The sequence below is a fragment of the Xyrauchen texanus genome, chromosome 2, assembly GCF_025860055.1.
Source record: "Xyrauchen texanus isolate HMW12.3.18 chromosome 2, RBS_HiC_50CHRs, whole genome shotgun sequence".
Taxonomy (NCBI): domain Eukaryota; kingdom Metazoa; phylum Chordata; class Actinopteri; order Cypriniformes; family Catostomidae; genus Xyrauchen; species Xyrauchen texanus.
In genome coordinates this window covers 24,988,681-25,049,628 of record NC_068277.1, presented here as the reverse complement: position 1 = coordinate 25,049,628, position 60,948 = coordinate 24,988,681, and the positions used below count along the sequence as shown (strand labels likewise).

The following is a 60,948-nucleotide window of genomic DNA, read 5'->3' as shown; positions in this document are numbered from 1 at the left end:
TACAAAATCAGTTTTTGCATTTGAAAGGGCTAAAATATTCAGCGTCATTCATCCTTACAATATTCTTTCAATTTAAACTACTCTCCTTGACTTTTATCATGCAACCTCCAGTTGCACCTATAAAACATATGGATCCAGTGCTTAAATTATAACTACTTAAATTAAATTATAACTACTTAAATTATAATTTAGTAGTGCCGTCTCTACATGATAAGCTGCATATGGCCTCATGACCACTAGGGGGGCCCCTTCCACTGGTTCGGACAAATAATAGTGTAAATAACACTGGCCACACAGCCCGGCCATATGCAATAGTTTATTCGCTAATAGTCCGATAGAACCACAAATTACGAAAAAATATAAAAGAACCATTGAAGAAAAAGCATGTTGACTTAAGTTTATTATTTTTACATTTGCATATCTGAGAACTAGTGTGGCAACATTCAGTGTGGGCAACCTGAGTTCGAGCCTTTTGCCAATTTCCCTTCTCCAAAGATCTATCATATGTAAGCAAAGATAGACAATGGCTGTATGCCACTAGTCGTCAGAGAGTCGTTTATTTGTAATAAAACTGAACACAAAAGGTGTAAATAAAGTGTCAAATGGGAGTGTGGTATAACTGAAAGTAAACGGTGTCTTCGCTATAGGTTCAGGGGGCTTACTGGGAAATGCAGAAAAGGGATTGGTTCAGATAGGAAGGGGGCGGTCTTGGAATAAACTACAGTTGATAGTTTTGTATTTATAAGATTTATACTTTTGAATAAATTTACTTGATTATTTGCACAATTTTACACTTATATACCTAGTTATTGATGCTAAGTGTGTTTGGTTAGGTACCTGAAGGAGGGCCCCGTTTGAAAATCTGATTAAGGCCCTCAAAATACTACAAATATGTTCTAAACTGGATTGTGCTCTCTGGAAAAAGATGAAGTACACAAGGAAGTACTCAGTTTTCACAAAGAACCATATTGAATTGGGTCCATATGACTTGGTTATAACTCACTAATAAAAATGTACAACACAGCATGTACTAGACCAATATAAATATACACACAATCTTCAGTCCACATCTATTTGAAATTCTTAATTGAGAAGTGCATTAGTTTTTCATTTACATACATTAAAAACAATACAATTTAGACTAAAAACAACCTAGATATTAAAGTTAAAAAGGTCAGAAAATGAATTAAAATAGATTAGCTTTTTTGGCTTAAAAATCATAAAGCTTTACTTTTCCAAACTTAATTTGATAGTAATCTGCTTTTGTCACAAACTGAAAGCAGAAAAACAGACATTTGTGAAAGGACTTTAATAATCAGCAAAACATGCAGGAACCACATGGTTTCACACGATTCTCATTACGATCAATAAATACCAAAAATATTTGTATTATCTTGGTCTTATGTCCATTAAGACAGTTGTTAACAATATGTAATACAGTCTGTACACAAAGACCAGCACCATTTTTACTTAAAGGATTAGTTCACACAAATATAAAAGGATTCTGTCAGTATTTACTCCCTAGAACAAAAATTATAATTTTTTAAGAATCTTCATGGAGCTAATTTCCAAACAACTGTTGCTAGGTCAGTCTGGATCCAAATACAAAATGAAAATGGACAAAATAAATGAATAAATTCCAATTTCAGAGATTCGGCAGGGGGGAAAATTTCCTGCAAGTAACTTAAATTGTGAATGAGACGCAGTGTAAAGCGCTTTACCGTTAAGGCTTAAAAAGGCGCTATATAAGTGCAAACTATTTACCATTTAAATTTCGGCCTGTTCCTTAGACAAATTTATCATATGGTAGACTTGGAATATAGGGAATGAGTTGTATAGAGAACATTTACAGTATGATACTTTTATTGTGTATTTTCTTCTTTTGGGGATTGACAGACATGGCCTCCATAAATCCTCCAATAAATTGTATGGAAAAGAGCTACGTGAAGATTCTCCTCGCTGTATTCCACAGAAAAATTAACAGCATACAGATTTGGAATGACGTGTGCAAGTAAATATTTACATTTTTTTTTTTTCATTTTGAGAGAAATTCCTCTAATTAAATATAAAATTATATAATCACGTTTCAATTAAAAATGTTGTCACTGCAGTTTAAGGTCCTCAGTGTGTTCCTTGGCAGTCTGAAAGAGAAACATACAGTAGTAAATATTAAACAAGTCAGTAAGATACCATAAAACATTAGAATATGTGGTTTTACTCCATTTAACTATGCATATATCCACTATATGGGTGGATATTTGGGCATTCCTTTTTTACCTTAAAACACCTTAAAATACCTTAATTAAAACACAAAATGAAACTTAAATGTGTTCCTTTAGTTCAAGATTAACTACTTTCAGGTTAACTTACAGGCTTTGCATTACAAGGTGGTATTCAAGTTTTAACGATAGTCAAATGTGGGTTTCATGTTTTGCAATGTAGTAGCAATACTCTTCCCTAGGACATGTTAAAACTACTATACTAAAGACAAAATAATACAAACAAAGACAAAGTGCTATAACATACGCTTAAAGATCCCATGAAATCGAAATTGGGAGTTTCGTGGCTTTTACTTAATGTCTGTTGCCTTTTAGGCCATCAATAAGCTACATCAGCTTACTCATAAACGTTGACAAAATTCACTTTTAGCAGATACTTAGGAAAAATTGCCATGGTCAGTCAATCCAATATTATTTAAATAAATGCCTTAGTTAAAAAGGTACCAATGAATGTGTTTCCATAAGTACTGTGCCACAATGAATTTATGTGCAGGCAGATGCATCCAAATGTAATTTAAAATGCATATACTATCAAATCAGATGCCTGTCTTCCAGTTCTTTGAATTGAATCTGGAAGACAGGCATATTCAAAGTAGAAATAACTCCACATACACTTACTAAGATGGTGTTGGCCATTGACTTCAAGCTGTTCCAGAGGTCTCAGTGACTTTGATCTCCTCCTCAATCTCCTCCACACCTGCCTGATTCATGAGGTCAGATATGTTATTTTCCAGGTCATCGATTCGCGTGCTCATCTCATCAAGTATTTGGATTAAGGAGAATTTTAAATGAAATTGTCCGTTTAGAATAAACCAGCTCCTTATTCCTATGCCCCGTGATGCTTTGTGCAAAATGTGGGAGGTACTACTGCTAAGAAGTAAACACAGTTGTAGTTGCATCATATGTTTATTATAATTTTTTCATTGCAGTGTTGATCATTCATTCACACTCCTAGATGTGTGAGCACAGCCTGACAGAGCTTACAAAGGACAATATATGGATAGCTGTTCCAACTTTAATAGATGTTTGGGAGGACGATTTAAAGAAGTGTGTATGTAGATCCACAAACTGCACATTAACTCTGAGCTCTGTAAGGACATTGTAACATATTCTAGCCGAAACGACTTGAGCAAAACATAATACAATACTCACTAAGACCTTGTTTATAGATGGTATTTGTTTTGTTAAATGATTCTAAATGACTCACTTTTTGACTCACATCTCAACATGTCTCTGTTTATTGAATGATCGCACATTACATGTTGGTCTTGTACAGTACGTCTGTTTCTCAAATCAATGTTACTTTTGCTCTAACACAGTGCCATCTACTGGATTCTTGAAGAACAACATATATTGTAATTAATGCACATCGTCAAGGTATTAAGATATATCTCGTGTGATCCGATCACATGTGGTCAGATGAGACACATCGTTGCTGGTCACACAAATGCATCTCCTGTGAGCACTTGTGACATAGCATCACTACATCATAAATTAATAAACCGGAAAAATGTTACAAAAGGTACCAAAATTGGCACAGCTAGGTACAGCTCTAATTTCGTCTACTGTAAGTGCACACAAAGACAGTGAAAATCCATTAAGAATTCGTAAATGTACATTTTTCAACTCTATCATTTTTTTCAGAACGGACAGTTATTTCCTTTTAAAGCCATGTGTCACCAGAATCATGAACAGTTTAAACACTTGATTTAGCGCAGCGGTTGATTGACAGATAAGGAGTGGCACTTCATGGAACAAACAGTGTTTACCACGTTTCAAATTCGTTTTTGATTAACTCCGAATGATTTTTTTGTGATCACAAAACGTTTTGCACCCCATTTACACCAGTATATAGTACTGATCACCAGAGCCGTAGCTTTTAGGGTGAAAGGTGGTAACGATTATAAGGGCCCAAAGGTCCATTCAAATACCAGCTGAAAATGGGGTCTAAATGACTGCTGCCTACATTAGCGAATGCGACAGAACGACTTCTGGTGGAAGTTCATCCAACATCCATTTCTCCAGTAAATCCCCCAGAAATAAGGTGGATAATCAATCTGTTAAATATTAACTGTGAGTTTGAACAGTATACATTCTACCAACAAACAGCTTGTGGATTTCAATCAATTGTAATGGTTAAAAAATTTGGTAATTGATATAAACAGATTCTGATCAAAATAAACATAAACATGCATAAGGATATTTCTCCCAATAATCTGGTCTGACATGGTCTGGAACTTGTCCTGCATATGCTGCAGTAAGGCATGTACCTGAATTGAACAGAAAATACACTTTTTAGAGTTAAACAAGGCATCTGATTGAAATGTCACAAATGTATAATATATACATTTATATGTATTATATATACATATATAAAGTTCATTCATATATATATATATATATGCATAAGCGCCATATAATATATCTATTATAAAATAAATATTTCTAGAAACACGAGGGCTTTGTGTGAGCTGCCCACACATGAGTAAAACAGCAGTTTAAGGGTATGATCTCCGCCCACGCGCGGAACTGAAACCATAGTAACAAGGGAACCTCTCAACATCGTGAAGTCACGCCAGTTACATAGTACTGCAGCTAACACTGAAATGCAGAAACCACAAGAAATTCCATCTGTATTGTAATCTAACCTGTCATTTAATATTAGAATTACATTCTGTATTCTAAATAAATCAGAAATAAAGTTTTTGGGAATTGTTAAAGAGTTCAAGAGAACGCTTGCTGAATGTTGCCCGATAAAAGGCATATCAGACACTAAACAAACACACACAAATACAGGTGAAACTCGAAAAATTAGAATATCGTGCAAAAGTTCATTAATTTCAGTAATTCAACTTAAAAGGTGAAACTAATATATTATATAGACTCATTACAAGCAAAGTAAGATATTTCAAGCCTTTATTTGATATAATTTTGATGATTATGGCTTACAGCTTATGAAAACCCCAAATTCAGAATCTCAGAAAATTAGAATATTGTGAAAAGGTTCAGTATTGTAGGCTCAAAGTGTCACACTCTAATCAGCTAAACACCTGCAAAGGGTTCCTGAGCCTTTAAATGGTCTCTCAGTCTGGTTCAGTTGAATTCACAATCATGGGGAAGACTGCTGACCTGACAGTTGTGCAGAAAACCATCATTGACACCCTCCACAAGGAGGGAAAGCCTCAAAAGGTAATTGCAAAAGAAGTCGGATGTTCTCAAAGTGCTGTATCAAAGCACATTAATAGAAGGTTAAGTGGAAGGGAAAGTGTGGAAGAAAAAGGTGCACAAGCAGCAGGGATGACCGTAGCCTGGAGAGGATTGTCAGGAAAAGGCCATTCAAATGTGTGGGGGAGCTTCACAAGGAGTGGACTGAGGCTGGAGTTACTGCATCAAGAGCCACCACACACAGACGGGTCCTGGACATGGGCTTCAAATGTCAAACGTCTTACCTGGGCTAAAGAAAAAAAAAACTGGTCTGTTGCTCAGTGGTCCAAAATCCTCTTTTCTGATTAGAGCAAATTTTGCATCTCATTTGGAAACCAAGGTCCCAGAGTCTGGAGGAAGAATGGAGAGGCACACAAGCCAAGATGCTTGAAGTCCAGTGTGAAGTTTCCACAGTCTGTGTTGGTTTGGGGAGCCATGTCATCGGCTGGTGTTGGTCCACTGTGCTTTATTAAGTCCAGAGTCAACGCAGCCGTCTACCGGGACATTTTAGAGCACTTCATGCTTCCTTCAGCAGACAAGCTTTATGGAGATGCTGACTTAATTATCCAGCAGGACTTGGCACCTGCCCACACTGCCAAAAGTACCAAAACCTGGTTCAATGACCATGGTATTACTGTGCTTGATTGGCCAGCAAACTCGCCTGACCTGAACCCAATAGAGAATCTATGGGGCATTGCCAAGAGAAAGATGAGAGACATGAGACCAAACAATGCAGAAGAGCTGAAGGCCGCTATTGAAGCATCTTGGTCTTCCATAACACCTCAGCAGTGCCACAGGCTGATAGCATCCATGCCACGCGCATTGAGGCAGTAATTAATGCAAAAGGGGCCCAAACCAAGTACTGAGTACATACGCATGATTATACTTTTCAGAGGGCCGACATTTCTGTATTTAAAATCCTTTTTTTATTGATTTCATGTAATATTCTAATTTTCTGAGATTCTGAATTTGGGGTTTTCATAAGCTGTAAGCCATAATCATCAAAATTATATGAAATAAAGGCTTGAAATATCTTACTTTGCTTGTAATGAGTCTATATAATATATTAGTTTCACCTTTTAAGTTGAATTACTGAAATGAATGAACTTTTGCACGATATTCTAATTTTTCGAGTTTCACCTGTATAAATATAATTCACTTTGATTAGTGAAGTGAGCGAGATTGAATAGCATACAACAGCGAGATCTAGCTAGCATTATACCTGGGTGGAAATCAATTACTCACCACAACAGTTAGGTCCTGGGATGATTTAGGGCCCTTGTCAGACATATCTTCTTCAAGACCTCTTACTCTTGTGAGCCTTGTGCTTGTTGGTTAAACCAGTGCAGTGCCTTGTCAAGGCAGTACAGTATACACACTGTCATGCATTCAAGGTGGAAACTGCCGTGGAGATATCGTTGTTCAGGGTTTGGTCAAATAACTTAAATCAATAGAGTGGCCTTTAAGTCTTCATGATATGATGATAAAAAATTATCTCCTAAGGGGGCGCTTGTTGGCTCAGAATGTTGAATCTAACATTGAGCATCATCTCCAAATTATATTTGGACACTACCTAACATTTAAAAGTGTATTCGTTCTGTATTCAAAAATCAAAACATATCAATTGTATGAGCAAATGCCATGTCTACACAGCCGTCTTCTTTTGTTAACTCTACTACTCTGGTTTTCAACAGCGCTTATGAATGCTAGGTATGAACGCAACGGCGCTATCATACGGTACCTGTTTCTTTTGTCATCGCAGATGAGAATGAACCAATCACACGCGTTTTTGGTTGGAGGAAAAAGCGCGGGCTTTTACACTGCCCTTTAACGACACACGGTGTTAGCGGATTGGATGCAGCATCATTTTAAAATCAATAGTTTTCAGTTTCAGATGCCATTGTAGAAATTTAGTATTCACAGTTAGCCATGATTACTTTAATCAGTGAGTGAGTGAGTGTTAAATAACAGGACGGTTACTGAGATTAAGCGAGTAGTATTAGGCTGGTCATGTGATTCTAACATGGCATCCCCCATGTGCGTACCCTCTCCACGTAGAATAAAACAGCTTTTATAAGGTTACTGATATGACTGGAGTTTTTATTTTAATTTGAGTGGTCAGGATTTCCTACATATATTGCAATATTGCAATTCATGTTTTTAGGAGTTTAAAGAATTAGGAGGAAAAAATTACTGAGTGCACCTTACAACATTTCTGGGTTCAATTTGAGTTACACTCACAACAGCATTTGTGAGAAACCCATTCACTTACATTGTAAGTGCCTCACTCCAACACCGATTTATTTTTTTAAACAAGTCAGAGTTTTGCAGACAAGTTTTAATTTAATTGGCCAGTTTCTCCAGTGAGTCAAACTATTCTGGGATTTAATAGAGCAACCATTTTTGAGCCACCGGGCGCCTCCCGTAGGACGCACATTTTTCTCTAGTTTCAAAAGCTGTTTTGGCATTCCACAGGTTTTGGTTAAACGGTAAATCGTCATTGGCAACCGAAATGAATACGAAAACCAACCTAATAACTGCTCTTATGGATTAATTTTAGATTATTGAGTTGTTATTAAAAATGCACAAGAATCTTTATCGAAAGATTACAGTTAAAAAATTTTCGTTTCGTAAATGCACAAGAATTATGAGATGAAACTGATAGACTCAATTTCCCATGAACACAGCCAACCACCGATCAGCGCAATGACTCATGGGATTTGTTGTTTATTTGTGACTTCTTGTCAATGCCGACCTGTCCGCAGATCTCACAAGTTAAACTACATGTACCATGAACCCTTAATAAACAACTTGTTCATCATAGCGGCATTTTGACCACAAGGGGGTTCTTGAGTCAGTTTGACATCGACGATTTTACAGAGCCGACACGCAGGCGTCTTTTTTTTTTTTTTTTTTAGAACTTTGGCCGTTTTTTTATTAGTATAATAGAGCAACCGTAAAGTTTATGCTACTATTATTCTTTTTAAACAAAAAAAATGCTGGATCCGGGGTTTTATCGTTGGCTGTCTTTTACTTGGTGGTTCGTTAGGTAATTGAACTGCCAGCTGGATTGTTTTCGTAACGCTATTTACTGACCAAATTTAAGTTCAGTAATCCTTCCAGAGACTTCGAACCCAGCGTAATTTTCTTGTACCAGTTAGTAAATAATATAAACGTAAGAAAACGAAGTTCAATCGTCGTTTATATCTTTCTGATGCCCAGCTAACTAGACTACAACTAGTCAGCCGGGGCTTGCTGCGCCCTAGCCGGGCGAACATTGACGCTGCTCAGTGTCATCCCAAGTGAAGAGAACCGAGTTTATTAGGCGACAATGCTTGAAATAATGTCCGAGCACCAAGGTAAGGAACCACATAAGGCCAATAAATTAAAATATTCCAACTTTAAGCCTGTTGTGATAGGCAACACCCATCATCGTTACGATTTAGCAGAGTCAGCTAGCCTGCTAAGAGATTTATTTCTGCAGCAACTCGAGATACTTTGTGGTTCAACAGTCTTATTTCTTTGGTAACCTTGATTTATTGCCAGTCACTTTGATTTTGTTTGTGGCGATGCAGTACTCGTGATTTTAGAAGACCGCGTTGATTATGCTAGCTTCTCTGCACTAGACCATGTACTACGGATTGGCCGAGAAGCTTTCTTGTGCAGTTAAGTGAAATTGTTCCAGTTGATGCCGGCCGGTCCGGCCAAAATATGTTCCATTGTGATCATTCCAATTTCAGCAACTCGTTAAAATTATTAAAACGTGGTTCGACCACCGTCATTAGTTCAAACGATTTAATACCAATGTTGACGAAACCGCTGTTACGCAGCGTTGCACATTGTGACTTCGTCGAAGTTCACCAGTGATCATTTTAACCAGTTGCCAGCGGAAAGTGTTTTATATTAATATACATTTCAGCTGCTCTCTGGTAGTTTTAATGCCCTGCTTTAGATCAAATATGCTGCTGTTTTAAAGCAGGTTGCTGCTTAGCGTGGTAGCATGACTGCAAGTCTTTGTTATACGCTTGTTATGCCCAAGTAGATTGCCAAAATGTTGAGTGTCCATTCCTCCACCACTCATTCGCCCGTTTAGTCGTCAATTTTTAAAATGTAATGAACCAGAAATTATTTGGACGAGATTTCAAGCCACTGAAGTTAACCAGATCAGTGTCGACGTCGAAAATAATCCATGTGCCACATGCGGCGGTGCCTTCTCACATTTATCACTACTTCAACTGTGGAGAAAGCTAAACTAATTACATAACAAGAGCGGGATGTTAAAGTCGGTCGATGTGTGTGTGTTTGAATGTAAAACGGTGCCCCTGCGCAATTGAATTGTGTGCTTCAAACAGCAGGGTGTCGGGAGAGATGGCATAGTTAGCGCGTCAGCATACTGTCGAAAACGACCTTTCGGTATGGTTTGTACGACATAAAACAAGGAAAATACTCGAAGTTCGGCGTTTTATCTGACCAGAGCAATTGAATCAGTTGTAAATCCTCACATAAATGTAATTCTGCCCCCTTTTCTCCTACAGATTCAATACTGAAGTGCAAAGCAGAGGCTCTGGTAAGTCAAACAAGGAAATACGACCTTTACCCTACAGGTGGCAGTGTTTGTCATAATGCCTGCTAATTCGTTATGTTCATGTTTAGCCATCAGAGAGAAGAAAGAGGACAGTAGAGGACTTCAACAAGTTTTGCAGTTTTGTTCTTGCATATGCTGGTTACATTCCTTCTCCGAAGGAGGTAAGAACGGTGTCTCGTTTTTACATTCAGGTGTGGTTTTATATTTAAACAAACAGTTTTCTAAGTTTTCACTGTGATGATTTATATATTTTCCCTGATGGATTAGTGCTGATGTTCATTTACCACTGAATATCCTCCTCAGCCCTGGGCAAGTCTTAAATGGTTAGTTCACCCAAAAATGAAAATTATCCCATAATGTTCTCACCCTCAAGCCATCTTAGGTGTGTATGACTTTCTTCTTTCAGCCAAACACAGAGTTATATAAAAAAAATATCCTGGTTCTTCCAAGCTTCCAAGCTCATCCATCCATATAAAAGTAACCCATACGGCTCCATGGGGTTATAAAGGCCTTCATAAGCGAAGCAATACGTTTTTGTAAGAAAAATATCCATATTTATAACTTGATATACTATAATCACTAGCTTGCGGTAACGGCCGTCCGGGCGTTCACGAGAGAGTTGAGTTCCGGCATATGATGTAAGCTCCGGTGAGAAGTGATGAACGCAGAAGTGCACGTTGTTTACAGCAAAGGAAAACGGTGAAAAGAAGTGAGTGGTTTTAGCTAAACTGTAGATTTGTATTAGTCTTAAAATGGTGCGTTCATGCGTCTATTCAGTCATTCCAATCGTCCATTCATGGCAGCAAACCCACTCGGCCTCTGTTGGCATTACCTCACATTTCCTGCATGAGCACCTCCATGTCTACTGTACTCTCCGTCTACAAGATTCTTTTGTTTGTGCCTCTGCTGCTGCCTCCTCCGTTTACCAAAGTTCCTGGTTTGTGTACTTCGGTTCAAACAAATAGGGCTGGGCAAAAAAATGTATCTCCTTATATTGAAATCCTCAGACATTTTTCTTTAAAAATCCTTGTTGATGTCTTCTAATTTGTGATCCAGAGATCATTTTGTTTTGCTCTATCTTCTGCGCTTTCACGTTTGTCACTTCTCACCGGAGCTTATGCTACGCCTACGTCATATGCCGGAACTCGACTCTCTTGTGAACACGCGGACGGCCGTTACTGGAAGCCAGTGATTATAGTTGATCAAGTTATACATATGGATTTTTTTCTTACATAAACGATTTGCTTCAGAAGGCCTTTATTAACCCCCTGGAGCCATATGGATTACTTTTATGATGGATGGATGTGCTTTTGTGGTTTTCAAAATTTAAGATAACATTCACTCCCTTTATAAAGCTTGGAAGAGCCAGGATATTTTTTTATATAACTCTGATTGTGTTTGGTTGAAAGAAGAAAGTCATATACACCTAGGTTGGCTTAAGGGCGAGTAAATTATGGGATCATTTTCATTTTTGGGTGAACTAACCCTTTAAGCCCAAAGTATACTTCGGTCAGACCGGACACGTGATGCAAATCTAGTCATCAGCAGAGTGCACAAGCACTCTTTGAAAAGGCAGAATGCACATGCGCCTGGAGTTATTTGCACTAATTAGTTGGTCCACAAGGTCGCAACGTTCACATTGAGTCGTTGCTGTCACGAAGAAGTGCTAGATGTTGTAATCTCCGTTAAACATCGGTGGCCTATGTCACAAAGCAAGATTAAGCAGCTAGCTAGATAAGTTTAAATATAGTTTAAGCGAACTCTGAATTTGCGGTACCAGTAAAGTGGATAGGCTGTCATCTGGGTTCCTCGCCATAGTAACATGCGCTAATCGGATAATCTGCTCTGGGGCAGGTTTTGCTCTCATCCAGAGATCTCATCCAGATACTGGACCAATCAGCTGACAGTCTAGACAATTCACTTCTAGCCTCTAGTTCAATACTAGCAAACAAAATATGTCTGTGTCTTATGCTGCTAGAAAGAAAGAACAAAGAACATACATCACTCATTTTCCAATTGCAAACATTTTTATTATTCGATAGTGTATTAATGTCTAATAGTATTCAATTATATTAGGTTAGTAATTTAAAGGAATACTAAAGCTTTTAATTAAAATTTTTTAATTTTCAAATCAAGGTATAAAACTTCTAAAATTACAAGCCTTAATGTTCTTGTTGTGGATCTATATAAAGTTACTTTCACATCAGTATATAATCTATTTTAATATTTTCATCACATTCAGATTTGTTTTGTGATATAGCAGCAGCAGCCATGTTTCTTCTTACAGTGTAAATGCCTTAATACTTTATCATTTACTAGTGATCCTCTTTGCTGTGTGAATGTATTATAGTTATTCATGATATTATAGTCATCATTCAAGTTGTGTAAATGTGATTTTGATTGATCATATTTTTTTGTCATCTTGTGCTGTTATAACTGTTTAAATTTGTATAATTTATCATATTCATAAACGTCTTCAGTGGAGAAGTAAATCTTGCTGACATTCTCGCGAGATGTGACTCGCGCTTTCTCGCAAGTGATTGGCTGTTTGCTGTTTTTGTGATGCATGGCTCAGCAGACGAAGGTAAAAAAAAAAAACAACAGTTGATGTGCAAGTCAAGACCGCATATCTGAGGTCTGGAGATACCTGCGTTTGTATATCAAGTCTGAATGAATATAAAGACATCTTTATGGGTCTAAACTCCTGAAGAGAAAGTCTAGTGGCTCATAACAGTCATAGCGTGCATGCGGCAACCGCCTGTGTATGCACACATAGTTATATGGTGTATACTTTGACAGGCTTACGTTCGACTGTACACAGATGCTGAGAATTTGATGAAAGTATACCTAGGGCTTTCAACCAAATATATACATTGGTTTTGATGCGAACCCTTAACTTATGTATACAGGCTACCGCTCAGACTTTCAAAGTATACTCCATTTGACTGTGGACGCATACACGGCGGTTGGCGCATGTGCATTATGACTGCTATTAGATACTGGAATATTTCTCTTCAGGAGTTTAGATCCATAAAGATGTCTTTATATTCATTCAGACTTGAGGTATTCAAATGCAGGTATCTCCAGACCTCCTCACATACGTGCATTTGACGTTCACATCCACTGTAATTACCTCATCATCTTTCACTTCTTGGTGAAAGCAATGGCTCAATTGTGAGTTTTGCCACCCTGTGGACCCACTAATTAATGCAAATATTTAAAAACGCAGAGTTTCAGAGTACGCGCCTTTATACAAATGTGGCCGTACATGTTAAGTGCCACTCTGCTGATGACAAAATTAGCGTTTGCGTCTAACCGAAGTATACGTTGGGCTTTAATCTTGTATTCCTAAATGACAGTAATAGCTTTGTTGTTGGCCAAATATTGTCAGATCTGTCTAGATTGAGATTTTGTGCCTGCTTCTCTCTATAGGAAAGACCATGGTCGCCAGCATCGTCCAGTTCTCCAAACAGCTCTGGTGCTTCAGGTGAAGGAAGCGTTTTAGGTGGAGCAAGTTCTAACATGACTGCCACCTGGAGTCACGGCACATCGAACTTGCATACTATCCACACATTTGTTCACAAGGCTCGTGCCAATAAGAGTAACAAGAGCATTCACCGATTACCTTCTGACAGCACCATGGTTGAAAAAATGTGTTTAAAAGACTCTATCTATGAGAGCCAGGTATCCAACAAAGCTGAGCGCAAAAAGGACAAGAAGCTGAAGCGCCTTTCTCTAGGTTTGGGTGTTGGTGACCACAGTAGCGGTGGTGGTGAGAAACGTGCAAGGATCAAGCGCAGTAAAAACCCCAAACAGCTCAAAGAACTTAAGAAGCTTAAGAGCTCTGCCCACAGCGAGTCAGACTCTGAGACTGGTCTCGGCCATGGTGAAGAGCACTCGAGCCAGGGAGCAGGGGCTGAGCACAGGCTACAAGCCCAGGGTACTGCACTGTTGAAAGAAGAGATGGAGGAGGCCACCAGAGAAGCAGAAATGAGCTCCAGTGAAGGAGAGACTTGGATTGCAGATGAAGATATAATGGTGGAGTCAGGTGAGTGGCTTTACTTGGATTGTGTTCTGATGAAGATGTGAACAGGTGTGCTTAAAGGAATAATTTATGAAAAAATTAACATACTGTCATTATTTACTCAACCTAATGTCGCTCCAAACATGTTTGACTTTCAAATGTGGAACACACAAGGAAACATAAAAAAAAAATACAAACGGCTTGTTTTCATATAATTAAAATATAGACTGCAGTAAACTACAGTAAAGGGAATCAGAACAGACCAACATTTTATTTGCTATTCTCTCTTTGCTAATGTCATATCATTGATGAGCAGAGTATGTGGCACCCAAATAAAATTTAGAGACTGTGGCACTGGTTTGATATCATGATACAAGCAGGAACCAATGAGGTTTAAAGTTATTGATGTTCTTGCTTGTCTCTTGACCAAACTTCATGATGTCAAACCTGAGCTGTAGTCACCATATTTGGTATGGTTGTGGCTTGGGCTGGGCAAAAAATAATATTGCTGTCATGTAAACAGGTAATGAGGCCAGATGACGCTCTGTAGCAGTTAGCTATCCGGTTGGTATGTTTTCATTGTGTATCAAACAAGACCGCAATAACAAGGCAAAACAGCGATCAATTTAACACAACTACATTTCCGATATAAACACCATTGATGTTTATTTATGATCCATAGCTCTGTCACAGGCAAGAAAGTATGTGATCTTGTTCTTGTGACCATTATTTCAGTTGGCAATCCAGCTTATGGTGCATTACTGCCCCTTGCAGTAATGCACCATAAACACTGCAGTTTATTGTTTGTTTTGTTTACAGTTTTTTGTCTTGGATGTTGTCTGCCTTATTGTATACGACAGACAAATGCTTTTGGACATTGGTTCTGCAATTACACACCGAAAACCGGACTTCAAATTCCTCAATGCTGACCCGCTGTTTACAAACACGCCAGCAGAGCCCTTTGTCTGGGATGCCCGGCCGCGGAAACGCAGAAGGAAAAGGGGAAAAAACTCAGAGTAAGACGTTGCGCAAATCGACCCCCGCTACTCTGCATATTACTGGCAAATGTTCAGTCTCTGGACAACAAGCTCTGAGAGCGCAGACCTTTTTCCAACGAGAGACGAGGGATTGCTGCGTTATCTGCCTTACAGAAACCTGGTTGCCTGCGGAGATTCCAGACTCGGCCATCGAACCCGCAGAATACCTATCAGGTAAAAGCAGAGGTGTATGTTTTATGATCAACAAATCATGGTGTGATCAGAAGAACATGCATTTTATCAAGTCTTTCTGCTCTCCTTATCTGGAATATCTCATGATTCTGTGTCGACCATTCTGGCTACCGAGGGGATTCACAGCAGTCATTATCACAGCTGTGTACATTCCCCCCACAAGCAGACACAGACCAGGAACTCAAGGAACTGTATGGGAGCATAAATGAGCAGGAAACCGCTCACCCTGAGGCCACGTTCATTGTTACCAGGGATTTTAACAAAGCCAATTTTAAAACAATCGCACAAATACCACCAACACATCAGCTTTAACACTCGAGGGGACCGGGTTTTGGACCATTGCGATTCTCCTTTCCAGGATGGCTACAAATCCCTCCCCCGCCCACCATTTGGCAAATCAGACCACTCTTCCATTCTGCTTCTTAGAAGCAGTAATTGAAACGGGAAGCACCCACCCTCAGAACGATCCAGTGCTGGTCGGACCAATCAGACTCTGCGCTACAAGACTGTTTTGATCAGACGGACTGGGAGATGTTCCGGTCCGCCTCTGATGACGACATCGAGATTTACGCTGATAGCGTAAAACGTTTCATCAGGAAGTGCGTAGAGGACGTTGTGCCAACCAAAACAATACCGATCTACCCCAACCAGAAACCATGGGTTAACGGCAATGTTCACACAATGTGCGGACCTCTGCTTTTAATTCCGGGAATGCGGAGGAGCATAAACAAGCTAGTTATGCCCTCTGTAACTCTATCAGAGCAGCCAAACCCCAGTACAGGCACAAAATTTAATGACAGTTCAACTCCACTGACTCTAGAAGTATGTGGCAGGGAATTAACATCATCATGGACTACAAAGGGAATAAAAACTCCGCTGTGAACACCGCTGCCTCTCTCCCGGGTGAGCTTAATACATTTTATGCTCGTTTCGAGGACCATAACACTGCCCTCGTGGAGAGCGCACTCGCGGCCGACGCTACAGAGGTTGGTTCACTCTCTGTCTCTTTTGCGGATGTAACCCGTTCCTTCCGACGGGTGAACATCCGTAAAGCCTTGTGTCCAGACGGCATTCCGGGTTGCGTCATCAGACCACGCGCGAACCAACTGGCTTGTGTTTTTATGGACATTTTCAACCTGTCCCTCTCCCTGTCTGTAGTTCCCACATGCTTCAAAACGTCAACCATTGTGCCTGTACCGAAGCAAGCCATAATCACTTGCCTAAATGACTGGCGTCCTGTTGCTCTGACCCCCATCATCAGCAAATGCTTTGAGATGTTAATCAGAGATCACATCTGCTCTGTGCTGCCCACATCTCTGGATCCATTGCAGTTTGCCTACCGCAACAACCGCTCTACTGATAATGCCATTGCATCTACAATACACACGGCTCTCTCTCCCACCTGGAAAAAAGGAACACGTATGTGAGAATGCTGTTTGTAGACTACAGCTCAGCATTCAACATCATAGTGCCCTCCACGCTTGATGAGAAACTCTGGGCTTAAACAGCTCGCTGGGCAGCAACCTCTCCTCATCACTGACCCTCAACACTGGAGCCCTGCACAGCTGTGTTCTCAGCCCACTCCTGTATTCGCTGTACACACATGACTGTGTGGCAACACATAGCTCCAATACCATCATTAAGTTTGCTGACGATACGACGGTTGTAGGTCTGATCACTGATAATGATGAAACAGCCTACAGAGAGGAGGTGCACACTCTGACACGCTGGTGTCAGGAGCAAAACATCTCCCTCAACGTTAGTAAAACCAAGGAGCTTGTAGTGGACTTCAGGAAGACAGACAGAGAGCACAGCCCCATCACCATTAATGGAGCACCGGTGGAGAGAGTCAGCAGCATCAAGTTCCTCGGTGTCCACATTACTGAGGAACTCACATGGTCTGTCCACACTGAGGCCGTTGTGAAGAAGGCTCACCAGCACCTCTTCTTCCTGAGACGGCTTAGGAAGTTTGGAATGAACCACCACATCTTCACACTGTTCTACATCAGTACTGTAGAGAGCATCCTGGTACGGCAATAGCACCGCCCACAACCGCAAATCCCTGCAAAGGGTGGGGCGAACTGCCAGAAACATCATCGGAGGGTTCCCTCCCTCCAGGACATATATACCAGGCGGTGTGTGAAAAAAGCTCGGAGGATCATCAGAGACTCCAGCAACCTGAGTTATGGGCTGCTCTCACTGCTACCATCAGGCAGGTGGTATTGCAGCATCAGGACCCACACCAGCCGACTACATGACAGCTTCTTCCCCCAAGCAGACTTTTGAACACTTGATCTCTCACGATCAATATATCAGCACTGCACTTTATTAATCTATTATCTCACACTGGACTGTCAACTACTGTGTGTATATATATTTTTTTATATACTCTTTATTTTTTATTGTATGTGCATTCTATATTGTGTGTATTGTTTACTGTACATTGTATATAATTATTGTGTTGTGTAAGTATGTGTACATTTGATATGTAAATTGTGTTGTGTAAATATGTTGTTTATTGTAATTGGTATATGTCTCATCACTGTCATGACTGCTATGTTGCTCGGAACTGCACACAAGACTTTCACCTACTGTTGCACTTGTGTACATGTAGTGTGACATTAAAGTGACTTGATTTTTAAATCCTAAACTGATTGTATTTTAAAATCTAGCTTACCCTCAGGTGTTTACTTGTTTCTTGAGGTCTAACAAACCAGTGGAATGCAGTTCTGCCCCAATTAATGGTATATTAATGGTGTCTCTGACCAGCGTCTCTGGCTGCTGCTTATCTCGCTCTCCCGCTGATCTGCTGATTCAGAGCTGGCCGTTCTCATCACAGCCCGGGCACACCACGCGCCTCCATAGGGGAGGCAGTTCTGTCAGCCGGTGGTCCACCTGTGAACCTGGGGGGAGAGACATGAGAGGGGCATGGAGAGAGGGAAAGTGCGAGCAGAGAGAGAGAGGAGAAGAGCTTGCTCGCTGGCTCCCGGACACGCTGTCGCCCGCTCCTCTGTCCTCTGGTGGACGCCAGCTTGCTCCTCCCCCGGTGTAAGGCAGTGAGTCCTATATCCCCTGGCGGACAGAATTGCTCCTACCCTTCTCGGCAGATGGCCGCGGTTCCTCCGGCTCTCAGTGGCCAGCAGCGCCCCCTCTGCCCCCAGGCAGATGGCCTTGATTGCTCCCCGGTGGATGGCAGCAGCAAGGACTCAGTGACAGCGCATCCCTCCTCCCTCCCAGGTTTCGGGACCACTGTAACATATAAGCTGATGGGCAAGGAGGAGGCAGGAACCGGCTGAACAGTCAACAAGGTTTAATTATATAAATGAACTTAAAACAACAGAAAACTTAAACCGACAATGTGGCAGCGTGCGTCTCTCTCTCTCGAACTGGCTTCTCTGGCTACTCCTTATCTCGCTCTCCCTCTGATTCAGCGTTGGCCGTGATCACAGCCTCTTCCTCATCACAATATGAACTGTATCATGATAAATATTGTTATAGAACGATATGAAAATGTTTTTTTTTTTTTTTTTTTTATATCCCCCAGCCCTGGATTTGTCATAATTTATAAGTGAAAAAGGACTAAAGGCCTATTCACACCAAGCCTGAATTTTCAGTGTGAATGTATGCTCTAAATAAGATTTTGAATTTGAAGAATATATTTCTATGGTGCTATAACTGGCAAACACCAGCATTGGACTTGAAGATACGCATGAGTTTTTTATAATATACCCCGTAGTTTTGTCTTGATGTATTAATGAAATTCATTTGGACTAAGCTTATCATAAAAAGGTTGCCAAACCTCACAGCTTTTTTTAATGCCAGGATCAGCTGCATGTCCAATGCCTGTATATGCCAGTTGATGAGCACCACCAACAAGCTGGATTGAGCAGCTGCATTGACTGACAAAAAGCTCTTATCTCATTGGTCAGTCAGTTTTCATTGCAGTCCGAAGAAAAAAAATAATCTGAACAATCTCCGTAAAAAACCTTTGGATTGTCGGTGGGCTATTTGTTGGACCCCATGTGAATAGCGCCATCGGAATTCATTGATCCCATTCAAAAGCTTGTTTGAAATGAACAATCGCACCGAATAAACTGGTTTGTTGTGAACAGGCCTTCAGTCTTAATTCATGTTTATTGTATGGGGAAAAAAAGAGCAGTCAACATTTTTCAGAATTTCTCAGCAGAATTTGTGTTCTACATAGGAAGTAAAGTCATATGGGTGTGGAACGTCATGGGGTTGATAACATAATTTGCATTTTTGGTGGAACTAAACCCTTAATATTTTTCAAGATTAATTTTTAGATTGTCTGATAGAATGATACTTAAATGTATGCCTAGAGGAATCGTGACCTGTCAGACTTTAACTCAATTCATGACTAAAATGTTTACAAAACAAAACTATTTTCTTACAGGGGACGATTCGTGGGACTTGATCACCTGTTACTGTGGTAAACCCTTTGCAGGACGGCCCATGATTGAATGTAGTCAGTGCAATGTGTGGGTGCACCTCTCTTGCGCCAAAATTAAGAAGTCCAATGTACCCGACATATTCAACTGCCACAAATGCAGAGACTTTCGACGGTCAAGTCACAAAAAAGACACTTGAAAGAGGGTGCTCATTTCCACAAACTCTGACTGTTTCCAGTTCTCCAGTCTTTTTTCCGATTTGACACCTGTTTGATATCCCTCCCTTGGGACTAGTTGCTCCCTACATATTTTGCAGTCAGAGCTCTCCATTAAAGGGACAGTTCACTGAGAAATAATGTTTTGAATTGGTCTCTTAGCGAGTTAGTACCCTGTTTAATCTGCTTGCTATTTGGCTGAAATGTCCTTAGTAACAACTCCAGCAGAGCAATCGGTTGTAAAATATCCTTTGTCAACTCATTTTTTGGTGTTTTAAGTGGGACATCCACCCTACAGCTTCCACAGTTGTCTACTGTGTTATTTATATTAGTTCTTGTCAGAGCACATCTTGCTGGGATTTAATAAAAAATAAAATATTGACTTTATTTTGATTAATAGAAGGAATATTTGAAAATGTGTTGTCATGATTTTGCCAAAGTGATATGATAAGAGAGGTTGTGTTGATGTCACTCAGTTGTTTGAAAAATTTAAAATACGTAATTTTTTAGTGAACTGTCCATTTTTATTTTTTTATTGACCACTTGCATTTGTCTGAAGACAGACACCCATGTAATTTACTATTCTGAACATAACCAATTGATTTAGAAGAAATTAAAGTACAGTTGACTCATGTACTTTGTCGAGGAAGCTATCAAATTTGTTTAGTCTTCAATTACTTGCTCAACATGGTGTTCTAATTTTTGTTTTCGATGTGTTAAGTTGACTTTTGTAAGATTTCTGTTTTGTTTTATGCTCAAGTGAAGGCTAGATTAAGGAGCTGTTCTTAACTGAAGCTGTTGAAGCTGTCCCCAAATTAAATGGTTGTAATTATTGCTTTCAAGAAGTGTTTGTGGGTTAGAATTGCTGAGATTTGGTGAGGAGTACTCATTTATGCTACAAGCTCTTTTGTTTGAATTAGTTTAGAGACTATTGTTTGGATATTTTATTTGTATTTTATTTGTGGTTTCTTTGTGAAGGTGGGGGCGTCGTCTTCCCCAAAAGCTAGACCACGCTTGCCTCACGTTTCATTCTGTAAATATTGCAGATTTTGAGAAGTGTACATATGTGAAAGTGAAAAGAAAAAAAAATTATATATATATTTTTTTTTTTTTTCATCTGATAGTTTTCTTTACTTAGAGAAATAAAACTTTTATTTACAGGGCTTCAAATGTCTTATTTTCATAATCTAACTCATGTTTTTGTGATTTTTAAAATTAACTGAAAAACACATTTGACCAGATACAGTACATTTTATTCTGCAGCAACATAGGTCCAGTGTCTGTCAATTTACATCCCGTTAGAAGATGCTAAGATAATTGAAAATCATAAATCCATATAAGTCACCGTAAATAGACCTGAGATGCATTAAGTTAATAGAAACAAAAGTGAAAATGGACCAAAACTATACAATGTAATATACTACTTTTTAAGGGTTTATAATATTAGTAATATTTATCACTCAATGCATCCAATTCCTTAAACTCTCTAGGTTCCTCCTGAAAAGAAAAAAGAAAAAGATCTCGAATATTGATGGGATTTATGTAGTCTGTTTGGTTCAAATACATGTTTCTCAGCCGGTTTGATTGTCAGCAGTTGAAAAGTTAATGCTCGTGCCTTTCTGCTCCTGCTAGACAAGTGCGAGCTGCCAATGGGGTCCAGAGGAGCAGTGATCCTTCGCCTATAGTGTGGTAAAGATTGTGTAAATGCATTTGATCACATTATATATTATGTTATGGAGGAATATGAGTGACATGTGAAAAGAAAATCGCTTTACACATTTACATAAAGATTTGAATAGAAGAACAGGGTGCTCTGCAAGAGGATGTCATGGCCCCCACAAAGCCCCCTACTGACCATCGAGTCAGTCTGACATTACGTAAAGAGACAGCCTACATAGATAGAACTGTGGAAAATTCTCCAAAAGCTTGGAACATCCTATCTGCCAACAACCAAAACAACTGTGTCCAGGTGTACCTAGGAGAATTGGTGCTGTTTTAAAGAATTTTAGAAGTAGGTAAATATCAATAAAATGTAAATATTTTAAATACATTTTAATGACAAGTTGAAAAATGTAGAAGTCAACAGCTCAACAACCCTACTTGGCACTTATCCTTGTTTTTGTGATGGTTGCTGGTAGGTTTGGCAGTTGCATGTTGATGTGTTCCATAGGGGGAAAAGAAAGCAAGAGACTGGGTTCCCAGTCCCGAGTAATATCCCATTAGATATATATCCTGGGAACAATTCTGCCAGATCAGAGAGCTTGTATACGTGTGGTGACATCTGATCAAACCTGTGATTGCTCTTTAAGGATTGTCTGAAATAGAATTGTCATACACAGGACTGGGTTCTTGCATTAAATAGTAACAATTCACAATATGGTTCCATTCGTTAATATTAGTTAATGCAATGGGAATCATGAACAATTATATTTCTACGGAATGTATTATTGTTTGTTAATAAAAATACAGTTATGCATTTTTTATGTTAGTTCATAGTGCATTAATGTCAACACAAACATTTTATAAATGTAGCTATTACTACTATATGCTGAAATTAAGATTAATAAATGCTCAATTAGTACATTTCATTTTAGTTCATGTTAACAAATGCAGCCTTATTGTAAAGTGTTACTGATTAAATATAGGAAGTGTCAAAAAAAAAAAAAACATTGTAGGCCTACTGTTGAGAAGACATTAAGCATATAATTATTGTGATATTTACTTTTTTATTCCTTGTCTGTCTGGTATCACGAAAGCACATAGTTTGTTCATTAAGTAGACGACCAGAATGAGCAGCAAACACCTGGAGCACATCATCTTGAGGGTACAAAAGTAGGCAACAAATACTTTGATAAACTGCTCAAAGTAAAAAAGAAATCAATAAAATTATTAAAAATATAAGTTTCTATGTTGCATAATAAGAACAAAATTCACAATTTAATGAAAGTATGTTTTGGTTCTGATATTTACCTTCTCAGTGAATTATTTTGAATTGATGTTTATTTAGGAGTTGTATGACAGTCCTTTCCTGGTTCCTCTTTGGCAAGAAGGGCATGTCGGTTTTGGGTATTTGTAGACCTGAAGCTGGGGTGGGTTTATATAGGATTGTGTGTGTGGCACCAACCATGTTGTGCTGTTGTTGAAATGTTCTAGTTCAAACTCAGTTTAACAGGTTGTCAAAAGTGTAGCTGCTTTTCAGGGCCAAATCTCCACAAAATCTAAGAATTTGAGAATAAGTCAGTCCTGCATGATGCCATTATGAAATATCCAGAACCACTTTTATATTTGGTTTATTTATCTACTATGTACTTATTACAGTGGATATAAAAAGTCCCCATATACACACCCTTGTTAAAAGGTTTTTGTGATGTAAAAGAATGAGACTAAGATAAGTCAAAATTTTTCCACTTTTAATGTGACCTATAATGTGAACAATTCAATTGAAGATCAAACTGAAATCTTTGTGGGGGGAAAATTAAAATTAAAAACCTGTTGCATAAGTGTGCACACCCTCTTATAACTGGGAATGTGGCTTTGTTCAGAATTAACCAATCACATTCAAACTCATTTTCAATAGAATTCATTACACACCTTCCATCATTTAAAGTGACTCTGATTAATCACAAATAATGTTCAGCTGTTCTAGTAGGATTTTCCTGACATTTTCTTAGTTGCATCTCAGAGCAAAAGCCATGGTCCGCAGAGAGCTTACAAAGCATCAGCGGGATCTCATTGTTGAAAGATATCAGTCAGGAGAAGGGTACAAAAGAATTTCCAAAGCATTAGATATACCATGGAACACAGTGAAGACAGTCATCATCAAGTGGAGAAAATATGGCACAACAGAGACATTACCAAGAACTGGACATCCCTTCAAAATGTATGAAAAGACGAGAAGAAAAGGAGGTTCTGGTCAGGGAGGTTTCCAAGAGGCCTACAGCAACATTAAAGGAACTGCAGGAATTTCTGGCAAGTACTGGCTGTGTGCTACATATTGTGACAACAATCTCCCGTATTCTTCATATGAATGGGCTATGGGGTAGGGTGGCAAGATGGAAGCCTTTTCTTACAAAGAAAAACATCCAAGCCCGGCTGAAATTTGCCAAAACAAACATCAAGTCTCCCAAAAGCATGTGGGAAAATGTGTTATGGTCTGATGAAACCAAGGTTGCTTTTTGGCCATAATTCCAAAAGGTATGTTTGGCGCAAGAACAACACTGCACATCACACAAAGAACACCATACCCACAGTGAAGCATGGTGGTGGCAACATTATGCTTTGGGGCTGTTTTTCTTGCCTTAGTCAGGGTGGAGGGAATTATGAACAGTTCCAAATACTGGGCAATTTTGGCACAAAACCTTCAGGCGTCCGTTAGAAAGCTGAAGAGGAAGTTCACCTTTCAGCATGACAACGACCCAAAGCACACATCCAAATCCACAAAAGCATGGCTTCACCAGAAGAAGATTAACGTTTTGGAATGGCCCAGCCAGAGCCCAGACCTGAATCCAATTGAACATCTGTGTGGTGATCTGAAGAGGGCTGTGCACAGGAGATGGCCTCGCAATCTGACAGATTTGGAGCGCTTTTGCAAAGAACAGTGGGCAAATATTGCCACGTCAAGCTGTGCCATGCTAATAGACTCCTACCCAAAAAGACTGAGTGCTGTAATAAAATCAAAAGGTGCTTCAACAAAGTATTCGTTTAAGGGTGTGCACACTTATGCAACCAGGTTATTGTGAGTTTTGTTTATTTTTCCCCCTCAAAGATTTCAGATTGTTTTTCAATTGAATTGTTAACTTTATAGGTCACATTAAATGTGGAAAGAGTTCTGACATGATTTATCTTTGTGTCATTCTTTTACATCACAAGAACCTGCTATTTTAACAGGGGTGAGTAGACTTTTTATAACCACTGTATGTACATACATGCACCGCTCATCACCTGCCAAATGCCATCCCAATGGTGAAGCATGGTGGTGGTATCATCATCGTGCTGTGGAGTGTTTTTCAGTGGCAGGGACTGGGGACACAACAAAATACAGAGAAAACCTGGTCCAGAGCGCTCAGGGCCTCTGACTGGGCTGAAGGTTCACCTTCCAACAGGACAATGACCTCAAGCACACAGCCAACTACATGCATACCCAAATGCGTTAAAAAAAAACAGGATAGGCCTCTGGATGGCCTACCAGCAATTTGACATGTTTTGTCTTTTCTCTCTCTATCCTAATTATAGCAATTTCTGGAGGCACCAGACATAGACTAGCTGTTGAAAGACAACTCAAGGTGATTATAAACTATCCTTACTAAACAAGGCCAGTGCAACCCACCCTAATTTAAAATCCTAATTTAGAACAAGTCAAAGTTCAAAGCCAGCAAATCCAAAAACTTAAAAATTAATGTATTAATACCATACTGGAAACATCACTGTTTTAAATATGTGCTGCATTTATTATTCAAAGTTGTGCATGTGAGGTTATATAATGATCTTAGTGGATAACGAAAGATTTGCCCTACAGGTCTCCATTAAATAGGCGTTGGAAGGCAAACTTCAATCTTGGCTTGACATAATTTTTTTCTTATTTATTTATTAGAGCAGATTCTTCTTCCTGGCTGACCTCCCATGTAGACAAGATATTTGCTTTCTCTTTCTAATGGTTGACTTTTGCATATTCACATTGATGGTCTGATTGATATGTGATGACATTTCATAAAATATCAAGTGTTCAATTCAACAGAATTGTGTTAGACAGATTTCAGATTTATTTGCAAGGTGCCCCATTACCACAAAAGGTTGCTATAAATATTTATTGTAACACTTCAATTGTTTGATGGTTTGTGCTATTGGATGGTTTCAATGGGTTGACGTTAGCCATTATCCTTTTTTGTAACAAAAATGTCAACTTGACAATTTAACTCCACACACTGTACTAAAACGTCACTGGATTCCAAACGTTCATTCAATGAACTTGCTTGTTTTATCTGACCAAACTCTGTCCTATAACTTACACGTCAGTTCAATGAATGCTTGTACACCGCCGACGTTTTAACGCTGTGGGTGGAATTTCTAGACGATCCCTTACGTACGAAAGGCAACGTAAACCCATAAGATTATTTTCAGGCATAATTTTCTCCAGCTACAACAAGTGTGGACTGTTTTGAGTAGGCTACAATGTGGTATGCCCATTGTGATATGTTATATACTCTTTAACTTAATTGTGCTATTGATATCTTTGTAAAATTGCCGCCTCCAGAAATGTCCAACGAAATCGAACCTATCTTTATTGCGTTCTGAAATGCAGTTTCAGCATACTTAAAGGGATGGTTCATAAAAAATAAAATTAAGAATTCATTTATTTTTTTTTAATCACCCTCCTAAAAACAATTTTGGTCTAAGTTCCTTCATTGAGCCTTAAGTCTTCTCTCTCTCTCTTAAGTCTTAAGTTTTTTTTTTTTTTTTTAATTAAAGTGAACATGATTGGTGTTGAATCCAAGCAAGGGTGTCAAGTGATTGAAATCATGTGACTTTGAGTAAATTATGTCATAAATGTGGGCGGGAAAATCGTCAAAGAGGAAGTACCCCTTGTGAATGCCACTTAAAGGTCAACGACGTATGATTTATACAAACATAATGTTAAGGATATAAATCTGTTATAAATAATACAATTTTCTGAAATGTTATCAAGTTATGTTTGTGATGTATTTGTACATGAATTGCTGCAATAACATTGTGAAAATGTGTTAAAATATTTTCTATTTGAAGCAATCTTTGTCATCCTAGAAAAGTTTTTTTCGAAAGTGGGACAGCATGTTTTGACTAATGTGGGACAATCATATTCAATTGAGGAAAAATGCATTAGGAAAGTTAAATGCCCTACATGTATTTTTGTTAAAATGTTGGTCTTATAATGCAGCAATAGTATTGTTTGAAGATTAGGAAACCTTGTCATGATCTGCCAGTTAGCTAGTTTAGGGTTTAACTAACAAGCTACAGATAGCTAAGTAAAATAAATAGTTTTTGTCACAATTACATCAATATAACATGGCACTTTTGTTTTTGTGCGCAGAACAAATTAATTATTATCCATCTTTAATTCCTAAATGCAATGTATTACAGATTACAATGCCATCCCAGATTTCAGCGCGAGCTGTCTCAGATTAGAAAATCCAAAAACACTAATAAATTATGATTGTATGTAATCCTGTTTAATACTGCCTCCTTTTGGAAGATAAATGACGTGTTCATACGTAGGCTAGGTACAAACCTTCAACCTTTTTGAGGGTTTAAAGGCATACATGTGAATATTATATTTTTAGAAAAGCACGTTGGTGTTTTTGGTGATTAACATGTTTTACGCTGTGTCAAAATGACAATTAAGTTGTAAATTGGATATACATTTACACAGAAAAGGTTAGAAAGCGATTTCATCACACTAAAAATATTAACACGCATATTGTTTACGTCTTGTGGCTAGACTGTATGTTTGAAACGGTTACAGATTGGCCCCATTCACTTTCATTGTAAGTGCCTCACTGTAACCCAGATTTTAGATAAATATATTTATTTATTTTAAAGAAATGAGGGACTAATCTAAATATTTTGTGGTAATCAACATTACATTTACTCAAAACCCCTTTTAAGACGATTAGCCTTTTAACTGCTATTTCCCAGAAATTGTGACCAGAGGAGAGTTATAAAAGGCTATTTATGGTTCTTTGTGTGTGAAATTATTTTCACGCTTATTCTGTGCGGTGTAGGCTATAGTCTATGTAATATATACCACCAACAAATGCAAACGCTTCTTCCCTTTAGTTGACGTTTATTTTACTTTGCAATAAATTGTAATATTATCCTAATTTCCTTGTAAAAGTAAAGCTTGTTGCTTAATAGGTGACTTGTGCCTTTCTCCGGGTTTCTAATCAAATTGCGTCAGAAAGGGGGAGGAGAATGATTCATGTTTGTGTGTAGTGTGAGTAACGCTTCACACATCAACTGCATTTGTGATGTGAAGTTGAAAGGGAAAGTAAAGAAAATATTTTCAAATCATATTTTCCCCCCAATATTATAACGATTACGGCAACAACTGCTCTGTGAAATTGTTGTAATGTTTGAGGAGTATCAAGCGTCACTCAATGGCTGAGATGTAAGTGTTCTTTCATAATGGATTCCCGTTTTCGAAATCTCGTCTACTGAGTTGGCTATTATTGTGCTGAAAGTCACTTTGCGGTATTTTTGTTAAATGTGTAGGCTATAGATATGTTAACAATTAAAAAAAAAAGATAGTGCCTTGAGCTCAGAATTATCCACTCATTAAGTGTGTCTGTAACAGAAAAAACATTTTATGAAGCTACGTTTCTCGTTTACTCGCCAAATATAGTGGTCAAGTTCACTTTAACTAGCGACATTTGGATAAAGCTTTTTAATTACTTTTGAGGACGCTGTTATCACCTACTTTTACACTTTCCCCCGTTTCATTATTTTGTATTATTTTGCGTCATTGGTGTTGTCATTGTGAGGAAACTTGACCCCATATGAAAAGCACAAGCGAATATACTGTTTATATCCGTCGCCACACCCACTTGTTCAACGTCATAGCGTAATTGCTTTAATGTGCTTCTCACTAACTTACTGAGCACATTATTCAAGAATGAATGTCGGCTGATTTTAAGATCCCAACTGGCTCAAAACAGTTCTCTGATTGTCTCTTTCACTTTTGCATTGTGTCTAAACCTTTAACATAAGTCTTTTCATTCGAAGTTGGACTTCAGTTCATTTTGGCCTGTTTTGCTTGTTTCCAGCTTTTTTGTTTAACAAACAGAACCTCCCTACATTTTCTTCACCCACACAGTGATCCTGTTGCTGACTGACTGATCCTCCTCTTGATTTCTGAAGAAGTCTCAGACTTGTCTTCAACATGTCAGGACCAGGTAATTATATATTTTTTGTTTGTTTGTTTTTCCCCCTAAAACAGGTAGGACATATTTGTGCGTTTTTAGAGGTGGAAATGCATCAGTTAATGTAAGTTTTGCGATACCTACATTACCTAGACAGAGACTAACCCATTCATTGTGTTATGCAGATTATGCTAAAAATCTATCTTAAAATAAATAAATGTGTGTGTGTGTGTGTGTATATATATATATATATATATATATATATATATATATATATTATAAGCCTGTTTCTACATTTCCAACTGACATGTGATTTGTGCTATTTGATGTATGTTGCAATGGCCAAGGTGTGTTTTCTGGTGAACAATTTAATTTCCCTAAAGTTCAGTGAAGGCAATGCAGGAATTAAGGTGTACAAAATGGCTGTGTTCCACATTTATGGATTTCTACTGGCTGTGCAATTTTAAGTTCTTAGTATGAGCCCTTGCGTTATGAACTGTTAAACGTCTGGTCACAAATCTGTCATCTATCTATGGCTTTAATTTCATCAGTTGTGCCTTTTCTTTTAGTACCCAATGCAATTTGGCTATACGATCATAAGAGTGAACGTACAACTGTTCTAATGTGTTCTGTCATCATTTAAGAAGTCTCTCCTCAAACTAGTCCCTGTCACTTCCACACTAAACTGCATTTTTCTGATAAACTGACCGCCAAATGACTTCCTTAACGTCATTATGGAGTAGATAAACTTATGGAGCAAAAGATCTTCTCAACTACCCACTGAATTTTTAGTCATGTTCATGTGTCTGTGATTTTTATAATCATGGCTTAGAAAATATGTCAGACATCATCACACAAAGGCTTTGTCTTGCACAATGGCAGAGATAACACTAAACTGGAATTGCAAGAAATGGAAGGGAGTATATAAATGTGGGTGTGTGTAGGAGCCACTTCTCTGCATGAAGTCTTTTCTGATGATTGAGGTGTTGACCTATGATTGTGGTTTATAAACATTTACATTTTTGTTAAGCTGTGAAATAGATCAAGTTACCACATCCACTTGTTTATTTCAAAATCCTTTGTGGAAACCAATGTATGAGAAGTCACATAATGCTATAGGCTCCAAAATTATTTTGGATGAGTCAGTACTCCAAACAGTTGCACAAAGGAGAAAATGTTTGTAAATATCTGCATGTCTGGCTAAAATGTAATCCGTTCGAGTCAGAATAAGAAATTACTCTCTACAATTAGGATATTTACAAAATACCACGAACATGCAACCACAAACAGAAAGCTAACATGATGGACGCAGCTTGCAATGCCATGTGGCAGGTCTTGAAAATCAAATTAGAAACAATCAAGGGCAGAGATGCAGTGGGTGTTTCTTTGGTTTTCCAGACAGCATTTACATTTTACATTTACTCATTTGGCAAATGCTTTTAACATAAAGGTCATTCAATGTTTACACTTAAGCAGTTTACATAGACACAGTAAGCATAAGAAAGCACACAGTCCAATCTTTTGAGAAATGCCTACCAGAATACCTTTTAAAACAACGAACAAAGGACGGAACTAGTTCAGACATGCTTGTCTCTTCTTTTTCGCAAAAAATCTGTCCTCGAAAGAATGAACAAACTGTTCATCAGTCTGGATAAGTCAACTTCACCAATAAGTAGTGAATGAATACAGCATGCCACATTATTGCACATCATGTCCATTCAATACCAGGGTTGGGGAGTAACAGAATACTTGTAACGGGAATACGCATTTAAAAAAGAACAAAATATTAGTTTACTTATAACCCTACACTTATTTCACTAGTTACAATTTAAATCGTTAGTAATCAGAATACAGTTAAATTCAAAAAGTATTTGATTTCTGAAGAGATTACTTTACATATTAAATGGAACAAATGACAATATAATGTAGTGGATTCAGTTGACCTCTCTGGGAACCAGCACCTTATCGTGGTGGAGAGGTTTGTGTGCCCTTATGATCCTGAGGGTTGTGTTGTCTGTAGCCATGTGCTCCTGGTAGGGTCTCCCAAGGCAAAGTGGTCTCAGGTGAGGGGCCAGACTAAGAATGGTTCACAATGACTCATGGATAAAACGGCAAGAGGAGGAGTTACCCTGCCCGGAGGAAGCCCGGGGCCCCCGTCTGGAGCCAGGCCCAGATGGAGGGCTCGTCGGCGAGCGCCTGGTGGCCGGGCTTGTCACGGAGCCCGGCCGGGCACAGCCCGAAGAAGCGACGTGGAACCCCCCTCTACATCCCTTGGGCCCACCACCCATTGGAGGAACTGCAGGAGTCGGGTGCGCTGCCATATGGGCGGCAGTGAAGGCCGTGGGCCTCGACGGACCAGACCGGGCAGCAAAGTCTTGCTCTGGGGACGTGGAATGTCACCTCACTGGGGGAAGGAGCCGGAACTAGTGAGGGAGGTGGAGCGTTACCAGTTGGATCTGGTGGGGCTTACATCGACGCACAGTTTTGGCTCTGGATCCGTACTCCTGGATAGGGGATGGACTCTATTCTTCTCTGGAGTTTCCCAGGGTGTGAGGCGACAGGCGGGTGTGGGGATACTCACGAGTCCCCGGCTGAGTGCCACTACGTTGGAGTTTACCCCGGTGGACGAGAGGGTCGCCTCCCTACGCCTCACGGGTTGTGGGGAAAACTCTGACTGTTGTCTGTGCATATGCACCGAACAGCAGTTCAGAGTATTCGGCCTTCTTGGAGACCCTGAATGGAGTCCTGAATAGGGCCCCAGTAGGGGACTCCATAGTGATGCTGGGTAACTTCAACGCACACGTGGGAAAACGTGATTGGGAGGAACGGCCTCCCTGATCTGAACTCAAGTGGATGTTTGTTATTAGACTTCTGTGCTAGTCATGGATTATCTATAACAAACACCATGTTCGAACATAAGGATGCTCATAAGTGTACGTGGTACCAGAGCACCCTAGGCCGAAGGTCGATGATCGATTTTGTAATCGTGTCGTCGGATCTGAGGCCATATGTTTTGGACACTCGGGTAAAGAGAGGGGCAGAGCTGTCAACCGATCACCATCTGGTGGTGAGTTGGGTCAGGGGTGGGGAAAGACTCTGGACAGACCTGGGAAGCCCAAGCGAGTAGTGCTGGGTGAACTGGGAACGTTTGGAGGAGGTCCCTGTCCATGAGATCTTCAACTCACACCTCCGGCGGAGTTTTTCAGGCATCCCTGCAGAGGTTGGGGACATTGAACCGGGTGGGCAATGTTCAAAGCTTCCATTGCCGAGCCGCGGTGGAAAGCTGCGGCCTCAAGGTTTTAGGTGCCGCAAGGGGTGGTAACCCTCGAACACCGTGGTGGACACTGGTGGTCAGGAAGCCGTCCGACTGAAGAAAGAGGCCTTCCGGGATTTGTTGTCCCGGAGGTCTCCGGAGGCAGTTGCAAGGTACCGACAGGCCCGAAGGGCTGCGGCCTCGGCCGTGAGGGAGGCAAAGCAGTGGGTGTGGGAAAAGTTCGGAGAAGCCATGGAGAAGGACTTTCGGTCCGCACCAAAGTGCTTCTGGAAAACCGTCCGCCACCTTAGGAGGGGGAAATGGGGAACCATTCAAGCTGTATACAGCAAAGATGGGACGCTGTTGACCTCAACCGAGGAGGTTATTGGGCGGTGGAAGGAACACTTTGAAGAACTCCTAAATCCCAACACGCCCTCTATGGTAGAGGCAGAGCCGGAGGATGATGGGGGATCAGATTCTATTTCCCTGGGGGAGGTCACTGATGTAGTCAAACAACTCCGCAGTGCAAAGCCCCGGGGATTGATGAGATCCGACCAGAAATGATGAAAGCTTTGGATGTGGAGGGGGTGTCATGGATGACACGCCTCTTCAACATTGCGTGGAAATCTGGGACAGTGCCTAAGGAGTGGCAGAACGGGGTGGTGGTTCCCCTCTTCAAAAAGGGGGATCAGAGAGTGTGCCAACTACAGGGGTATCACACTTCTCAGCCTCCCTGGTAAAGTTTACTCCAAGATGCTGGAGAGGAGGGTTCGGCCGATTGTCGAACCTTGGATTGAAGAGGAACAATGCGGTTTTTGTCCTGGCCGTGGAATGACGGACCAGATCTTTACTCTCGCAAGGATCCTGGAGGGGGCCTGGGAGTATGCCCATCCGGTCTACATGTGTTTTGTGGATCTGGAGAAGGCGTATGACCGGGTCCCCCGGGAGAGACTGTGGGAGGTGCTGCGGGAGTACGGGGTGGGGGGATCCCTTCTTAGGGCGATCCAATCCCTGTACGTCCAAAGCGAGAGCTGTGTCCGGGTCCTCGGCATGAAGTCGAGTTCATTCCATGTGGGGGTTGGTCTCCACCAAGGCTGCGCTTTGTCACCAATCCTGTTTGTGATATTCATGGACAGGATATCGAGCGTAGTCGAGGTGGGGAAGGTGTGCTGGTTCGGTGGGCTGGGGATCTCATCACTGCTTTTTGCAGATGATGTTGTCTTCATGTCATCATCGGTCCGTGACCTTCAGCTCTCACTGGATCAGCTTGGCAGTCGAGTGTGAAGCAGCTGGGATGAGGATTAGCACCTCTAAATCTGAGGCTATGGTTCTCAGCAGGAAACCGATGGAGTGCGTACTCCAGGTAGGGAATGAGGTTTTGCCCCAAGTGAAGGAGTTCAAGTACCTGGGGGTCTTGTTCACGAGTGAGGGGACAATGGAGCGGGAGGTTGGCCGGAGAATCGGGGCAGCGGGGCGGTATTGCACTCGCTCTATCGCACCGTTGTCACGAAAAGAGAGCTGAGCCGAAAGGCAAAGCTCTCGATCTACCGGTCAATTTTTGTTCCTACCCTCACCTATGGTCATGAAGGTTGGGTCATGACCGAAAGAACTAGGTCGCGAGTACAAGCGGCCGAAATGGGCTTCCTCAGAAGGGTGGCGGGCTTCTCCCTTAGAGATAGGGTGAGGAGCTCAGTCATCCGTGAGGAGCTCGGAGTAGAGCCGCTGCTCCTTTGCGTTGAAAGGAGTCAGTTGAGGTGGTTTGGGCATCTGGTAAGGATGCCCCCTGGCCGCCTCCCTAGGGAGGTGTTTCAGGCACGTCCAGCTGGAAGGAGGCCTCGGGGAAGACCCAGGACTAGGTGGAGAGATTATATCTCCACACTGGCCTGGGAACGCCTCGGGGTCCCCCAGTCAGAGTTGGTTAATGTGGCTCAGGATAGGGAAGTTTGGGGCCCCCTGCTGGAGCAGCTGCCCCCGCGACCCGACTTCGGATAAGCGGTTGAAGAAGATGGAGATGGAGAGAAGATGGATTCAGTTGAAAAACATTTATCCATATAAATGATGCAATCCAAAGAGCATTTGAACAGCGATGAAACACTTTCTTAAGATGTGCTACATTCATGAAACGGAAGTACATTTGGAGCAGCAAAAACAGAAATAAACCTTGTGTAAATTGTCATGTGAACATTTAGCTTTATGCTAAGCTAAAATGCTATTTCTAGCCATTTTCATGCACATGTTTCCAGGCACAATCATGTATTTTTGTTTGTCACGAAAATCCACATTAGATAATAATTTTTTATTTCTCTAATAAGACGTTTTATATTAGAGCAACAATCTTATTCTTGATGGGAATGTTTGTATTGTTTTTCTGTAAAAATATCTAATCCTTAATACAAGATCAGTTTGCTTTATCTTGTTTTAGAAGCAACATTGCATATGATATTTAGGCTTTTTCAGAGAATGTATTTTTAACATGTGTATTTTGTCTTGCTGTACTGGCAGAGTTTTTATAGTCAAAACAAGGGGAAAAATCTACCAGTGCTGAAGAAGTAATCCAAAGTATTTAGAATACGTTACTGACCTTTAGTAATCTAACAGAATATGTTACAAATAAAATTTTACAGCATGTATTGTGTAATCTTTAGTGGAATACATTTTAAAAGTAACTCCCTACCTTGTTCTGAACACTCTGGTCAACAATCACTTTATTCAATTACTTATTTGTGAATGTAGCTAGTAGTTTTTCGGTTATGCACAAGTACAGGGCGTTGATTTTTTTTGTCTTAGAATGGAATTGGAATCTCCTGCTTGTTTGGCAAGAACATTCTTTTGTTTATTTTATGTTTTTGTACATTTATGTATAATTTTGCATATAGGTTGTTTTGGTTCTTTTATTAAAATGTCTTGCTTTCAGAAATATGTCTGCGTCAAATTTATACGGTTTATATAGTCTGGATGTCCCGAACTAAGAGTATTCTTGTAAAATTGACTTTTAAAAATGTTAGGACATTCTCCTAGTAAAGATGCATGCAAAACATTCTCACTATTGTTTATGGACTTTTGGCAAAGGCTGCCAATATATGAATTATTGTATGAGATTTTCACTGCTTATTAATCTGAATAAGGTTATAGATTTGTCTGAGTGGTCAACGTTGTTGCGCTTTGCCTGGATGCAGCATGTTCTGTAAATTGTTTTGGTTGGTGTGTCCAGAAAAGTTTAAATGTACGTTGTTGTTATTATTATTTTGAGTCTGTAGAGTGGAACTTACTGATAGGATGGATGGCAATTTTATAAAACATTTAAAGTCTTGGAACCATGAATGGAATAAAGGAAATTGACTTAGCTAGGCCCTATGTCTGTTTAGAAAGAAGACTTTTATGCTGAGATATATATATATATATATATATATATATATATATATATATATATATATATATATATATATATTTATTATTTGTTTTATCTGTTTCAGCTTCTATTGAGTGGATCAAACTATTCAGCATATTTGCAGAGTATTAATTAATCTCTCAAAGTCATTGTAGTCTTACCACAAAACCTAATATTAAACCATGCTTCCCTTTTAAATGGTCTTCATCAGGTTTTATTTTTTGCATATTTTGTATGTTTTTGTATAGCATAAGATGAATACCATATGGACCTCATTTCCAATAAGGATAGTGTGTTAACTATTGTGAAGTTTTGTTGAACTGGTTATTTAGAGCTTTATTCCATTTCAAATTCACTACATATTGTTTTCAAATAGGGTGGTGAAAGATTTGAATAGAAAAACGGAGCTACTGAGTGAATAATTATTATGTATGTTGCAAGGAAGGAGAGTTGAACACATTTTAATATTTTTTTCACAAACTTTATGTAGATTTGTTGTAATTTAATGTTAAAAAATATGGCTGTCAAAAAAAGACAGAAAGACCAGCCTTTAGAAAGCAGAATGAAAAAATTATGTGTTTTTTTACATTCTTCATTGCACCTTTTTCTTTGAAAGTTTGTGCACACCTCCTTGCAGCCCCCTGTGGGTCCCCAGGTAGGGTTGCACCTGCTGTGTGTAAGGTCTTAAATTGGGATGTAAAGTTCACACTAAGGGCTTGGTAGTTAATTTGTAACAAAGTCAGAGCTTAATTTGATTGCGGTTAAGGCAAGACTTAACTAGTAGGTAATAAACTCCATAAAGTAATGTGTATTCGCATAATATGACGCTTACCTTGATCTAAAAGTCAGCCTTCAAATTTAAACACCAACGTGTTAAAATGCAGTGGATTTCAGTTTTATCCTATTACGATTAATGTTCAAACCCTGTTTTCTCACATAACTGTCAGCTATAATAAATGATATCCCCATTCAAATATGATATGCAATAAAATGTTATTTAATAAATAGAATCAGAATCAGCTTTATTGCCAAGTATGCTTACACATACAAGGAATTTGTCTTTGTGACAGAAGCTTCCAGTGCACAACAATACAAAAAAGACATGGATGATAATAAAAAATAATTATACACATACGTACATACACACACGCATACATAGATACACACATGCATAGTGCAATTCTAATATAAATATGTTGTGTTATGTACAGTGCAAAATACAAATCTATTATGTAGTGCGCAATTTTTTTATTTGTAATTTCTTGAGGAATAAAATATGCTAAATGGTATATTAAGCCTATGTAAATAATATTATTCAGGAACTGTACCTAAAAATAAAAAGGGGCAGTAAATGAATACTAATATATCAGGATGAAAAATGTACATTTATTCATTTTAATATCCTATATATTTTGTGTGTTGAAAATTGGCACTGGGTGAGGTACCACGAAAGTGCACCATTAGATCGGTTTCTGAAGAGCCGCTAAGTACATTTTTTTTGTATAATGTTCTCTCTTGTAAATACAAGAGTGTAAATGTTAACATCATCAAATATGTCTTTTACACAAAACATGAGCTCATTGATATAATTTAACCAGTCTGCTTTTTATTCTAGCCGTTACTCCTGGTTGGAGGCTGCCGTACATTTATAGATGCGTTCCATTCTTCCTAATTCTTAATGGTGCTATGCTCAAATATTTAGTAGTGCGTAAATTGTGACTTGGTGCCCATTTACGCTACACAACTAGTCTAAGTTGTATCTTATAAGTGGTGTTACCGGCCCCTAGTTTAAAAGCCCCTGTTTTAGAGTGGCAGCCTCTGTTTTAATTAACATGGTAGGTTGTATGTTGTAATTCATGTGCCTTCATGATTTTTAAAGATTATGTGTGTATGGGGGAAAAAAATGATTACTGTTGACAATGGGAATATATTTGACCTAAAAGTCTTTTAATGTTTAGTCAAACAAAAACAATACATTTTATAAACTCTGTTTACATTCCAGTTTCCAGAAATTACATATACTGTTTATGCTAAATTTTGACAATGAATGCCTCTCTTTTTCATTCATATGTGTAAATAAACCCATTGCCTGTTATCATTTCACATAGTACTGAGGTTTGAATTAAACATGACCTTTATCTAGAATAGTGGGTTGTTCATGATCTTTCACATAGATAACTACTGCCATGTGTGATATACTTCTGTACTTTTGCTATTTTTACAGTGCATCCGCGAAGTATTCACAGCACTTCGCTTTTTCCAAATTTTGTTATGTTACAGACTTATTCCAAAATTGATTAAATTAATTATTTTCCTCAAAATTCTACAAACAATACCCCATAATGACAATGTGAAAGAGGTTTGTTTGAAATCTTTGAAAATGTATTAAAAATAAAAAATGTACATAACATGTACATAAGTATTCACAGCCTTTGCCATGACACAAAAATAGGTGTGCCAAGCTTGTAGCATCATACAAAAAAAGACGAGGCTGTAATTGGTGCCAAAGGTGCTTCAACAAAGTATTGAGCTAAGTTTGTGAATATTTATGTACATGTGATTTTTGTTTTTTATTTTTAATAAATTTGCAAAGATTTCAAACAAACTTCTTTCACATTGTCATTATGGGGTATTGTTTGTAGAATTCTGAGGGAAAATTATGAAATTAATCCATTTTGGAATAAGGCTGTAACATAACAAAATGTGGAAAAAGTGAAGCACGGTGAATACTTTCCGGATGCACTGTATGTGGTACCTTAGATTTTAAATCCCAAAAAAGCACATCCATCAAAAAATGTATCCATATGGCTCCAGGGGGTTAATAAAGAAAAATATCAATATTTATAACTTTATAAACCATAATCGCTGGCTTCTGGTAGCTTAAGTGAGAGTAGATGGTTCTCGCGGTTCAAACAAATAGCGCTGGGCAACAAAGTTTATGAAGTTGCACTTTTTTGGGCTTCAAAATCTAAGGTACCATTCTCTCCCATTATAAAGCTTGGAAGAGCCAGGATATTGTTTTATATAACTCAAATTGTGTTTGGCCGAAATGAGAAAGTCATATATGCCTAGCTTGAGGGTGTTAAATTATAGGATAATTAAAAGTTTTGGGTGAACTAACCCTTTAACTTAATCATGTGACTTTTAGATTACGTAGATGAAACTTCTTATTGGTATGAATGTAAACAATACAGTATTGCCAAAGCAGAGGTTGCGTAAAAACAGAAATGCATCTTAATCTATAATTAAATGTAGATTAACAAATTTAACAAATATAAAAATAAATGCAAAAACAAGTTAAGAACTGCTGAAGACCACAGTTCCTTGAGAACATTGTCTCTGCCCCTCCTGCAATCTCATATTGGAATGGACTCTTTGATGGTTCATGCAACAAATGTTTTTTTCTCTCAAACGGAGTGAAATAAATCTCTTTTAAATTAATTCATAATATTTACCCTGTCAAAAATTTCTTAAAGAAAAATTCAGATTTGATTTTGACACTAATTTCTATTTTGTCAGAATTACAAAATTTTTGGATTTGTTGAAGTGTATCCAAATGCCTGCTTTATAATAAATCTAATTCTTGTAGAGAATTAAATGTAGATTTTATATTCATAAATAAAAATTTTTGAATTTTAAGCCAATTTTTTGGTATACTTACCAGAGATAAAACGGTCTTGGATTAGAATTTGATCTTCTCTTAACATAAAGCATTCAGAACGTGTACAATTTGCATGGCCTACAAACTTTTTACTTAAATGTGTAATTTTCTCTTTCTTTCTCATTTTTTTTTCTTTTTTCGTTTATTATACTGTTTAGTTTTGAGCTATGGTGTTTGTAAAGTGTTTTCTTTAACTGTTCTTTATTTTGCTGTTATTTTTAATACTTTTTGTTGTGTACTAATTTTGTTGTACCACACTGTAAACTGAATGTTCAAATAAAGCATTACAAAAAAAATCTAATCTTAAAGTCAGGATCGAAGCCTGAATTGACAGAGAAAGTTGATGAGCTGCATCATGGTACCAATTAAGCCTGATTGGATTGGTTTAAATTTGTCAACTTGAAACCCTAGAAGTTCATTCAGCAACATTCATAGTACAGGCCTCAGGGTTGTATGTCAATGCAGATTTTATTCTCGAATTTAAATGAATGGAAGTCAAAATAAATTGGAATGCAATTCAAAGAAATTCAACTGCTGTCAGTACAGATTTTAATTATGCAGTTGAAATTTCTGTATGTATTATCCATATGTATGTTATCATAAACACAACAGATGTTTAAAAATAATATGTTTGTGACAGTCAACAGACTTGCATGTGATGACTTTGTTGTTTAAACGGCACAAATGCCAAGACCAGCTACTGTATATTATGATTTATACTTTGATTGTTTGCTTTTGAAATTGCTACATTAACACAGTGTTAATATTTTATATAGTGGTGAAGCCAAACAAGCAACAATACTATAATGATGTCCTTTCTAAGATAACAGTTTGCACTCTTTTCATTTTTTGTTTTCTTCTAGGTTATCCATCCCCAAACCAGCCTCCATATCCCATGACCCATTTAGGCGGACAGTCCATGCCCCCCTATCCCATGGGAGGTTACGGAGAACCTGGGCATGCTGCCCCACCAGTAGGGTTCCAAGTGGGGTACCAGCCAGTTCCAGATCAGCCAGTCATGTACCAGCCTTGTCCAACTTCTCCAGCATCTCACCAGGGCCAGCCATATGGAGGTAAGTATAGGATAAATATATACTAAATTTGCACAAATTATTCTGTTCAAAAGTTAAGGGTGGAGTAAGCTATTCCTGAGTAAGACTTTTAATATTTTAACTCAACAGCCAAACAAATACACCCCTTCCTTCAGTGTTCCTTCGGAAGCTCGATAATGTTGCGTAGATCGGTCTTATCCACTTTGTTTATTTTCACATTTACAGAGCCAGGGTGGTGTACAAACACTGGATTTTTTTTCAGCGTGCACAGAATGGACAGCTAGCGGACCGTGAAGAGATATTTTCAGAAATTGACAAAAAGTGTATTGGATTAAAATGACATACTCCACCTTTAACATCCCCTTGGTTCTAAATAGGGCGTTGCTTTGTTGATGACCAATAACTGTTTGTGTCTTTTGTGATAGTTGTGCATGTGTCCTTTCTTTGTCCTGAGCAGTGAAGCGGCCCACTTTTCTTAAGAAACTACCAGTTAGAATCTCCAGTTACTGCAAGTTCTTCACTTTCCCAGCATCTTCTGCACATTTGCATTCTTCCCAACTGTGGTTATTTGATGTTGATATCCAGATTTGACATTTAGGACAATTAAGGGACTTATAAACTACTACAAAAGGTGCAAACATTCATTGATGCTCAAGAAGGCAACAGACTATATTAAGACATAAGTGGTTGTAAACATTTGAACTGTGAGATTTGTGTCGATTTTTATTATTTTGTCTTGTAGTATATGTGTAAATGTGCTTCTGAAGGGCAGTACAAAATAAAAATAAAATATTATCTTTTATATCTTATGTGTATACATTCTGAAAGGGGTGTGTAAATACACAAGACAAAAGAGGGATGCAAATTATGCACTTAAGTGTTATTTAACCAAGAATCAAGTTTTTCTTTATTTCAAAATACTTGAAATACTTGAAATGGTAGGTAAATCCACCTCTAGTACTTGAAATGGTAGGTACAGCCACCTCTAGTCTTAAGCATATACTACACTCAGCTGAAACAAATTCTGTACATTGCGAAATATTGCAAAACTAGTTAAAGTTAAGTCTGCTTTGTAGAATTAAGTGTGAGCTTTATTTAATCAATTTATAAATTCTAATGAATATGAATACTACAAAGACAATCTAAGAAAGTTATTGCTGAATGAAGCAAGCTGGCTGATGATGATGATGATGATGATGTGTCTTTATCTTCTTTCCAACCTTCTCTAGCTCCTGCTCCTGCACCAATGTCAGTGCCTGCTGGAGTACCACCTGGTCTGGAGTACCTCACTCAGGTAGATCATTTCTTTCTAACGCACATTACCATTTAAGTGTGTCTCTATATTGAATGTCTGTTATTATATTTTTCTATGCATTTCAGATTGACCAGATCCTCATTCACCAGAAAGTGGAGTTGATAGAGGGTAAGTCTGCTTCAATGTAGATGATGTTTACTACATCACTTCAAAGCACTGTGCATTGATATAAAGCTAGTCTGTTTTATCATAATTTTATCATAAAATATTGTAAAGCAGTGTTTTGTCTATAATATAACACTTAAGACAAAGTCATGGGCATATTCACCTCAAAACATTATGAGTTAATAACATTTAAAAAAAAAATTTTTAAGCCAGATAACAAATGCAAATATAAAGGTATTTTTATCAGTGATGAACATTGTTATATTGCGTTAGTAATTTAAATTAATGCTGCAACAACTAATCGATAAATATAATTATTGATAATGTAAATCATCGACAACGAATTTCAATGTCGATTAGTTTGATGTGTGCGACAAGCACAGGGGTGATGAATGCATTTGCATGATGAAATACAACAGAGACGAGTTGAAGTGGAAAAACAAGACCCTAATTTTGTGTCAACACACAAAAGAACTTTATAAATCCCCTTATCTACACTTACTACTTCAGGTCTATCTACCCTCCAGATGTCACCTTGACATTCTGCGGGTGAACGGCGTATCATGGTGCCATCTCATAGAAACACAAAATCACTTTCCTGGACTTTCACTTCGAATGTACCCCGCAGGTGGAATGACCTGCCGAATTCCAGCAGAGCAGCAGTCTCTCTAGCCTCTTTCAAAAAACACCTAAAGGCACCGCTCTTTCATGACCACCTACTAATGCACTCTCGGCCTCCTAAAAAAATCAAAAATATCTATCCATTCTTCTACCTGTCTTTCCACTTCCTCACTATGTATCCTTCTTCCAACAATTTTGAACCTTGATTTATAGCATGTTGCTTCGTACTGTAATTGCTTCTATTGTTCTTCTCATTTGTAAGTTGCTTTGGATAAAAGCGTCTCCTAAATGAATAAATATAAATGTAAACACTTTAAAGATCATAATACGCATGGAGTTTAATGTGGACAGGTTAGTGTGTTAGGTGCGTTGACAGTGCTTGTTCTGTTTGATGTGCTAGACAGTTTTTCCTCTTTAGTGCATAACTTACATTTTACTGCTATTTTCTATATTATATAATGTACCCTATACATGTTATGAATTCAAAATCAGGTGCTGATTGTCTTTACAACAAGTGAGTCTCCGTTATATTACAATGAGCAAGCGAGCACGTGTATCCACGGCAATCAAACTGATCGCAACGGAGAAAGGGAGAGATATAATTTTGATTAAACTGCTTTGCAGTTTAGTAAAGTGCAACATCATACTGCGATTTCAGTTTCAATGTAATCAACTGTGCTGCTCATGTTTGTCACACTGATGTCTCAGAGGTCAAAGTGTGCCAGTGTTGTGCCAAAGTCTGACTGCCCACCAGATTCGTACTACCTGCTATCTGATTGGCCCTTATCCCTAAAGCCCAACCCTACACCTACCCCCTATATACATAAGGGTACTAGTAAGTCAAAATTCATCACTACACCAGAATGCGACTTTTCAGTGGGAGAGTAAATCTGCACTTTGTTTGCAGATGATTGAAAGTCATGTGCATGCACAAGATCGTGCAGACACCGAGCGCACTGTTCTCGCTCTTTTCCAAGTGTCTTAGCAGCAGCTATTACCAATGTGTAGAAAATAGCAGGAAAAAATCCCACTTAATGAATTTCGTTGTGGGATTTAACATCTTCAGCAACATTTTAAGTATCACCGTGGACGCAGTGCATGAAATACACACATTTTTCATTTACATAATTCATTTTACAAAAATATACATCATCCCTCTCTAGGCAGCATAGACTGTTTAACATGCATATGCTCTCGTAAAGGGACAGAGCGCTAGTTTTATTCCCACTGTAAAAAAACAAACACATTTTCTCTCATTAGTTTGCCTTGACAGATGAAGCACTGAATGAGACGTAATAACATTTGTTAAACCCCAGTTATACACATCACAAGCTGCTCAATATCCAAAATGTAAGTCTACATTTAATTAGGTAATGTTTCAAAACATAAAAATGAATTCAACATGATAATGGCGTTTGATATGAAATGAAGCAAGATCACTATGGCTATTAGGCTATTATTATCAGAGCTTTTCAGCTGCAGGGTGAAGATGAATATTTGAAACGGTCTACTTCATTTCATCCTCTTAAAACGCCTGTTACATGTCTCATTTCTGGACAATACTGGCGTTTTTGTTCTTTGTATATCAGTCAGTGTTGGTCGTGTTTGGGTTGTCTGATTTCATGTCATATACACATTGTTAATTCACAGATTAGGCCTAATATCTACCTACTGTATATTACACATCACAACCGATTTAGTTGTTCTCTCAGCCAATAATCAAATCTTTAACTCAGTGACAAATCTTTGATCCTTCTTGTGAAAACACTGCACGTGGGCAAAAGCATGACTAAACGGGTGACCGAAAACCCATTATCTCCTCCACAGAACTCTTGGAACATGTGTAAATGGCAGGATGGCTGAGGTTAATATGATGTACAGTATTTTGGAATGCCCAATTCTCAGTGCGCTCTAAGTTCTCGTGGTGGTGTAGGATGATTCTCAGTTGCCTCCACGTCTGAAACAGTCAATCCGTGCATCTTATCGCGTGGCTTGTTAAGTCACTACTGCGGAGATGTAGTACGTGTGGAGATCCACCCTATTCTCCTCTGCATCCACACACAACTCACCACACGCTCCACCGAGAGCAAGAACCACACATTATAGCGACCACAAGGAGGTTACCCCATGTGACTCTCCCACTATTACAGCCGTGGCCAAAAGTATTGGCAGTGACAATTTTGTTGTTCAAAAGTTTTTTGCTTCAGTTGTTGTGGTGTTGATTCACATTGTTTCTAGATTATTGTGCAGAGTGATCAGATGCATTCTAAATAATTACAAAAAGCTTCATTGGCCAAAGAAATTCCACAAAATGATCACAAAAAAATTACCAGCTAACATCATTTCACTAATCATATCAATAGCACCTGGAAAAGTGTGAACGAGTACTAGTCAGGTGAAATCACACTATCATTCTGATTGGATTATAAGAGCTGACTGTTTGCTATAAAAGGAGGGAAGAAGTGCTTCCAATCATTGTGTTCTTGTTTGCAATGTTTACCTCTAAAGAAAGATGTGCAGCCATCATCTCTTTGCATCAAAATGGCCTCACATGCAAGGAAATTGCTGCAAAGAATATTGCACCTGAAAGAACCATTTACCGGATCATCAAGAACTTCAAGGAGAGAGGTTCAGCTGCAGTGAAGAAGGCTTCAGGATGTCTCCAAGTGTCCAGCAAGCCCCAGGACGTCTCCTCCTGAGGAGTCAGCAATGGAATTGTGTCACCACCAGTGCAGAGCTTGCTCAAGATTGGCAGCAGGTTGGTGTGAATGCATCTGCATGCACAGTGAGGCGAAGACTTTTGGACAATAGCCTGGTGTCAAGATGGGTGGCAAAGAAGCCACTTCTCTCCAAGAAAAACATCAAGGACAGACTGAAATTTCTGCAGGAAGTACAAGGACTGGACAGCAGAAGACTGGTGCAAAGATATTTGCTCTGATGAAGCACCCTTCCGACTGTTTGGGACATCTGGAAAATCAATAGTCCGGAGATGAAAAGGTGAACGCTACCATGAGTCCTGTGTCATGCCAACAGTGGAGCATCCTGAGACCATCCATGTGCGGGATTGCTTTTCATCCAAGGGAGTGGGCTCTCTCACAATTCTGTCCAAATACACTGCCATGAATAAAGGATGGTGTCAAAATGTCCTGCGAGAGCAACTTCTCCCAACGACCCAGGAGCAATTTGGTGATGGTCCGTGCATTTCCAGCATGATGGAGCACCATGTCACAAGGCAAGAGTGATAATGAAGTGGTTCGGAGATCATTACATTGAAATCTTGGATCCATGGCCAGGCAACTCCCCTGATCTTAATTCCATTGAGAACCTGTGGTCAATCCTCAAAAGGCTAGTGGACAAGCAGAAGCCCTCAGATTGGGATCAGTTCTGAGCACTAATAAGCAAGAATGGATCGCCATTAGTCAGGATTTGGCCCAGAAGCTGATATTCAGCATGCCAGAGTGAATTGCAGAGGTTATGAAGAACAAGGTTCAACACAGTAAATATCGACGCTTTGCATATATTGAGTGTTTTTGCCAAATAAAAGCCTTTAAAACTTATGAAATGCTTATCATTGTTTTCCAGTATACCATAGAAACATGTGAAAAAAGAATCTACAAATACTGAAGCAGCAAACTTTGAAACACATAACTTATGTCACTGTCAATACTTTTGAAAACGGCTGTAGAAAATTAACCAATTATCACAAAAATTGTTTGTTGCAGCACTAATTGAAATTTTTTTTTTTTTTAAGAAGATTTTATCTATGATCACAGTTTTTGAACACTGTAAGTTTTTTTTCTATTTGTGTTTTGTTTAAACTTAAAACACTCATCGTTATATTAGAAAAAACGTTGATCAAACTCCCAGGTTTTTGTAACTTTTCTGCATATTCTTTGGTCCTCTACAGCAATTATTGGCTTTGAGACCAACAACCAGTATGAGGTCAAAAATAGCCTCGGCCAAAAGATCTACTCTGCCAAAGAAAAGAATGACTGCTGCACACGCAACTGCTGTGGTGCACTGCGCAGCTTTGACATGAAGATCAAAGACAACACAGACCGAGAGGTCATACGGCTGATCCGACCTTACCGTTGTGTCTCCTGTTGGTGCCCCTGCTGTCTGCAAGAGGTAGAACAGACTTAATTCATATCAGTGATAATGTAACCAATATAAAAGGTTAAAAGCAAAAATTATCTCAGGACAGAAGTAGTAAGGAACAAAAGGACTACATATTTATAACATGGAATACAATATTGCACGGTATCCTATAGGTATTATTTAATGTATTTCTTTTTTTCTTCTCATGAAATTATCTTGGTTTTGGCTAGTTTACCCATCTTAAGGACGTGTTGTGTGATTACCTGTACAAAAATCTACTCATAAAATATTACTGGCATTGCCAAGTGTGTGACTTTTGAATTATAAATGGCATAGTCAAAATGGACCGAAGGAGTCTTAGAGACTTCACTCAACAGTGGCATGGTTTATTTTGTTTATGTAATTTAAATATGTACACAAATTTGCCTTTTATTTCTAAAATGATGGAAAAAGTCATTTTTATGCAACTGCAAGCATTTGAGCACTAACTCAATCTTTTGAAATATTTCAGTCTGGCTTTAGAGCTCGTCACAGAACGGAAACTTCCCTGCTCAGAGTCCTAAATTACATCTGTCTGTCAACTGATACTGGTGACTCTGATTTCTCATACTTTTAGATCTTACCACAGTGTTCGATATGGTTAACCATTAATTTTTTAATGATTCCAACAACTGAAAAAGAAAAACAAAACTTATATGCACAGAATTAACTTTTAACCCCTAATATTCCCTTTTGCCCTCCCAATCCCCAACCCCACCCTGACCCCCAACAAACATCCCTGTGTTCACAGCTAAAGAACACACACAAAGAAACATAATACATAGTCATATTATGTGTGTGTGTGTATATATATATTATTATTATATTATTTATTTATTTATTTATTTATTAATAATCACACACATTTAAAACTATAAATCCCTCTCCACTGCCCCTCCCCGAGAGCCATCCAAAAAGGTAAAATAACTGCCCCGCTTCCTATTAAATACACCCAGGTTGCCTAGCCTTCTATCTGACATTTTTTCAAATGCCACCACCTTGCCCATCTCTGTGCACCACTCCTGAAATGAGGGACGATCCAGCCGACCTCCATTCCTTAAGAATAATCTGTCTACCGATCATAACACTGACTAGAACCCAATTTCTTATGTATTTATCCCATATATTAATGACCGCCCCATCACCTAAAATGCAGTGTCTGGGGTAAAATGAAATTTGAGTGCCCAAGACGTGACATAAATCTCTGAACCCTCAACCAAAATGATTGGATCTTAACACGCCATCAAAAAACAGGAGTTGTGTCCCCATCTCCTGATTGGCATCGCCAGCAGGTGGGTGTGTCTTTTTTTTACCAAGCTAGTACAATCTAGAGGGAGTCCAATAGAATTGATGTAAATTATTGAATTGCATAAGGTGCACCCTTGCATCTCTAGATGCAGAATTGACATTTTTTAGAATCCTAGCCCACACTCCCCCCTCCAATACCAAGTTTAAATCTTTCTCCCATAATCTCTTAAGAGAAGTTGAAGTTCCACCCCAGACTCTGAATTAGCAGGCAGTAATACACTGATGCGTCATGACCTTTTCCAAAAGCAGTAATCACCACTCCCAGAGAGTCTGCCACTTTAGGGGGGTGTATTGTACTCCCAAACAATAGTAAAGAGCAGGTGGTGCAGTTGTAAATACCTTAAGTATTGAGACCTGAGAATCCCAAAATGTTGCATTCCATTCTTATTACTCGTTTGGAGCACTGCGTGGGAATCCAGGGCAACATTCTCAATTGGTTTAAATCAGATTTGACCAACAGGAGCTTCTCGAATAGCATTGCAATTTTAAGTCTTCTGCTCATCTTACCTGTGGAGTACCGCATGCTCCATTCTTGCTCCAGTTCTATTTTTTCTTTACATGCTTTCTATAGGTGCCATATTTAAGAGACACGGGGTGTCGTTTTATTGTTACGCTGATGATACCCAAATCCATTTGCCATTGAGACTAGGAAACCACATGCTATTTAACCACTTTTGGCTTGCTTAAAAGATATAACATCATGGCTGTCTTCTAACCTTTTGCACTTAAATGAGAGTAAGACTGAAATGATTATATTTGGACCTCCGCATTCTAAATAAAATCCAAAGTTTTACTTTGATCAATTTGCACTTCATATCAAACCGTATGTAATTAAAATCTGGGCTTTTTACTGGACAGCAAGCTCAAACTCGTTAAACAGATTAATGCAGTTATTAGAGGAAGTTTCTTTCAACTCAGGCTTCTAGCTAAGGTAAAGGCCTTTTTGTCTTTTACTAATTTTCAAACAGTGATGCTTTTATCTACTCATGTCTGGATTACTGTAATTCTCTTTACACCGGGATTAACCAGGCACCCCTGGCCAAATTCCAATTAGTCCAGAATGCTGCTGCCAGAATTTAGACGTGTACGCGGAAGCATGAACAAGTCACTCCGATTCTCACCTAATCTCACTGGCTACCGGTCCACTACAGAATTGGTTTTAAAATACTTCTACTGGTTTATAAATCTTTGAATAACATTGCTCCTTCCTACCTCCCAGAGCTTCTATCTGATCATAATCCATCCAGAGTTCTTAGATCATCTGGCCAAGCGTTGCTATTGGTTCCTAGAACTAGACTGTGAAGCACAGATGTGATTGTGCTTGCGACATAGCGAGTCCTAAGCTTTGGAATAGTATACCTCTACACATTAGGACTGCCCCAACTTTAACTATCTTTTTTTCTCTGACTTTTGACCATCTGTAATGACACTCCTTAAACTTGTGTTTTCATCTTTATTTTTCTTCTTTTATTGTTATTATTTTTATTTCCTTACTCTATTATTGTTATTACTAGAATTTTTACTTAAGGGTTTTTATTTTCTGCTGTGAAGTACTTTGGTCAACTTGTTTTTAATGGTGCTATACAAATAAATATGACATTGACATTATGGACATCTGTTTGCCTAGAAGACAATTTGGACATTGCTTTAAATGAATAATTTGTGTATAACTAGTAAGTTACACACAAAAAATATATATATTTAGCTGTTTCTTCTGCTAAACCATCTGTCACTCTAAGATGCCCTCTGTTTTGAAGAGATCAGGTTGGCCTATGCATTACTTACCCTATTTACACAATGTGTATTTCACGTTCAGATTGAGATACAGGCACCCCCAGGAACAACCATAGGGTATGTGAAACAGGACTGGCACCCCTGTTATCCAAAATTCTCCATCCAGGGAGCCAACAAAGAGACAATGATGAAGCTTGAGGGGCCCTGCATGGCGTGTAACTGTTGTGGTGATGTGAATTTTGAGGTAACTTTTTGAATTGCATGACCTTTTAATCAACATTTTAGCTTTTTTTTTTTTCTGTATGATGTTTAGGTGTTAATTTATTACCACTAATCTTGTTGCAGGTTTTCTCTTGTTAATACACAAGTCAAGAAGTACTGCTGATGCAGGCAAACATTATACAGACTCTTTCTTTCTTTAGCTCAAAGGTAAGGGTGGTGGGAAGTCTATTGGTCGAATCAGTAAGCAGTGGAGCGGCCTGTTGAAAGAAGTCTTCACCGACACTGACAACTTTGGCATACAGTTCCCTCTGGACTTGGATGTTAAGATGAAGGCTGTACTTATGGGCGCTTGCTTCCTCATTGTGAGTATCATGTTAATGGCATATTTCAGTGACTCGCAAATTAGATCTGGAGTGATTCACAGTGTCTTAGAAGCTGAGACTATTTAACCCAGAGACAGACACTTGTATAAAAATAAATGGGTGAAATTGGAATGCCCAATACGGCAGATGTAGAAAAGACTTGCAGGTAAAAGAGCCAATCAGCTTTTAGATACAGATATCGCCTGTCAGTTAACTCAAGAATGCACATGCACATTAACTGGACCAGTCTGAAAATATTGTTTTTTAATGTGTTCTGAGCTAAAGAAGCACTGTTTATGATACCATAGTTATCAGATTTTACTGCTGATTTGAAATATGTTCTTTGATCATAATATTGACCTGCTGTTTTGAAGATTCCGGTCTTTCCCCAATCAGGTAGCTAGGAGATACTTATGGCTGTTGGCTGTGTGGGCAAAAAATATATGAGAAATTTGAGTCAATTTAGCTGTTTACGCTGAACAGTTAACACATTCATTGAGATTAGGTCTAAATTAGTCTAGTCTTAGACAGACTCATCTGATCTCAGTCTTGACTTGAATTCTGCCCTCTCTGGTCTTGGTCTTGACTCAGACTAGGGATGTGCAAAACTACCAATTTTCATCTTCGACTGGTCGGTGGTTTGAACGACTAGTCAACTAGTTGGTGTTAAGGATAATAATGTATAATTTGGCTCCATTATGGTCATATCACCCAATCAGATGCGTTTTAGAGGGATATACGGATGCTAAGTGCAGCATTTCAACATGGTGACTAACAGATATTCAACAAATAAAAAGGCTAAATTATTATAACGTAATATTGCATTAAAATGTCCAAGTCAGAAATAAGAAAAGCTCCAATAAAAAAAAAACAGCACAACCACTCATGCGCATTCTTAACACCGAATGTCTCACATCAATGTAACCAGAGAGCTTTGGAGTCTCGGCAATCCTTGTTGCGCACTCAAAAGCACAGAACTGCAAGAAAATATTGCAGGTACATCTAGTTCACGACATCGAGCAGTTTAACCTTTCTAACTCTCAATTAATTTGAGAAATTGCATCTCCCATTAAAACCCTCACCACTAAAAATATTAATGTTAGTAGTCAACCCCACTAATCGACTTAAAACATTTTTTTTTGTTTTCGTGCAAGCATCTAGAGTCTAGGCCTAAGTTGGTTAACAAAATTGTCCACGCAAAGTACAATTGAAATGAATGAAGACAGCCCATTCAGAAGAAATTGGTGTAAGATATACCTATCTGACATGCTCTTTAAATATGCATGGAATAGGTAGTGCTCATCAGGACCATATTGTTCAAAGTATAATTAATCATATCGATCTACTGACACACAATACTTTGGCTGGTATTCTGTAATCTACAAACTGCAAATGGACTGAGTTTAGATTTTGCACTGAGAATAGAAGTGGTTTTCACATGTGTTAAGCACAATTATTTATTTATACACTTCATTCACATTGACCTCCCATACATTTTTGTATATACACCTGCTGTTTGCGCACATACACTCACAGATAGCCCGAACACTCCCATCCATGCCCAGCCTTTCATTGCCCAGGCACAAAAATTGCACTTTGATTTGGCGCTCTCACAACTAAAATTTAGTGCTCAGTCGTAGTGCATTGCTCTGTGCCTCAAGCATGTACGAAAATAGGGCCCAAGGTCTTTAACCAATATGCAACCACTAACCATAAATTCATGAATGATATACCAACCTGGTCTCCTAGTGAAAACTTGACTCCAGTCCAGGTACAATTCTCTGCTGTTTCCAGGTGAAATTAACTCTAGAGGCACTACAACAACTGTTTGTTTTATTCACTTTCACTCAACTCACAACTGCAGTGGCTGATTATGACTTAATTAACTCTTATTTTTCTCTCTATTACTCAGATCCTGCTATGTTATGATATCGAGTCTTTTACTCTAACGCATCTTTTAAAAAAATCATACATTTTAATGCTGGAATGTAGTGCAGACCCACCTACATAAATTTAATATCATTAGCTTGCACGGTAACGCACATCATAGAGCTTTGGACTCATTGGACTGCGGTTCAAAACCAAACACGAACTCAAGCTGAAACGTGAAACGTTCTCTTTTCGAACACTATTGGTTATGTTTAGGGCAAAGTTTTAGGTTAGGGAGGTACGTTTTATTAAAATCTCCATCTTTAATTCACCTTAAAATCCTTGTCTGATTTTGCCCTATTTGGCACCCCCTGCTGGACATTTCACTTGAAAAGTGCAGCCAAACATGTTATGAAGCACATAATTTCAAAATGTTGCAATGCTCACGTAAATTTCATGAGACCAGGCTGGATATACTGTGGTTTGAACCTACGATATCATGCATGTGAAGCTTATATTCTACCAATGAGCTGTATTCTCTTTTTGTAATGTCTGCAAGTATTATGTGTGACCTCAGTTTTGAGGTGTCCTTTGAAAGTTGGCATTTAGATTAGACAACTCCAGGAATTTCACACAGAGCTGACCAGTTATATAATAATTAGCATATGCAATTTGTTGATACTGTTTTGATCATAAATGTAATATCCCTTGCAGAATCTGCAAGATGTTTAGCATTAAAAAACAGGGATGAAATTACGCGAATTATCCTGTTAAAAATGTTACACCCTATTTCTTCTTAATATTGTTAGTTGCCTTCTTGAGTATTAAAATTATAATTATCTGTATCTTCTACGCTAGCGTCTATACTACTTCAGCCACTTTGAGAACTTAGCAGTGCGATACTGTAGATATTGTTGACTTTTGTGCAAAAATTGCTTGCTATGCTCCTCATTTGTAAGTTGCTTTGGATAATATCATGTGCTTGAGTACTAAATGAAAATGTAAAGTCGGCATGAAATCAAAATTGAACCTATTTTTGACTAATGGTTTATCTTTGTAGTTAAATCATTAGTCAATAGTTTTTAGTCAGTTTTAACCCTGCCCCTTTTGTGTACACAAACCCAGCATTAGTCAAAGCTGCAAATGCAGAGAGAGGTGCATTTTTGGCCAAACTACCTATGGTTACATGGCCACTGACTTGAATTTTCACATTTCAAAGAAGGAAAAATAACAGCAAATTTGCAGTTGTATTCGAGGCATTTCACACTTGAATGCTTCCAGAGATGATCCCTCCTGAAGGAGAAGGGCAGAGAAAGTGGCTGGAGTTTATTCATATTTTTTAATGCTGGCTTTTAGAATACAATCTTTCCCACTAGATTCTGTTGTGACTCATGGATCTTTGTTCTGTTTCTTCCCATAGGATTTCATTTTCTTTGAAAAAGTTGGAGCCTCTAACCAGCGGAACACTGTGTTCTCTTAGGGTGTGAGGATGTTACTGTTACTTGCTAAATAAATTTTGTGAACCCATCAAAATCTTGATAAAATTCTAATTCTACATTCTAACTTTCAGTTGATGAATCGGATGAATCTGATGTCCATTAATTCAATTTTATTCTGTAACTAAAGCCTGTTATCAGCTCTCACTGGAGTGAAACCAAAGGACATGTTCATGGTCATTTTTATAGTGTTCATTTGCAGCGCAATGTTTACAATGGCAGATAGGTTATCTTGACTGCCTTCTCATTGTGTGTCTTTTAAACCATCATAGCCTGAAATAATAACAAATAATTGTTACAAGCATCTAACATTTAAATGTCTTTATTTCAATAAAGAGCTTTTTATTTTACTTTATGTTTGAAATGAACTGCTTGCAGTAACATGCAACCTTTGAATATGTCATGTTGTGCAGAAAGCTTATTTTTCAGCATGTCTTTAGAAAGGAAATACACATATCACTCAACCATCATCTGAGGGAAACCACAGACTAGTTGCATGGTTTTGCTGTGTGCATTGACCAGTAACTTAAAACAATCTAAGCATTATTTCCAATGAGTGAAAATAGGGTGTCCAACATTGAATCTTTTTTTAAACTTCAGAATGGTCTATAAAAGTTTGTCAATGAAGTTAATAAATAACAAACAAAAGAAAATTCCCTCAAATACACTCTTGTTAAATGATTGAATAAAAAGCCTTATGCAGCATCCGAAAACAACTGGGTTTTTCTGTTTTTAACTGAAGAAAGACAAATACCAGATGAATGTTTTTATCTCAACTGGCTTCAGACTGTCTTTGGTAGTGTACCACAGCAGTGGGCAAGATTTAATAATAACCACTAAACAAACAAACCTGCCATAAATATGGTTTAAATGGGAGAAATAAATCTGTTTAAAGTAACTTTGCATGGTCACATGCTCATTTGCTAGCCAACTCCCTTTTGTGGATTTTTTTCATTCAATTTCATAAATTATTCATACCAAAAATATGTAGTGATGGAATTTTAGGATTTTTACTTCAGAATGTAAGCATCCAGACTTTGTAAATGAATTATTACTGTTAGACTAGTTACTAGGTTAATATGAATTAATAAATGTATGTACCAACTGCTTTGATATTACAGTTTCTGTATGTGTGTTTATATACAGTATATTAATGTTCTTGTATTTGTCTTAGCATTTTTTTCTATAATATAGCCTGAATAGTTCACATTGGGGCCAGTTGCCATCTCACTAACTGTATGGCTTTGAGTCAAAAGTCCAAAAAATATTTTCAGTGGATTTGGATGTTCGTTTGACACACCTAGTTCAGAACACCCCTTAATTGTGATCTTTTTTTAATGAATTGATTAGTAAGGTAGTTGTCACTCATCAGCTATTACAAAAACATGATATTGAAGTTTTAGTTTGGATGAAAGTGTAGTGGGTTTTCAACTAGGATAGAAAAAGGTTTTGAAATTCATACTTTTGGCTCAAAACCTTAAATAGAGATGTAGTCCTGGTGATAACATGTGAGACATCTTCTGGACTATATATATTTACACCTGTGTTCTTGTATGTGTTTTAAATGTTTCTTCTGTAATATGCTATATCAGCGTAACATTATAAATAAAGACCTAGCCTGTGAGCAAGCCATAAGGACCGGGTGTACTTTATTTTTGAGAGAGGCTTCTTTTGGTTTTGTTTTCAGACCTCATTAAGAAGTTTAATAAATAAAAAAACAGATTGAAAATAATGCTTTAAAAATGATTGGTCTTTATGCCCCCAGTGAGCAAGCCAATTGCCAACAATGTTGTTATCTTCTCTTTTCACTTTTTCCCTTTCCCTAGCAATACTAACAAGTAGCTTGTTATTAAAAAAGACCATCCAACCTCCCAAGAAGATAAAATACTTCAATACCTCTTAACTCATAAGGCCAATTAGTTTAAAACCACTGTTTGCACACAAAAACGTATTTTTTAAATGCACATAATTACACTTGGAGCTAACACTTGCTTTGTTTGAAGCTCAACAGCTGAAAAAGTGAAGTAATCAAGATGCTTTCATTCTGTCCAACCTGTCTAGATTACAAGCACTTTACTGTAATCACATTTTACATGGTTTAGAGTTATAAGAAAGATGATTATCTGAAAAATGACTGAAATAAGTATCTCTAACTTTGGAGATATGCAGAAATCATAAAAAAAAAAAAAAATTACAGTGTCTGTATTACACATTACATAATGTTATATTTCGTCTACGATTTGTTTTAAATTTGCTGATTGTTTAGTTTGCACTCTGCTATCTGTGTATTATTTGTTTTAAACACCACAGATTTAAAGGCTAAAGAGAAATTTGCAATGCCTTTATATGTGCTTAAAATCTTACTATTTAACTACCCTAATATTTGTTCATAGCTTTTGATTGTCTTTTATTTTGTATTTCCCATTCTCTTCAGAAAATAAGGTGAGCTCTATACAAAGGCGGCGGCAGCCGATTTTGCCGGGGCTTCAGCCCCGAATGTTTTGAGTGTAGCCCCGAATGTATTTTGAAAAGTTGACTGACAAATATGAAACCGGACAAAAGCCTATGTAAACCTCCAAAATCATAAGTTGCCTTATTTCATTGTGCTTTGGCTTTGCACATACTGCATACAGCCTGTAAAAATAGACATAGGCATAATCTAGCCTATAGAATAAGTTCCTTTGCTGTCGGTAGCCTATGGGCGACTCTGTTTCTTCCTCTCTGTTGAATATGCAGCAGGTAGGGGAGGAGCTGACATCAACTTACTTTACTTAGTGGCGAGTTAACAGCAGTTAGCAGGAAAGACAGCAAAAATGAAGCAAATGAGGCTTCTAAAATTTCCGAAAGAAGTCAGTGGGTAAGAATTCGCATTTGTTTTTGTCCTTAAAGTCTAAAGATCATCATCTGGCTGGCTTTCACCCACAGTAGGCTAAACCTCAAGACGTCTGCTACTGACTGATATCACATGTTGTAACTTCTAGCCTCGTGGTTTGCGCATCTGCTTCTCACGCTGGACACCGCGGTTCAAGTCCAGTTTGGAGCTTAATTTTCTTGTTTATCAGGTGTTATTTTCTCTAAGGATAACCAATAAGCAATAAGCAAAATGTATGTGTGACTTGTTTTGTGATATTAGTTTGTTGTAAATATACACTTTGAGGGTAGCAAAGATGTGCCAGAATCAGGCATGGAAACTGGTAACAATTAATCAGTCACTTTACTTTAGAGAAAGTTAAAAGTGAAACATTTCTTATCCCAGTGATCCTAATGAAAGGATTTTGACAGATGAACATGGAGAATTATATACAATTCGATGCCATAGTGTGTCAATGAACTTAGACTAAAGTCATTCATGTATTGCTTTAACTTAGGATCTTATACATCATTTTCACTATTTATGTAAAAAAATATATATATATTTATATAAAAAAAAAATTTTTACTTCACTTTACTCACTATAATATAGCTCTTTTGTGATGACTTTGTTAATGTACATGAAAATTCAAGAATCATGATCTAAGGGCAATCCCACTGATCTGCTCTTCCCAATACATTTTCTTCAATGGTATTGGTCTACACTTTGAAATATGTAGCACTTGATGAATTAGTTGTTTGAAGCTGATTTGCAATAAGTTATGTGCTGTATCTGTTCTTTTGCATCACAGATGATTCAGGGAGGAGAGAGGATGTTGAGGATAGAACTAGAGTGGAAGATTTAGGAACTGTAGAAACAGGCCCAGCAAGAGCAAAACTCAAAGAATACCCTCTCACCAGCTTTGGACTACAGAGAAGTGGTTGCTAGTGTGAAAATAAAATTGTCTGGGCTAAGCCCCGGATGTCCTTCAATGCTGGAAACGCCTCTGGCTCTATATATATATATATATATATATATATATATATATATATATATATATATATATATACATATCATTGAAGATTTCTCTTCAATTTGATGGAATTTTGTTATGAAATTGAAATGTTGAAATCTTAAAATTATTGTTTGAGTGTAGGGTTGTTGTGCTCCGGTTTCTTCATTTATGTATGTCAGAAAAGGGGAGGGATGGTATGAGTAGAAACCCTACTGTAAATGCTTGAAGTTTTCAACGCACAGGTACATGCATTCCTTAATCTGAAAAGGAAACATGAAGGGACGAATATATCATTTTTGGAATCTGAAAAATAATTCCAGGACCACGGAACTTCTCCTGGGAAATGTTTTTTCCTAAGGGCTTATTTGTGGAGCATCAAGCAGAACTCAAGAGGTGAGACTTTAGTTTACAGTTTTGATAGGTGAGTCAAGTGATAATTTACCTTTGGTTTTTGTGGTTAAACCATGCTTATACTTCTTTATTGGCATTCATTTTTAGACTTTATCTTGTACCCCTCTGCCCTTTTTCAGCACTATATTACAAACAAAACCTCATTGGATATTTATTTTTTTATTTTATGGACATACCAATATCGACGAGTTTGACTCTCTAATAAGAGATTGCCTCTGTTTTCTTCAACATGACAGAACCAGTTCTGCTGCAAGGGAATGTATGGCAGAAGAGGTTGGATGTTTGGACAAATATAAAAAGACTAAATTAATTACACATAACATAATTATTGCTCATTGGGGCAATTTTAACTGTTTTACCGGCAAAACGTCAGACGATCTGGCAGCATATTTCTATGCTAAAACTAAAATGGTGAATTACCGTCATCTACTGAGAGCTTATCACAGCTCACTTGGATAAGAAGAGATTGTTTGATGGTTATGTAAAGCAAGCAACTACAGTTTGTTTAACATTACAAGACATACAGGGGCAAGTAAATCTGAAAATGATAAAAAAACATCATTTTATTCTTCTATGAAACAATAGATCACAGAACAGCATATTTACCTTTACTATTTTAAATAAAATAATTCCAAATGCTATTATTATTGTTAAAATTTAGACCCTGTTTACACCTGTCTTTAGCATTGTCCCATTGCAAACGGATCGCCCAAAACGCATCTTAATACCAGCTGTACACAAGGCCAAGGATGTCCCTTGCAGGTTAAGCTAGTTACAAGGCATGATGGGAACACCAGCACACCAAGATCCAAAACATATACTGGTCACCAGTCTTTTCAGCAGGGTACTTGGAATTGTTTTGCAAGTGAATACGCTTTATAATATCTTGTGTATTACAAATGTGGTCTATACATAATTTTATATTGTGAAAATTTGAATCAAAATGAAGACAAAAATAAGAAGAAATCTGCATACTTGCGCCTCCTTGTCTACTGGCTCTAGATAACAATCTTTGTTTGTCTCTCACATAAATAATTTCTCTAACATTGTATTCTGTTGGTTTTTATTTCTTTGATAGATTTTTTGATTTTTGCTCTTATTGTATTACGGCTTAAAAAATGTAAGCATAAATTGACATTTTATGTGCTGTACTGCATTGGTACTTTTGTTTAAATGTGGATGTATAAAAATTTTAACAAATGCACTTTTCATTTGTAATGCACTTAAAGATAATATATTTATAAAAATAGCTACTCTATACATAAAGCCCTTAAGGAGTTAATCTAAGTGTTCAGTTTAAAACTAAATTTACTAACTCTATAAGTACTGCTACTGGAAGTAAATACTTTTAAAAAAAAAAAAAATGTATTTGAATGTATTATTATTATTATTGAAAAAAATAATTTTAATGTAATGTTAATTTTTTTTCATAAAAATTTTCACAGTACTCATGCAGACACTTTTATCCAAAGCAACATAGTGCATTCCAGGTATACCTTCATAATGCATGTTCTCTAGGAATCAAACGCATGGCCTTGCTGGTGCCATGCTCTACCACAAAGAATACAAATCTTGTGCCTGTATTTGCATAACAACAATGTATAAAATATCCTGTTAAATTTACGGTAAAATCAGGGTAACACGTGAAATTAAAATAATGTATTAAATATTAACTAAACTACATAAAATATAACAGAATACCCCAAAGTACATTACTGATATTTAAAATAAGAAGAAATGTAACTATTCCCATAAAATATAATTAAATGAACTGGGTCGCACAGGGAATTCTGGGAATGCCTGATTATAGTTTTTTTAACCGTAATTTTAACAATAATTTACCGTAATACCTACATATACTCTCTTGTTAAACATAATATAAATATTTACTGTTTAGGGTAAAATCATAATTTTTACAAGTAAAAAAACCTAATTTTTTACAACATTGTACTGTCAAATTACATGTATTGTCTTTTTAAATATATTATAATTTTTAACAATATATTTTTAGGTAACTGCCCATTTACCAATATTTTTTTTTTACTGTAGCATTTTTGCAGTCTTTTACCGTTAATTGTTTTTTACAGTGCATGGTTTGAATGCTGTCAAAAACTATTAATTGATATAATTTCAAACACATTTCTGAAAACAAAGCATTTTTACACATGAATGGGTCACATCCTATCCTTAACATACATGGACTCATTTATAGCTGGAACGTGGCAAATATTTGATGGGTTTTTCCCAGAGATCTGCTGTTCTTTCTCCACCCTCAACAATTAATCGGCTGATAGTTCATTGTTCAAATTGATTCATTGACTGTTATAACATTTTCTTAGTCTGTATAGGCTAGACATAGAGGCCAGTGTATAAATGAAAAAAATCCCAATAATAATATGAAAAAAAAAAAAAAAACAATAATAATATTGATTGCATAATGTGGGACTTTAAACACTAAACATGCCTGAAACACACAAGGGACTCTTATTTTGAAATGACGGAGACTGGGCTCGTATACAATGCTCTATTTGTAATATTTACTAAACTAAGCTTTTCATAACCTTTATATCAACATTATTCACAATATATGAAGTTGGAGACACAATGTAGGCCTATGTGCTGACGAAGGTTGTTTCCATATATACGCATTTTTCTCTGCATGCCCTTGATTCAAATGAAAACATTTTTATTATCAGATCACGGAGGAATAAAAGCAGTTAGCGGCATATATTTTTGCAGATAACCAATAGGTCCAAAAAGGAAAATTGATATATCGGTCCTGTTCAAATCTAGAGCCTGGTTGTAAATGGTTCTTTGTGATCATCATAGCCAATGAATTCGCTACAAATATGTTTGACATGCTATTCCCTCAATATTTGCTTCACCAGATAGAAATGCGCATTGATTTTTGAGTTGTAAAGTACCCAAACTCGACCTAAACATTAGCCCAACTCTTCTCCACAATGGTAATCTCCAAAACAATTCAACATGACAAAAGGTTCTCTAAATCCTAACACCACAGAACATTAAACATGAACAAATTTCCTATTTGTTTAATTTTGCATAGAAACACATACATTTTTATATATTTAAAATGTAGGCTACTCCCAATCCAGTTCCATGCAAAGCATGATTCAGCAATACATTGATGCAACAAATATTATTTTCATAGTTCCAACACAATTGGATTAAGTGAACATAGATGGATTGTACACAATGAAATTAAATTGAGACCAAATGCTTTGATTGCATTGGCTCTTTTTAAATAAGTTAATTAAGCAAGCAGTAAAAATCATATTGAGTGAACACTAT

General features: G+C 37.9%; 3 protein-coding genes across 5 annotated transcripts; 2 read left to right on the top strand and 1 right to left on the bottom strand.

The window, feature by feature from the left end:
* Positions 1-1,181: 1,181 nt before the first annotated feature.
* Positions 1,182-6,898, bottom strand: LOC127663128 (heat shock factor-binding protein 1-like). Of its 2 annotated transcripts, none has more exons than XM_052154607.1 (4): positions 6,729-6,898; positions 4,483-4,549; positions 2,892-3,042; positions 1,182-2,141 (listed from the first exon to the last, which is right to left on the bottom strand). In XM_052154607.1, exons 1-3 carry the CDS (start codon positions 6,771-6,773, stop codon positions 2,921-2,923), a joined length of 234 nt encoding a protein of 77 aa, XP_052010567.1. In that variant the 5' UTR covers positions 6,774-6,898; the 3' UTR covers positions 1,182-2,141; positions 2,892-2,920. The 2 variants fall into 2 exon arrangements, with proteins under 2 accessions (XP_052010567.1, XP_052010559.1); XM_052154599.1 differs by having other exon boundaries at positions 2,898-3,042.
* A 1,460-nt stretch (positions 6,899-8,358) lies between these two features.
* Positions 8,359-21,102, top strand: LOC127663088 (PHD finger protein 23B-like). The gene is made up of 5 exons (XM_052154520.1): positions 8,359-8,842; positions 10,019-10,050; positions 10,137-10,229; positions 13,501-14,116; positions 19,736-21,102. The coding sequence occupies exons 1-5, from the start codon at positions 8,815-8,817 to the stop codon at positions 19,927-19,929; spliced, it is 963 nt and encodes a 320-aa protein (XP_052010480.1). The 5' UTR covers positions 8,359-8,814; the 3' UTR covers positions 19,930-21,102.
* A 6,801-nt stretch (positions 21,103-27,903) lies between these two features.
* LOC127663094 (phospholipid scramblase 2-like) lies at positions 27,904-54,996 on the top strand. 2 transcript variants are annotated; one of them, XM_052154535.1, is made up of 9 exons: positions 27,904-28,085; positions 28,791-28,869; positions 40,002-40,211; positions 41,420-41,484; positions 41,571-41,613; positions 46,139-46,359; positions 49,493-49,654; positions 49,833-49,994; positions 53,284-54,996. In XM_052154535.1, the coding sequence occupies exons 2-9, from the start codon at positions 28,857-28,859 to the stop codon at positions 53,341-53,343; spliced, it is 936 nt and encodes a 311-aa protein (XP_052010495.1). In that variant the 5' UTR covers positions 27,904-28,085; positions 28,791-28,856; the 3' UTR covers positions 53,344-54,996. The 2 variants fall into 2 exon arrangements, with proteins under 2 accessions (XP_052010495.1, XP_052010485.1); XM_052154525.1 differs by having other exon boundaries at positions 28,741-28,869.
* Positions 54,997-60,948: the final 5,952 nt, after the last annotated feature.

Bases quoted from the DNA above. Each gene is read 5' to 3' on its own strand.
- LOC127663128 (XM_052154607.1), bottom strand. From the start codon at position 6,773: ATGTCTGACAAGGGCCCTAAATCATCCCAGGACCTAACTGTTGTG. The intron at 4,550-6,728 runs GTGAGTAATTGA...TGTTCAATTCAG, and splicing joins CCCAGGACCTAACTGTTGTG to GTACATGCCTTACTGCAGCA. The intron at 3,043-4,482 runs ATATCCTTATGC...TAATCCAAATAC, and splicing joins AGACCAGATTATTGGGAGAA to TTGATGAGATGAGCACGCGA.
- LOC127663088 (XM_052154520.1), top strand. From the start codon at position 8,815: ATGCTTGAAATAATGTCCGAGCACCAAG. The intron at 10,230-13,500 runs GTAAGAACGGTG...TTCTCTCTATAG, and splicing joins ACATTCCTTCTCCGAAGGAG to GAAAGACCATGGTCGCCAGC. The intron at 14,117-19,735 runs GTGAGTGGCTTT...ATTTTCTTACAG, and splicing joins AGATATAATGGTGGAGTCAG to GGGACGATTCGTGGGACTTG.
- LOC127663094 (XM_052154535.1), top strand. The intron at 40,212-41,419 runs GTAAGTATAGGA...AACCTTCTCTAG, and splicing joins CCAGGGCCAGCCATATGGAG to CTCCTGCTCCTGCACCAATG. The intron at 49,655-49,832 runs GTAACTTTTTGA...TTCTTTCTTTAG, and splicing joins GTGGTGATGTGAATTTTGAG to CTCAAAGGTAAGGGTGGTGG.